Here is a 58,699-nt window from a genome sequence, read left to right as displayed (position 1 = left end):
GATCTTAAACTTTATCTTGACCCGTCCCAAGCCTGGGTAAAGAAGGTGCATTGTATTAGGTAGACAGCCAACATAAAACTTTGCCAAAAAATTTTATGAATAAAAAATCTATAATAATGATAATGATGATCTAGGGAGACATTTCCGATACTTATGATTTACGAGCTAATCCTTGCATATGAACCTGCATATCAGGTTTTCAATAGCATGCTTTTGTTTTTGTTTTTTCTGGTTTTTATTTTTTGTTTTTTTGTTTGTTTGGGTTATTTTTTTGGTGGTGGGGGGTTGCAAATTTTTCATTATATTTTAGAAAGTTAATGTAAATTAGTTGCATCATCATCATTCAAATTATTAGTACTTTTTTTATGTTATTGTTATTACATTATTTAATGTCATATCTAAAATGTAATTATTCGAGGAGGCAGAGGGGATAAAATAAAAATAATTTGTCCTTTTGAGGAGGTATGTTCTGTACTTAATAGACATGGCACTGGAGACAAGTTTACAAACAATTCCAACATTTAAAGAGGCCTTGTTGGTGCATTAGCAGACCATTTATTCTTGATTTCTATATTATTAGTGCTTGAATAATTTCCTTTGAGGCTTCTTGTTGGTCCATCAAAAGAAGAGATTTTTGAGGCACTCATTTTATATTTGCTTCTATAAGGCTACCTCTTCTATGTAGTATGCTGTCCTCGTAGGCTCTCATCCCATGATATCTAATATGCATTTTAGGTTGCCTATTCATGGCTACTAATTTTGTGTTGGACTCTCTCTATTTCATACAATACTACATAGGAAAATGATTTTTCAGTGTATATACTATGCTCTCTATGGAGCCAAAAAAAAAAGCATTTGCTCCTATGGGAGAAAACCATTTTTTTTCTTTTTGACAGGAGCACATTTATTTATGAATGGAAAATTACCGCGAATTACAAAAGGTTACAAAGATGTAGCAGAAGACGCAACCAACTGAGCCGAGTGCACCCCTTCTTTTGCGAATATATCTACCAACACATTTGCTTCCTTATTATTAGAATTTCACAATATCGTAGAGAACTCTCTATGTATATTAATTGATGGAAAATATATAAGATCCACATAAGTTCTAGATAGATACCAACAGTTATTGATAATTTCTAATTAATCTTGAGATACCTATTGACACCTAACCTTAGAGATAAATACCCATATAGACACCTATTGACACCTAACCTTAGAGATACATATGGGTATGATGAGTATTAGTAATGATGTATATCAATACTAACAAGATATTGCTATGCTAACACTCTCCCTGGAGTTTGAACAATAAGTTGCATTGATAATTACTAACTAATTTTGAGATACCTATGACAGCTAACCTTATCAAGAGATATATACCCATATAAATACATATAGGTAATGATATATATCAATACTAACAAGATATCGATATGCTAACCCCCCCTTAAACTCAAGATGCTTTGACACAAAGCAGTTGAGTTTGAACAGTAAGCTACATAAACTCACACAAAGCAGTTGGAGTTTGAACAATAAGCATAAACAAACAAGTTTAATCTTTAGGTCTTCAAGTACATGTTGTGACTGATAGAAGCAGTGGTATCTATGCTTAGATTGCTTGAACAACGAGCACGTATTGCTTGAGCAAAGTGGTCTCTATGCTCAGATTGTTTGAACAAGAAGCACAGTAAGCAGTGGTGGAACAACATATGGCCTCAAGTACAAACGGTCTTAGGAACAACAGACATCAGGAAAACTCCAGATCTTCACTGGAGACAAAAAAAAAGTCGAGACAACAGAAAAAGTGACAATTTGTTTGGCATGAATTTGAGCGAACAACAGAGTTTTTCGACCTCAGATCTGAAGTTGACGAGCTCAGCTATGAGGTTGAAGAGCCTATGGCTCTAATACTATGTTGGAATTTCATAATAGTGTGGAGAACTCTCTGTGTATATTAATTGATGAAGAATATACAAGACTATTGATAATTACTAACTAATCTTGAGATACCTAAGATACCTATTGACTTCTAACCTTATCAATAGATATGTAATCTTATCAAGAGATATATATCCATACTGATATGTATTAACAAGATATCCATATGCTAACACTTATAAACATGATTGAATATAATTGTAAGAGATCTACACAGGCATAGCACCTCCATCTATACCTTATTCAAACTCCATAGTGTTCTAACATTTTTATTGCACCAATTAATTACATTTAAAGAGTAACAATTCAACATTATTGGTAGTGACTACACCGCAAGGCCCTCAAACAGGTAACCTGTTAGGAGGATTTGACTGAATTTCATTTTTGTGATCATTTAAGAATCAATAGGAGGATTTGACTAAATTTCATTTTTTTGATCATTTAACAATCAATAACTGAGTACTCCAAACAATATTTTTTTTTTAAAAAAAAAGAACTTTGAAGTACCTAAACACTTAGATCCGACCATCCAAATACTAGAATACCTACGTGCGATCCTAAGCGTGCTTTCTTAAGGCAGATCTAATGAGCATATTTAAGCTTTTTAATGTTGGTTGCTAATTGTTTTTTTGGGGTTTAAGGCACGGAGGGCCGACAAGAGTGAGTAGGGTCATAAGTCATCTTTCTTTCTTTTTTTTCTTTTTTTTCTTTTTTTTCTTTTTTTTTTTTTTCCTTTTTTTCTTTTTTAATAGCTTTCCAAAAAGTTCTAAACTCTCGGCATCATCTATGGGGGGCATGAAACCCCCGATATCCATATTTTGCCCAAAAATCAGAAACTGGAGCTTCCACCAGTATAGCACGTCTGCACCCCAAATGCAGTACTGCTACTGGGAAGCTGAACTTTTGGCTTCTAAAGTCGGAAGTTCCACCAAACAATCACGCCCTTGGGTTTTCCAAATATGCTTAACTTCCTGAGGGATCAAACGTATATTTTGCTTTCATAAGAGCATGAGTTTAGCTTTTATTTTGTGCATGTAAGGTTGGTCTTGAACATTGAATGTTGTGTTAAGATCTTTGGACCCTACCCATCAAGCCAAAAGACCCAAACCTAGATGAGACAAGTCATATTGGAAATATGGCTCACATCTTTTAATATCCAACAACGAAAGAGACAGGGTTAGTGATTTTCGATCCGGATGGGCAACATGAAAGGGAATATGTCGGGACCGAATCGGTTCTCGAATGATATGGGCCTCGGCCTGTTTACCCCCTTATTTTAATTTTTTCTTTTTTTTTAAGCTTACCTAATTTTTTTTTTAAGTCCCCTATAATTCCCCACCCTATAAACTCCTATTTTAATTTTAATTTTAATTTTAATTTATTTATTTCTAATAATTTTTTGGATTACTGATTGGGTGATACGGATCACATCCAACAATGCGGTAGAGATTTATGAGTGAGCGATTCGCCTCATTAATCCAAATTTAAAACACTGGATTAGAATCCAACCACATATGTTACACGCAAAAGATGGAGATTAACCATAGGTCTATTAGCATTCACATGCTTATGGTTTAATCTCTACCATCCATTTTCAGGAACGAATGGTGCATGTGTAGGTACGATATACATAGGGAGTGTGTGCTATGACCCATAATGTCATAGAAATAGTATGGTCACTGGGCCAACACATTCCCATCTGCTCTTGGACGATGATAGTACGAGAGTGAATGAGTTTGAGGGGGTATGTCTCTCGGATGCCCGGCTGCTCGACAATATCAAGCTCTCCTTATGGCAATGGTTATCAGTCACTAAGTGGGGTGGGGCATTTCTCTCCCAGATATTATGCTAAATCTACCTAATCTTTTCATGTTGGGTAAAGTCGAGATGAGACCTTGGGGCTTTTAGCCACTACCGGGGGAGGGGTATCTCAAATTGAACTTTGATGGCAGTTCGCTAGGCAATCTTGATTTAGTTGGTATTAGGGGGATATTGCGCAATGGCTTGGGGGAGATTATCTTCTCCTATGCTGGCCCCCTCGGTACAGCTACAACTAATCATGCAGAGCTTGTTTCGTTATTTCAAGGTTTAAAACTTTTCATCTCTAAAAACCTTGGCTGTAGCTGTATTATTGAAGGTGACTCCTTAAATGGGATTGGTTGGTGCAAGAAGGAACGGCGTATACCCTGAAAGTTTAGGTCTACTTGGATAAAAATCATGGACCAATCGGCCTCCCTTTCGGTTTCTTTTTCTCATGTATACCGCAAGGCTAATTTTTTGGCTGATTCCCTTGCTAAAGACGTGGCGTCTGTGCGTTCTTTGTTGTTCTCTTCCGATGTAATCACTTTTGATTAACTGCTTTAACAAAATTTTGTAACTTCTGTAAAAAAAAAAGTTATGGAGGGCTCGCTTCAGTCATCACTGTTCAAACAAATAATGAGACAAAGGTGGCTGGTGGGGCCATAATTTGGCCGAACCAGCATGGAGGGCCTTAAAGGCCCTATCTAACATGGGCCAAGTTCATGCCCCTTCTTAGATTTGGTTGGCCGGGGTTGGGCCTGGGTTTAAGCTCACTAGGTTAACGGGTTAGCACTCAATATCAAAACCCAATTGACATTTTTTCATGCGAACTTTCAATCAATAAGGTGAAAATGGACTAGGCAGCACAACAGCCCTCAAAGGCCCAACCTAGCATGGGCCAGGTCTAAGCCCGATGGTGACCGCTGGGTTGGGTGGGCCTCGGTTTAAGTCCTGTTGACTTAAGCATGGGGCCTAGGCCTGGTTAGGGGTAGTAATTAGTCGGCTATGTTCCGAGTCAAACCCAACCCGACTAGATTTCATATGGACCTGGATCCGGCCCACACCTGCTTGTACCCACAATAGCTGCTCATGGCCATACTATTCCCTGAGTCATATGGGCCGGTGCAATATTTCCACGGGTTAGTATTGTATCCACATGTGCTTAAAAGGTGCTTGTGCACCTTTTATGCTTCAGATTGAACCAACCTAATTCAAAGGCCAAAAATGCTTCAGATTGAACCAACCTAATTCAAAGGCCAAAAATGAATTTCAGTTTTTACTTTTAAGTTTTTTTTTAAAGATGATATTAATATGAAATTTGTCTTTTAGATTCTTTTTTATAATAGAATTAAATAAAATAAAAAATATATATTGAATAAAAGAATTGGCCAAAATTAATTTAGGAGCTTTTTGATTATCATTATTTCATAATACTCGTTGATCATTTTTGTTTAACTCTCTATATAAAAATAAACCTACACCAAAAAATCCAGATAAAGATTTTATTTAAATAAAAATAAAAAATAAAACACAAAATGATTTTTGACCATTAGATATAGTGTGTGGTTTCCATAGGGTTGTAACCTTAAACAATCCATTTAAGGCGCACCTTCAAATTTTATCATATAATTTTGTTGTAAGATATTCTTAAGATTATCTCAAAATCTATTTCTGATTATAAAATTTTACGCTCTAAAAATGATTAAAATCAAGTAGATCTATAAACATATGAAAAATTTAAATTTTTTGAAAATGGACGAGCTAGATAATATGTTGTAAGATGCACCATTTTTTAGACTTAAAATTCGTTTTTTTTTTCAGTCATACATCTCGATGTCGAGATGATCAGTTAGAGGGTATTTCAACATTAAAACAACCTTTACCAATGGAGTGCATCCGTGGTTCTACATTTTAAGATTGCAACCTCATATAAACTTTTCCCTTAGGTATAGCCTTGTAAAATACACAAGCACCCTTCCGCCCGTCCACATGATGTGAGCCGTATACTTTTCCTTTTTCCATTCACCATTAGGTTATGGTGCTACTGCGAGTTCTGTCATCGGCTCTCTTTCAGTATTTCAGTAGTTGCATTCACACACAAACACTTCAATAATTGCTGCCCATAAATTGATGGTTTGGGAGGTTAATTCAAAATTTTAATCGTTGGGATTTGGTGTGATTTAAGAAATTTAGTAAATCCACTCTTGAAAAAGCCTTTTGAAAAATGCAGTTCTAGCGCCGAAAATCCTTGCTATAACTTGGAAATTCATTTCTGCTCCTCATTATGGAGTTTAAAGTTCTAAAAATAGTGTTGGCCTAAGGGATATGTAGGGAATTGAAACAGATGGTCAGGAAAATGCAATACAAGATGGTTCATTTTTGGGACTTGGAATCCTTTTGTATTGCAATTCCATGAATATCGGGGTAGAGATGTTCAATTTGCATAATTTCGATCTCAAAAACTGCATTTGTCCAATAAGATTGGAATTGCAGACAAGCATTTGTCCAATAAGATTGGAATTGCAGACAAGCTATTGCTTTACCAAATACTTTTGTGTTTAAGCTCCGATCCGTACCGATATCGGGATGAGATCTGCTCAAATTTTAGTAAAAACTTATTTAGTTTTGAAAAATAGAGAGAGAGAGTACAGTTGCTCAAATTTTGGGCCCAAGAATTGTACAGATCTATTTGGATTTGATTCTTTCTTAGGTCTACTGACAGCGCCAGCTTCCAAAACTGTGTATTTGCATTAAAAACTTTATAAACCAAGAAATAACAGAAAATAGAGAAGATAAAACTAAATTAAATGGGAAAATTGACTAAAATTGAAGAAGGGAATGGAACTTACCTCTGGGGACTCGGAACTCAGAGTTTCGGGTGTGGATCAAGCCGCGCTTCTGATTTGTGCCACCATCTCCTTTTAGATGCCTATGTTTGCTAGAATCAATAGATCTAAGGTATTTTTACGTAGATCTAAGGTTCCAGAGTTTGGGGAAAAGCTCAGGAATTTTTGGTAGTGACCTAGGCTTTTCTGATGGTTTATGACGGCTTGCCGCTAGTTTTCTAATGTTGTTAGATACTCCTAAGCTTAAATCCAAAATTTTGGATTGCTCGGATTTTTTGGTATTTTTCCTAATTTTTTGGAATTTTCTAAGGGATTTTCCTATTCTAAGCTATTTTTTCCAATTTCAAGAATTTCTCACAATTTCTTCCTCTCTATTTTCTAGGCTATTTATATGGCTCAATTTTTTATTTTTCCTGATTTTTTTGGATTTTTCATGAATTTTCAAGTTTATCTTGAATTTTTTGGCTTTATCATCAAGAAAACACATTTTTACTGCATCATCGGGCCAAATTGGGCCATCATAGGCTTTGGGGGAATGCCCGACACACCGTGTGTTGGGTGGGCCAGCCCGACAGGCCACGTGTCGGGCTGCCTGTGTCGGATGGGTCACCCTGGGCCCATTAGGCAGCGATCTATTAGTCAGTTTGAGATCTTTTATCCATAGGTCCGATTCATGCGATTATTAGACCGTTAGACAACTCTTGGGGTCTACATCAACTTGGGATAGGTTTTAGGCAGTGTTTTCAAACAATTACATTGAGTCTATGTTGCCTATGGTCTACTAAAGTTTATGTAGTCCTTTGGGCTTTGAATTGAGGTTTTTTGGAGATCCATTGGGCATAATTTTGAGGGGGTGCCTAAATTTCCCCTTAGTCTAACATTGAACAAAGGCTTTGTTTTGCGTAGTGAATTTTAGTGAGCTATCACTGTTACAATGGCCATCAAGTGGCCTCTCTCTCTTCTAACAAAAAAACAATTAAAATTAATCAATATCCATCAAAGTCTAAGAAAAATGAGCCTCCTAATCCCTACTTATAGCCATATCTAGTAAGTTCTAACCCTAGATAAGCTTCCATAAAAGAACCCCAATATTTTTCATACTATTCCTAATTAGGATAGCAACCACTAATCATGCTGAATTTACATAATTGTAAAATCCACTAATTTCAAATAAATCAAAATCAACATAAATATTCATGAAATTACTCCTACAGTACTGAAAGTTTATAGGAATATCATCACTGACATTTGGGTAAATTTTGAAACTGAAAATGTGTAAAATAAAAACAAAAAAATAATTGAAATATAAAATTTAGATAGAGAAATGACTCGGAAACAAGCTTAAAGCGCTTCAGACAGACATTAGAAAAAAAAGTTACGATATCCAAAAGCATAATACTTCGTATTTGGTTGTCCAAAAACTTGACGTAATTCACATGGTAAAAATAGAAAAGTAGGTTTCTTTTTTTGACCTTTAAAAAGCGCTTCCATTTTTTCTCTATAGGTCTATAGAGTTCAAATATTAGATCTCTCTATCCCATGAAGATGAACTATTTTTAAGACTTGAAATCAAAATTCTGTTAGATCCATGATCGTGGATGAAGATATGACGGATCTACAAGTCTTATGGCGTAGTTTTTTGGCAAGGTTTGAAATACTTATCTTAGGAACCCTTAATTTTCTTTTCATTTTCTTTTTTTGTGTTTTGAGATGGAAACAGTGAGACTGTTAGAGCTCGTGATATTCTTTTTTTCCTGGTGTTACTATTGCGTTATCACTGTTAAAATGTCAAACCTTTAAACATCAAAGTTTATTATCACTTAAGTATGCTGCCCTTGGAAACGTAGGATACGTGAACTCTCTGTCTCTCTTGAACGTTTAGATATGAACTTTCTCTGTCTAGCCCTTGGAAACCAAAGAGATATGAGCTACCATTGTGTTAGGTTTATTTTTCGAAACCATTAAACTTTAAAATTTATTGCTATTAATTAAGGATTAGGTTTCTATAAGGCCTAGGCTTTATGAAAACAAAATAAAGCCTCACCTCAAATCTTCGTTCAGAAGTACTTTTGGCAAAGGAAATCTCTATGAGGGCTCTAAAATCAGTTTTCAACACCGACAATAAAGTTTGAAACTAAAAAAAAAGCATAAATTTTGCAGATATGTGATTAGTTATTTTTAAAAGTAAAATGGACGGTCTAGATAATTTGTTACAATATATATTATTCTTAGATATTGAAATCCTAATTTGTTTCACAACCATAATATTCAAATTGAGATGATCAATGCAAAAGTTTTCCAATGCTTGACTTGCAATTTTCGATGAGTTATGAGGTAGAACTTACTTATTTTGATAAGGTTGTAGCTCATTCAAACTATTTTTCATTAAAGTATTCAGAATATGCAGCCCTTAGAAACGTAAGTGATGTGAGCACTCTCTGTATAAGGGCAATTATACAAAATAAATAAATAAAATGTAAAATGGGTCAATTTTGACAAAAAATTACAAGAAAGGTTGGTTGTTGTAGAGGTTTTTTTTTTTTTTTTTTTTTTTTTTTAATTTTTTTTTTCATAATGCTCCTCAGTTTTGGGAAGGTATCCCAAACTGGTTTATTTTATTTATTTTTTAGTTTTTTTTTTATTGTTTGAACCAAGGCCTTTGTTTTAGCACAATTGGTGACCGATTCAAAGTTCCCATCCTCGGACCATCCAGATTGTGGTGTTACAACACATTGCACATTATTCGAGGTCTCCATCCTCGGACTGCCCAGATTGTCATGTTACACCACATTACGGGCGGTTCGAGGTCTCCATCCTCAGACCGCCTATAATATAGTCGAGCACCACAATGTGGACGATTCGAGGATAAAGACCTCGGACCACTAACTTGATTGAAGCAATCCGAGATCTTTATCTTTAGACTGCCTATAATGTAGTGTAACACTACAATCTGGGTAGTCTGAGGATGGGGATCTCGGACTAGTAGTTAATTCTTGTAACACATAGGATACGGCCTAGACAATCCAAAAGAACAAAAAAAATAAAATAACATGGGTCTGGGGATACCATCCCCGCACCGAGGGGCATTGGGGGAAAATTTTAAAAACTCTACAATAAACGACCTTTCTTATAATATTTGGCCAAAAAAATTAACCCATTTTGTATTTTATTTTATTTTGTAAGAGATGTGAGCACTCTTTATATACATGGCCTAAGCCATGTGAGCTATCTATATACATGCGACTTCAGTCTGAGTTTATATAAGGATGCTATCTTATAATGTAGAACTACGGATGTCCATCAAAAATCCATCTGAAAAGGTAGTTTTAATATTGAAAAACCCTTTGATTGATCACCTCGACATCGAGATGTATGGCTATGAAAAATAAAAAGATTTTAAGTCTAAGAAATGATGCATTTTACAACATATTATCTAAACCGTTCATTTTCAAGATTTTCATATGTTTATAGATCTACTTGATTTAACCATTTTTTAAATTTAAAATTTATAATTAAATATAAAAATAGATTTTGAGATAATCCTAAAAACATTTTACATCACAATCATATACTATGATAAAATTTGAAGGTGCACCTTACCTCTACACCTACGAATGCGTCCGTATGCTAACTACACCCTTAATTTAATCTATTTCGTTGTCGAACCAGAACTAGGAATGGCAAAAAAGTCTCTCCATCTCTCTCGCTGGTTCATGACCACAAAGTGATACCACTTGAAGAGAAATTTAGCTTTACGAATATGAAAGCTCAAATGCTAGAAATAGAGTGATTTTCGGAAACAATTTTCTCTCTTAGAATATGGGTTTTTTTTGTTCTTGATATGGAGAGAGAAGAGCGGAAAAAAAAAAAAAAAAAAGTTTTTGATGGCATAAATAAAGCCGACCGAGGGCTAACTTGATAAAAAATAAAAAAAACATCGTGAATCCGTCTTTCCAAATAATAACAAGCTAATTTTCTATCATACCATTATAACAGTTAAAAACAAACCATTCCGTACTTAAATTTCCCTTATTTGAACTTATGAAAATGTTACAAACTAATGAATATATACATGAAAAACAAAAACAAAAAACTCTTGAATTAGACGATCACTTGTAGACTGGCCAGCCCATCCGCTGCACCATTCTTCCCTCTAAAAACATGTTCAAATCTGACCTATGTATGACAACATAAATCTTCAATCTCCCTTACCAGCTTCTATAACTTCCCTGGAATACTCTTAATACCATTGCACCAGCGAATTGCATTCAACAAATCTCCTTCAATAATAATTTTGTTCATAAAATCGACTCAACCAAGGTACTCAGTTTTTGGCCAAATCATGTTACTCGAACGAGTCCGAATAACTCGTCCAAATAAAATTCGAGTTTAAAAATAAAAATAAGAAATCAACACATCAATTAATTATATATAATATATTTATCGCATTTTGTCTACCATATTCTTAACCAATTTGAGATCCTACAACGATGACCTAATCTCCGCCTCATTAGCAGTTACATTACCAATTGGACCAAAATATTTGAACAAGACGTTTGCACCACAATCTCTTACTAGCCCACCAATACCACCAGCTCCAGGATCACCTAATGAACCCAAGTTTAGCTTCAAAACCCCATTATCAGGTGCCATCCAATTTCCTACCCCTTTTTTCCTTTTTTATGTTTTAAATCAAAAGTGAATTACGTACGGACCTTATTATACTTAAAATACGAAATGACCTTATTATAGGCAAAAAATTACGCTACTTAATTTTAACCCACCTCCAAAAAAAAATTTGCACCCTTCCATCCCACCTCCACACTACTTTCCCTTCAAACATTCTCTTTTTTCTTTCTTTTTCGCACCTCCCATGCCACAACACTTGTAATAATTCTTAAAAACGTTCTCTCTCTCTCTCTCTCAATGAATCAATATATTTTGTTGTTTACCAATTAACTTAGAATGGATTTGGTATAATTCAATCTATTTAGTTGTGGAACCAAGAACTTAGATGGTAAAAGGGTACGCTTCTCTCTCTCTCTACTTTTCTAAACCTCTCTCTATCAATCTCTTTCGTTGTCTGCTGAACAACTTACCATGAATTTGGTCTTAATTCAATCTATTTCATTCTCTAACCACGAACTTGGAATGGTAACAGGAAAAGACTTCTCTCTCTACATTTCTAGAATGCCCTTTTGTGCGACGGGCAACAAGCGATTTCTTTTCGTCCCTCATTCGTTTATGGGATGTTATGACTACGTATCTGGGATACAAGGACATTACAATTACTTTTAGCTCTAAGATTTGAAATTAAGTAGTTAACAACATCTCAAAGAAATTTATGGTACTTTCATCTTAATAAATGAAAGAAAGACTAATGTGATATTGTCCGAGGATATATTTTTTTTATTTTTGTTATTTTTTATTTTTTTTACCTTTTTTTTTTTTTTGGGGCAAAAATCACTTACAAGTAATTTTATTATAATAACTCTTGTTTCAAAGAAAATAAAACTAGCAAATCTAATATCTTAACATCTTTGATGTCACTAAACTAATTTTTTTTAAGCAAAAAAAATAACCACAATTCTTGTACTTAGGAATATAAAGACATATAATTAAATATGGCAAGAAACAAAAAGAAAGTACCGGAGATTACCTCAACCGGGCTTATTACACCCTACACCGAGTCACCACCGTCCGATGGCATGGAATCAACAATCAATCTTTAATCTCAACCGGGAAAGTAAGTTTAGACCAAACCCTTTAATGGAACTATAAACTCCTTTATCACAAATCTCAAACTCTTAAATCCCCTTAGCAACCTAGTTTCAGAAAGATACTTATCTTTTCTACTACAACCCTATAGTTTAAAACCCCAAAGAGATATGAAAGATGATGAGAGAGTTGAGAGAACCACCATAAGAGAGATATCAAAGGGCGTGCCCCTTTGGATCTCTTGAGGGAGAGAGAGAAATTTTCTTAACAGAGAGATATTCTAAGTGGGGCATGCCCCCTTTGTAGGATGTGTGAGACAGAGATGGAAATTAGGTGTAAGAGACAAGGTGTAGAGATTTGGATAAGGATCAATCACTTTTTATAAGGCTCGAACAAGATTAGGGTTTTTTAAGGTTTTATTTGGCTTGCACCTTCTTGTAAGATTGAATATGAACTATTGATCTTAAGTGACTTATGGGCTGAGAGATTTGAGCCCTCCATTCCATAGATGTGCCGTCGACATCATATGGAAGGTGTTAGAACCTTTATCCTCAATTTCCTAAACCATTTTCCCATCAATATAAATTAAATAAAATAATTTCATTCATAATATTGTGCTTACCAAAATTATACACAAGTTTTCTTATGCTTTTTAAAAATCCATTCAAAGCTTCCTTAAGGCAAAGGCTTTCCAAAACGTCACAAACCTTTTCCTTCGAGCCAAAGTTTGATCCAACATAATTGGAAAGCTCCTTAGAGTGGGGTGTGCCACCCTAGGTGGCATTCATGGATCACACCCACATTGCAATGGTAGGCCATTTGCTTATTAGGCCTACTATGCAAAAATAAATTAATTTAAAATCATATGCTTTTTAGAAATTCATAAAATCCAATATGAATAATTAAATCAATCTAAAATCAATATCTATGTCTTTTCTAAATCTAAATTTGATAAATAAAATATCCAAAGATGTAGAAAAATTCAAATAATAATTCTAAAAGTCATATATCATTAAAATAAACATAATTAAATTCATTAGATGGGAAAAAGATCCATATGCTATGGGAATTAAATAAATAAACGTTGGGACACGCCACCTTCAACTGTGGACTATCGTCCACACATGCGTTCTCAAAACAACCCAGTGTTGCACATCATCCACAGTCCATGCAGGGGCTCATTAGTGTGTCACCAAAGTCTAGCCCATTGGCAAGGGGTCGTAATATCAGTTTGTAGATTTCAGATGGATGTGTAGGGTTCTCGAGAACCCCTAACTTGTAGAACTGGGAATCCTAAATACCGAGACTCCACCCAAGATCGTATACATGATTGGTTAAATACGAAGTTGATGACTACAACTATAAATCTAGTCCAAGAAATAAAGCAAACATAATAAACAAAACACCACAACATACGATTTACATGGTTCACCCTGTAGGGCTACATCCACAGTCTCAGCAACTAAAAATCCACTATCATAATGAAGATTACAGTTTTGAGTTACAAGAGATATACCTCTATCTAAACATCAGTTTCTAAACCTGCTCTCTTGATCCAGCAATACCATCAATCAATACCTTCTTTCCCACCACAATACTGCTATCGGAAAGATAAGCTCGAGAGCAACATATGGACTTTCTCTCTCTAGTAGTGAAAGTATTACCAACCCAAAACTTATAGAAATACCGCTTCTATTTCGGAGGCCATGTCTCTCTCTTAGAGATCCATTCCTATAACCCCCCAAATGGGTGACCCTCAAAAGGATGCTCTTATATAGATATCACTTTCTTGCTTTCCAAAAAAATCCATTTTTTTTACAATAATGCTTTTAATCTTTTAGATGAAAATATGGGTATGGTGATTGACTATCATCAAACCCAACAAGATGTACCAAGGCCACCTAAACCTGATGCAACCACAGTTCATATGGCTATCTCTTGCACATGCATATGCTTTACCCTGAAAGGTGGTTCGCTTTCTCGAAACGACTATCATATATGCATGTCGTGTTATGTCTCATGGATGAAGATTTGGCCCTCATATTTGAAGGCCACCATCACATACAAGAATCACACAGTCCTTCGGCTCACTCATCCGACATACTCCGACCTCATCCAGAGATGATCCATTATCGGATAATTTTCTACACCCAAGTAATATAGTTTTTTTTCCAACTGACTAGCCTAGTTCGTAAAGCTCAGTTTGGTATCAGCGAATGTTATTTTGCTTAGTATGGTCCATGAGGGATCACATTCCCACTGAGTTCATGTTCCACTATATCAAAATGTTTATTACAAGCACTCATAAGACCTTTAATGGCCACACTCACCTAACAGTAAATAACCTATACCCCCAGCAGCCCGTTTATGCTTCTAACGGTTAAAGATGATTTATTACCTTCTTGTACTAAAGATAAATGTGTCTTACATTTATTACCCCTCTTTCAATCATTTTAATTTCGAGTAATTTTATATCAAAATGGGATTCATTTGATATTATGGTTCTAGTATGAGGAAGTGCTAGCCATAGAAAATTTCTCAACTGTCCACTCCAATTTCTAAGTTTTGATTTTTTTAAAAAAAAAAAATTGATATTCTTTTTTTTTTTTTGGAACTTCGTGACCCATATTCAATTGTGACTGAAGAATAAGATCGTTCAAAAAAAGGAAGAGGGTTTGGTGGGTCAGCACAACTATTCAATTCTGGTTTCCTTCAAACCTCCATCTAACATATGGAGTTTGGACTTTAAATTTTGTAAGTTGATAGTTTAGGCCCTCACAATCATGAATATAAAAAAGTACTATGGAACCTTAAGAATACCTAATTTTAAACTTAGTTTTTGGACCGTTTATCACTGATGATTTTGATTCTTCACAGACCATCAGATCTAACATCGTTTCCCGAGCTATAAAATCATGGATCTAGAGTATAAATGCATCTAAAGTGACTCTATATGCATTTGATATTCTCATATCATCTATAATGTGGATCTTTGGAAGGGACCACATTTAAAGAGGACCCATCTTAACTTTTCCCTCAAAGAAACAGTTAAGTGGTGCAATAAGGGGCAGAGATTATTTTAAGAGTTCGAGATTGTGTTGGCTGAATATTATAGACATTGCGGCTTCCTTTCCAATATCTTTTAGGCATATATACAGAGAAGCCAATGACATAGCGGACGGACATGCTAATAGGGGTGTAATTTTGCAGTCCTAAAGGTTTAAAGATGCAAATAGGTGGTTCATCTAAAATCAATTGAAACTAGCCTTTTTTTTAATAAAATTATTATCTTTAATTTTTAAAATTTATTTATTTGTTTATATTCATGGTGTCCATGTTAGATATTACATGTGTTTAAAAATTAGATCCAAAAATCCATCTCAAAAGCAGATTTTTAGAAGGTGACTCATTTCTACATGGACTCGTAGAAACCATGTCCCTTTTATAATGATGTATTTAATTGATCAATAAATTATTGAACCTTGTCCAAATAAATAAAATAAAAAATAAAAAAAAAATAAAAAAAAATGAAGAATAAGTCAATTAAGTATCATTACATTGTAGAGGGGACAAAATTTAGTAATTAGAAAGTCGTGAAACTACTATTTGAAGTGCAAGTATTGTTACATGACACCTGGGATATCTTTTTGTCAACATTACAGCCTGGCCACTCAGAATTTTCTCATACCATTTTTCCAACATATGCGGTTTCTATACGGCCTAGGCCTTATGAGAAAAAGTAAACCTTCACCCCGAAACCTAGTCTCGAAAATAGTTTATGAAAAATCCGGCTTTAAAATCTATTTTTATCACCAGTTATAAAATTTGTAGCTAAAAAAATAGTACAAATCTTGTAGATCTATAAACACTTTAAAATGGATGTACTAGATAATGTGTTACAATATATAATATTTTTAAGGCTTGGAATTCGATTTTTTTTTACTACCATAATGGTTAAGGTCGAGATTATCGATTTGAAGGTTTTATGATGCCGGAACTCTAATTTTGGGAGAGCTTTAAGGTGAGGTTTTACCTTTTTCCATAAGGCCTAGGCCTTATTTAAATTGTTTCCTTTTCTAAATGGGTGCGGTTTGCATAGAGCCGAGGCTCTAAACAATTGAAGTAGAGCCCACCTTTAAATAGAGTCAATAAATGTGGTTTTAACATTGAAAATCTTTGTGATAACCTTAAAATATATTTTCATCTCTAATTATGAAATTTAAAGTTTCAAAAATAGTGTAAATCAAGCGGATCTATGAAAACTTGAAAATCTTGAAAATTGACTGTCAAAAAATGCGTTATAAGATGGACTATTTCCAAAACTTGAAGTCACTTGAAGTCCATTTTTTTCCCATGTCCATGCATCTTGATGTCGAGATGATCGATTTGAGGATATTTGAGCAACCAAACAACCTCTTCTAGTAAAAAAATTTTTTAGGTAAACTCTAATTTGGTTGTTTAGAGCCTCGGCTCTATATAAACTTTTCCTTTTTTAAATTATCATAGAACTCTTCTCGTATTTAAATCGACAATAAAGTATCCCTTAACACAACTCAAAAGAAAAATAATACATATTAATCTTATCCCTTCATCTTCCTGCTGATCATGCACGCGTGCAATAGAGTGACGGATTATGACGATTGACGAGGGATTAAGTGTGATGCTTAAGTCTTTTTTTTGGAGAAACAACAACAATTTAATTGCTTCATGTATGATCACCTTACATCATTATAATAGCCAGAGCTAAACGAAATCGAAAAAATACAATAAATCCAAGGTCAATTCTCACGGTAGAACTGTCCAATAGAAACTAAAAAAAAAAAAACCTCATATTTAAATAGAGAAGTTAAGCATGATGTAATCAAACCTAGGTTTAGCTAATAGATTTTTATGGTTACACCATTGGGGATGTTACATGAAATCTTGACAGTTAACAAAGCACGTAAGGACTTCTTATTGGAGTACAGGCGGCCACAAAAAGTTATCAAGATGAATAATTGTTTTTTTTAGATCTGTGTGGGAAGGGTCCCCTGAATGGCGAAAAAAATAAAATAAAATTAAAAGAATAATAAAGTGGATGAAATAATAAAATATGTAAATAGTGTGAACCAGGCAATTTGGATCGCCTTGTCGTCGCCTTCCCTGATAGACTAGGCTAATTCTTTTGAGAAAGTGGCCGATTTCTTGAGAAACAATCCAATTCCCTATTGGACCTGGTCGATTCCCAACAATTCTCAATCTGGATTGGTATTTTTACAGCACGGTTAATAATCATGACTCATAGGCATATTAATAATAGTTATAGCACTTACCTTTCATAGGAAGGAAACTTACCTTTCATAGGAAGGAAACGCCTAACGAGAATATTTTTTTGAAATTTATCATATTACACCTGAATATAATTAATTACTAAATATTTTACCCATCGAACAGTTTCTAAAATTTTTTAGCTCATGTTAATATATGTTCTAATGTGATTTTTTTTTCTTTTGCGGTAACTTTCATTACCTTAATGACTTCTCGCACTCGGTTAAAAAAAAAAAAAAAAAATTCTGATGGGATATTTGGAATTTGATCAAAAGAATGGTGGGTATTTGAAATTTGATAAAAAAAATGGTGGGTATTTGAAATTTGATAAAAAGAATAAATTGAAAGGTTCAGTAGTTTGACTAGTTTGACATATTTTTCATAAAATTATCGAAATGGTCAAAACATTTTAAAATATTATAAAGATGATCAAATGAATAAATTTATTAATTAAGTGGTTACTCCACAAAGTTCCATTCAAATATATCTTCAAGTAATTTTTGAAGTTTCAACAAAATGCATCTATTTGGGATTTGAAATCAGGAATAAATAAAGGTATTTTGGTAATTTTATCCCACTTAAGTGGCAATAGACAAATAATGTAAATACCCATGTTTGTTATGGGTTTCGAACCCTAAAGATGCTTTTCCTTCAAGAGATATCCTTATGGGTTTGGAACAAAGGATAAGCTAGGGTATTTACCTTTTTATCTTAACAATAATATTTGAAAATGGAGAGCTTAATGAAGATATTGCACATAGAATTAGAGTAGGGTGGGTGAAGTGGAGATGTGCGACTAGAGTTTTATGTGATCGCCGCTTACTAATAAACTTAAGGGGAAGTTATGTGTGACACTTGCGAGACAATCTTACACTTGCGAGACCATCTTTACTTTACAGGGTGCAATGTTGACTGGTTAAGAAACAACATACCCATAAGATGCGTGTAGCTGAGATGATGATGTTGAGATAGATGAGTGATATAACAAGAAATAATAGAATTCAAAATGAATATATTAGGTAAAAATTTGGTCTCGCTTCAATATGCGATAAAATGAGAGAAAGTAGACTTAGATGGGCTGGTCATGTGCAGCTCAAACCAGTCAACACATTTTACGATGTGTGAGTTAGTACAAGTAAAATGCTAAAAAAAAGCAAAGGACATTGTTGGAAGTAGCGAAAAAAATATATAGAAAATTATGACCTAATTGAGGATATGACCATTGATAGAGCAGATGGTGGGTCAGGATTTATATAGCCAACCCCAAATAGTTAGAAAATGTTTAATGCTGATGATGTGATTTTTTTTCTATCAAGTGGCTAGGGCTATAATGATGAGACCACCCTGCTTGTTATGAGGTTCAAACCCATATATGTAATTTTTCATTAAAATCTAAAAATATCTTATTCCTTGTTTAGAATATATAACAAGCCAGAGCATTATAATTGTGCCCTCATACTATGGGTCAAATTATAAAATTGCTCCTACTTATTTAGGCTTCCAAATTATTTGAGAAGGAATTTTTATGCCATTTAACAAATGAAAAGTATACGAGGTCATTTACTTTTAATACAAGAAGGTCACAAAATGCCTTCAGCCATTAGATGTGAAATTAAGTGGTTGGGATTTGTTATTGACCGCACCTAAACTCGAAATTAAATCTTTATGAACTTTGTGACACATTCCAAATTGCCTTTTAAGTGACTGTGACCTTCTTATACTAAAGATAAACACTTTTGTAGGATACAATCCCTTTAAAAATATGTCAGTCATGGAGGTCCTTAAGTAAAATGATTTATATAAGAGTGTGGTTTGCAAAAGGTTGCAACTTTAAACAATCAAAGTAAGACGCACCTCCAAACTTTATCATAAGATGCAATTTTGTGTTCGATTTTTTCTAAGATGCCAGATAATCTAGTTTTATCTCTAATTACAAAATTTTAAACTCCAAAAAAATTTCAAATCAAGTATATCTATAATCTTGAAAATGGATAGTCTAGCTAACGTATTACAAGATGTATTATTTTTTTACTTAAAAACTTCTTCTTTTTTTCCTACATCCCGATGTTAAGATGATCAATTAGATGGTTTTTCAACATCAAAATTTTCAATGTATTTTTGAAATTCGCCTTAATTCTAAAATCTAAAGCGTCAACCTTGTACAAACTTTTTCCTTTATATAAACTAACCACTTTATTGATCGATTTACTTATTTGACCACTTTAATGATTTGAACTTTTTTAATGATAACTTCCCTTGTTTTTATTTGTTCAAATTGTGGATTTGAGTTTTACAATTATGCCTCAACTCTCAAGTCTCAATTTCAGTGTTTTGAGGTGTTCTTATGGTAATCTGAAGTAGAGGGATTTATGCTTACCAGATGTACCGACTCTTCTCCGGGCATTGGCTAACAATAGACATATCGATTTGGGTGTGGTAGATCAAGTATTTAAACCCCAAAAACTTTGTACCTCAAGATCCAAACTAGTTTATCTCGACATCATCATTATTAAAATTTTTTTAAATTATTTAGAGTAAGCTATATAAATCCTGATCTGTCATTCTGCTCTATCATAAACCAACTAGCTAACCTCGACACTAAATAAAAGGAACTCAAGAAAAACTTCTCACTTTCTCTTTTTTGTAAAAAGATGAAGAGCGATATAAGCCTCGTTAAAGAGAACTTCCAAATGCAAAAAGCTTTTAAGGGCGAGTGTTTTATCCATTTTGATGATAATGGTTAATAATTTGATGCATGATGCATGTGAGGTTAATTCCTTGTCTATGATTGAAACCTTGCTCACATGGCTTACGTTAACTCACATGGTTCAAAACCAGAAAAACGACAATCGTTACGACGTTATTTTCCTTAAAGCAAGAATCTAATTAATGCATAGCCCAATTTGTCTCCGGAAACGCTTCGGGACCCATTTCTGATTTTTAAAGCACGGTCAAATATAATTGCTTCCTCTCCAATAAAACAGAAACAACAGCCGCGAAATTATTAATTATTGTGTTATGGTTTCCGATCCTGCTGATATCACCCAATAAAACGTCAAAAAAAAAGCTGACTCCCTAATCTATCTGAAAAAATGGGTTGGGATCTGTTTTTCCCGCTAAATTACTCAAAAATAATTAAAATAAAAAAATTACTATTAATTAAGAATTGAATATGTGTTGTATAATTGTAGGAAAGTTAAAAAGCTCGAGGAGCTAAGCTACGATTGAGATAAGCAAGTATTTGGTAGAAGAGTTGGGACTGAGCATCAATCCAAAGATGATTATATTTGCCAGTGCGAGTTGTACCGGTGAAGGTATAGTTTCGAGGATTTCTTCCGACATCTCATTGTCTGTTTCTTATTTCTTAGGCTTTTATATTTTAATATTACATCGAAGTGTGGAGAATTGTATCAATGGGGATGAGGAGTGTCGTTTTTGTTCTGGTTTTTTTATTTGTATGGAGGAGAAGGAGGAACAGGAAATGAGGATGGGCTTTTCACTTTTTGCTTCCTTTTTGGTTGGAATATTTGTATAGGGGGCTATGAAGGAAAATAAAATGTGGATGAGGTATGCGTGTTTTCTTTTTCTTCTTTTTTTTTCCATTTTTTTGAATGGTTGTTCTCACTTATATGTATGAAATTTAAGGGATGTTGGTAAAAAAAAAAAAAAAAAATTACTAAGTGTTTTATTTGAGGAGGAGTATGCTACACAATATAAGCTATTAATTTGGTTTTGATGACATAGCAAAGAAAACAGAGCATCAAAGGATAGGTGGGTGAGAAACCCCTATTGAAAAGATTGTCACAAAAAAAAATAAAAAAATAAAAAAAGGAGAAAGGTGAGAAAGTGGGCAAGCTAATATTAACTTCAAAGAAAACCAAAGAATTTGAATTCATAATATTAGTAATCAATATTTTTTGAAATGTCCTTTTAAATATGTTAAAACAAGATAATATTTCATTTTATAAAAAAATAAAATTTCTTGAAACTATTTCAAGAATCTCGTCCATCCAACACTTTTTCCAGAAAAAAGGGAATCTTTTTTAAGTAAGAAGTGTGTTTTAAATGGATTTGCTAATTATGTTGGCCTAGGTTTTCATTATTTAAATTATAAATATAAAAACGAAAAGCCATTACTGGATTATCATTACAAAAAGTGCTTGAGAGGCATCATGCCTTATTTCTAGAGGATACCGTTTATATAAAGCCTAGTCTTTATGAAACCAAAGTAAACCTCACTTAGAATCCTCTTCCCAAAAGTACTTTGGGTATTGAAAATCTTTATGATAGCTTTAAAATCAATTTCCAATATTGATTATGAAATTTAAAGTTCAAAAAATGATACAGATCTTTGGATCCGTGAAAACTTATTTTTAAGGCGAAATAAATGGTTTCAATAATATATTAAAATATACATTATTTTTTGGGTTTGAAATCGTAACTTTTTTCACAATCATAATAGTCAACGCCGAGATGATAACTGCAATTTTCGATGAAAAATGACCTGAGAATGTACTTACTTGATAGGGCTGGCACTAGAAAACCTGTGAATCGATTATCACGATCTCGACAATCAAGGATTTTAGAAAAAGAATAAGATTTTATACTCTAAAACCGCAACGCTAAAATAACCACACCCACTAAATTAAGACCCAAAACAGTTTTCAACCATCAATTAGGATACAACCAGCTATTGAACTAGTAAAGGGTCGGATTCAATCAAAACTGATCAAGACTATTAGTAAAACGAATTACATAATATTTTAAAAAATAAAATAATTATAAAAATAATAATTTAAAAATATGATATATATTAACATTGAATTATCCAACTTTGTTTTATTGATCTAATCAATCTAAATCAACTTCACGTTAGGCTAAAGCTAGTCAAACTTTGACTTTGATTAATTCTTAATGAAACACAAGTTTTACTTCGGACATGATTGACCAAGGTACTAATTGACAATCCGGTTGGTCAGACAGACAATTTGGTTCAGTATCTGTGTTCTTAGCTACTACTCTCTCTCTCCCTCTCTTTCTTTCTCTCTCCCACTGCACCGTCAACCCCATTTCAATTCTTTAATGCAGTCCATCACCATAGGAACAATTCATATGAAATGAAATGGACGGTCAGAGTTATTCGAACCCATATTCACATATATCTTATCCACGTGTCACATGGATTTCTTCCATGAATGAAACCAATGTGGATCCCACCTTAAGTTCGAAAAAAAAATATGTCTATATTTTAAAAAGTGCCACTTTTTCCTCCACCGACATTATCTATATCACGACAATATTTTATTACAAGTATATACAATTAAATGGAAATTATTTAGTATATCCACAAGGCAATAATTCATTTTTGTCCACAGATAACAGCACCCCCTTTAGATTGGACTGCATTATTGAATAATTTAAGTAGTGTAGGTTGTTTAATAATTGAATAAAATAAGTTTAGATTGGACTGCATTATTAAATAATTTAAGTAGTGTAGGTTGTTTAATAATTGATTAAAATAAGTTTGGAGCAAGAAAGGTTAAACAACCGAGAACCGTTACAATTGGATGTGTTTTTTAACTTAATTGAAAGTTCATGAACCCCGTTATACTTCACTTGATAAGCATCTATTGTTCATGTAATTTTTATTTTATTTTTTGGGTAATTCAATGAGAAAAATAAGCTCCTACCCATTTTGTTAAGTAACCCGATAACTAGGATGTGGGGTTGTTACCATCACGACCCCAACTACTCTCCCATTTGTCATGCATTTGGTTACTTCTATTGGTAAGATCTATGGCAAACTGAGACCAACAAAAGTTATATAAAGGGTCAATATTATAATAGTTATTTTATTTGTCAAAAAAAAATTTATAATACTTATAGATAAAATATCAAAAAATGGGTTAAAATTTATGAACTAAACTCGATGGCATGTTTTTAAACTTCTATATCAATCAAGTATGTTTATAATAAAAATGTATTCCGAGACTGCTTCGGTGTTGGGAAACATGAACAATTAGGGGTATTTTGATAATTTCTCCCCTAAAGAGGCCTTCATTGAATGAAAAGTGGAGACAAAATTACCAATACATCAAGGACCCGGTTTCTATGTGGCCAAGCCCGCATATGTAGAAATGCAGGCTTATTAATATCTAACATGCAAATCATGGATATGAAAAATAAATAAATTTTAAAAACTAAAAATAACAATTCTAATAAGAAAATATTTGGACCGTTAGTTTCTATTGTTTTTAGATGGAACACCTATTTGCATCCATAATGGACACTTTAGACTTTTTGGACCGCATATGTAGTCATGCGGTCCAACCCGCATGAAGCAATTTTTCATACGTCAAATTATTATGGCTTCCTAGCATTGAATAGGGGCTATTTGAAAAAAAAAAAAAAAAAATTATATATTTTATAAAGATGTACCTGATTGATATAAAAATGAAAAGTACCCTCTAAAGTGTAATTTGTAACCTTTTAATCCCTTCAGTGAGATTTTAAGAAATTTTAACCTTTTTTTATACTTTTACACATTTATATAATTCACCGATTTTATACTAAAAATAAGACAACTCAAAAACCCAAAGAAAAATACCTTTTTTTATACTTTCACGTATTTATATAATTTACCGACTTTATACTAAAAATAAGGCACCACTCAAAAACCCCAAAAAAAAATGTTGTTTGACGTTGAAAAATACTCCAGTTGATCATCTCGATCATGGGATGTATTGTTACGAAAAGTATAGATTTTTTAGCCTTAAAACTAGGGCGTGATGTTTCTGATAATACATTATTTGTAATATCCATTTTCAAATTTTTAAGTATTATCCAATTGATCATCTTGACTGTGATTTTATGGTTAGCATTGAAAAGTTTATTTGGGGAATCACCTAATAATTCACAATCCACACTAAGTGATAGTCGTGATTCCTCTATATTATAATGTAAATAATGAAAAACTAGGCCAAGCATAATTAGCCAAATCCATTTAAAACATACGTCTTCCTTAAAAAACAGTACCTTTTTTTGAAAAAAGTGTTGGGCGAGATTCTTGAAACATCTTCAAGCAAATTTTATCTTTTTAGAAAATGAAACATTATTTTGTTTTAACATATTTAAAAGGACATTTCGAAAAATATTGATTACTAACATTATCAATTCAAAATCTTTGTTTTTCTTCCAAGTTAAGAATAATATTAGCTTCTTCTCCATTCTCATTCACTCTGATTTCTTTGGTCGACCTTTTGACTATGTCATCAAAACCAAATTAATAGCTTACATTGTGTAGCATACTGCTCCTCAACTAAAACAATCATGACTTTCTTACCATCAACGTTTAGAACTACTAGTAATTTCGTAGTGGTTCTCCAATTTATTGGAGAGGTAGCTATTATATTTCAGTAGTGCTTTAAAAATCAGAAATGGATCTTAAAGCGGTGGGGTCCGATTCTGAATCTAAGGCGGAATCAAGGCAATTTCGTGATTCCCATGTTAAAACGGCCTACCTACTGATCATGATCCGTAGCAAGTAGTTTTGATTCATATCGGCGATTAATCTTGATCCGAACCTCGCAGTTATGATTCAAAGCTGCATTTAATCCTACTCTGAACCAACATTCTCAATCTCAAATGTTTATAGAAAAAAAAAAAAAAACAAAAGAATCAATGCAATTTCGGGATTCCTCGTATTAAAATGGCCCACCAAGTAATCAGGATCCGAATCAGGTAATTCTGATTCGTATCAACGATTAATCCTAATCCGAACCACACAATTATGAATCAGATCCCTGATTAATCCTGATCCGAACCAGGCAATCCTGATTCATATGGACGATTTTTCAAAGAGTTTCCCACCATTATCTTGCTGATAATGAGAGTACTTTGGGAATTAATTTTTTTATTTTCTAATAATTCGAAAATAAATTTCTCTCAAATTTCTAAACCATAGTAAATTACAGGGTCAAGCTTATCGCTTTGCGGACTTGCGACGAAACTTCGCCGAAATTTCAACGGAATCATCGAGACTTTCGCGTGCCGCCAAATGCTGAGGTGGTAAAATATAAAATAAACGAAGAAACAACCGTTGACTCATGGCTGTTAAAAATCGACGGCCAGATTTGGCCACCCAGTTATTCAATAATTCACCCAGCTACTTTGATTATTCCACCCAAAGGATGGGTGCTTTACCAATTACTGGTCGGTTTAGACATTGTGACTGAGTAATATTAGGGGTGGCAATTGGGCTGGTTCGGCGCACTTGACATGAGTTTGGGTCTGTAGGCCAGGTCTAGGTCCAAGTGATATGCATTCGATCTAGCTTAAGTACGCGTCTGAGTCTAATAATCTACACCTAATACAAGTTCAGGTCGGGCTTAGGCCCACTCTACCCGACTTGTTAACATATCTGCCAAATATTGTTATGGGTTTTCTTGGTGACAAAATTTTTCATTAAAAAAAATTACTCAAACTCTATATCAAAAATATAAATTATTGAATATTTTACTGGTTAATTTAAAAAATATATACAAAAAGAGATTTTTTACTTTTGTACAAAGAAGTCTTAATCACTATTGTCCTTTGGATTTCATATAATCTAGACCTAGCGCAAGTCCAAGTTGAGTTTAGGCCCACTCTACCCAACTTGTTAATGTGCCTGCCAAATATTGTTATCAGCTTTTTTGGTGACAAAATTTTTCATTAAGGAAAAATTGTCAAACACTATATCAAAAGAGAAATGATCCTATAGGACTTTATTTTAATCATGTATGTAGGACTCCAAAGAATCACTATTAAATTTGGCACAGATCTCTAAAAAAGTCAAGTCCCACGTTCATATTTTTTTAGGGATCTATGTCAAATTTAATAGTGATCCTTTTGAGTCCTACACATATGGGTGAGAGAAAGTCCTATAGGATCATTACTCATATCAAAAATACAAATTATTGAATATTTTACTTGTTAATTTAAAAAATATATATATAAATAGATTTTTTATTTTCATAAAAAGAAATCACAATCATTATTGTCCTTTGGATTTCATATTGAATAGTTGTAAGAGTGTCACTGAAAAAACTCAAAGTTAAAAAAATAAAAAATAGTGGCCAGTCTACACCATTCAATTGGACATCTAATGAGTAGTAGTGAATGTGACTTCCTTATAATAAAAAAAAATGGGTCTCATTGTATATAATCCCTAATTTTTAAAAGTTGGTTAAAATGCACATGGAGTTGGGATAGTTGAAAATGAGCAAAATATTAAATAGTGGATGAGTTAAGTGTTAGTTATTTGATAATTCAAATAAATTTGACAAAGTCAGATATTGGTATTTGGAAATTTTGGGATCATAATTATAGTCAAGTGAAATATTGATGTTTGAAAATATTTGTTACATAATATTAAAGTGAAATATTGGTGTTAAAAAAAATTAGACATCTAGTAGTTTTCTTCTAAAAACAATTGTTTCATGTAGGCTGGACCACATTTTTACCACGTTTGTACAATATGTGGTCCAGAGGTACAAAGCATCCAACTTAACTAAGGATGGATGCAAATAGGTGGTTCATCAAAAAATAATTGTAACTAAGTGACCAAATGTTTTTTTATTGTTTTAATTTTTTTTTTTTTTTTTATATTCATGATCTCTATGTTAAAAGACTATATATTATATAAAAATTAGGATCAAATTATAGTTAAAAATATATTTATTGCCAAACCTATATTCCTACAATATGAACGCCATCGGCATGCTAACCACGTCCTTCTTCCAAAGTATAAAAAATGTTTAAAATATTCCCTTTTAAGAGATTTTAACTATCGACTCATGCTTGTGTTCCCCTAGATGTTTTTTTCTAAAATTAGGACAAAAAATGACTAACAAAAAATATCATGGTCAAATAATGCAAATGTGTGTTGTTCTTTAAAAGGACAAAAAGTAACCAATAAAGATGGTATAAAAAATGGGTGCTATAGAGGTCAGGTAAGGTGCACTTTCAAAGTTTATCTTGGTATATAATTTTCATGTAAAAGGTTTTTAGGATTCTCGTAAAATTTATTTTTAAATTGAATTATAAAATTGTAATTTAAAAAATAGTTGAAATCAAATAGATCTATAAATATATGAAAATCTTGAAAATAAACGGTATAGATAATTTGTTGTAAAATGCACTACTTTTGATATTTAAAAAAAAAAAAAAAATATTTTTCATTGTCATAAATCTCGATCTCGAGATGATCAATCAAAGGGTTTTTCAACATTAAAACTACCTTTTCGGATGGATTTTTTAGGTACATATGTAATTTTCCATTATAGTTGTATCTTTATATAAACTTTTTTTATGAAAAATTGTCCCTTTGGGTAGGTTACTAAGAAAATGGGTGGCCATATAAATCTCATTATTTTTGTTGAATTTTTTTATTTTTTGGACTTTCCGAGATTTCCTATAAAATGGTCTTCAGACTCTTCACCGATTCAAAAGAATCGTTTAAGCCATTAAAACTCTCCCCTTTCTTACTCAGACAAATAACCCTAAAATTGGGCCTACTTTGAAGGCTCTGTAACGCAAAAACGAGAAAAACTCTGCGATATTATTGAATATTTTCCCATTTATTTGCGTATTTTTCGAGATAATGATGGCATTATCTCCGTCTGTCATCAGCAAATTCAAGCTTAAAGTCTCTGGCTCTTCACAGTTTGCAGTTTCTTTTCTGAGTTATCTGGTGATTTTTAGGGAATTTTTTTGGGGTTTTAGGGCTTGTGCTCCGTGTTTTTTTGGGTATTAGGTTTCGATCTGGTGCAGGATGAACGTGGTGAAGTCTCAGGTGTGGCAACCTTGTAAACGCAAGCGTTTACGCTCAGTTTGAGAAGGGATTTAGGGATTTGGAGTCGTGAATTTCTAGGGTTTTGAGGGTTGATTTTGAATCGTTTTAAATCAGGGCGTGAAATTGTTTGGACGGTTCATTTGGGGATGAGCTTGCAAGCGAGCAAGGCTTTCATAGATTTTGAGCTCAAAATTTCTAGGCTTGCGGTAATGAATTGTTAACTAATTATTTTGAAGGAGCCAAGAAAGTTTTCAGGGAAGTTTGAAGCTGTGGATCACGAGTTACTAATCAGTCTATTGCAAAAGAAGTTGCAGAGGAAGGATTTCTTTTTTTGTGGAATTAAGCGGATTGGATCATTGAGGTATCAATTTCTAGGGAATTGGTTTTTACGCCAATTGTTTCCAAGATGAGTATGCAGGTGACGAGAACAAGGGTGGGGAAATATGAGCTTGGAAGGACTCTTGGTGAGGGAACTTTTGCTAAGGTGAAATTTGCTCGTAACGTCGAGACTGGCAATAATGTTGCCATTAAGATACTTGACAAAGAAAAAGTTCTGAGACACAAAATGATCGGCCAGGTAGCCTTCGTTTCTGATATCTTGTTCTTTTTTTCTTTTCTGTAACTGTCTGTACTTCATTTTCTTCCTCCAAAAGAATCAATCTCTCTTTTTTTTAAAAAAAATGTTTCATGGTTCAATTGACCTATTGTTTGGTCTGAAACTATTCGTTGCACTGTAATTTGACAGGAGCGGGGAATAATTAAGAAGTGGAAGTGATTAGGATTTAGAGACTACATCTTCGTGATGTGGAATGATGGTTTTGAAGCAATATTTGATTGGTCTCCGATAAATTACTGGTTTAATAATTTATTTTCTCACTGTTAAAAAGGAAAAAAAGAAAAAAATGATTGATTACTCTCTAAATTATGTGGTTACAATTTTGTGGATAATATATATATATATATATATATATATATATATAGATTTGCCATTTTCTTTTATCAAACTCCTCATAACTCTGTATTGGTTGTAAGAATTATGGGCTTATACTGTACTTTTACTAGAGAAAAAGGCAGCATATACTTTTTCTTGTCATGTACTGTCACTACTCAATCAGCACGCCATTTGTCTAGCTTCTCAATGTCATAGGTGATACATGTACTGTGTGTTTCTTTATCTTTGCGCAATATTGTTAATGGGCTATGAAAACCTTGATCCCTTTCATGGCTACTTTGGTATTGCGGCAGTTGTTGATCTTTTGTCACCTTGGGATCCTGCATAATATGCAAGCCGATCCATCAGAATATTTGAAAATAGCTATAGCAGGTTCAAGATTACCTTTACAATTCGATAAAAATGAGGCTTGATGTGACCCATTTGATGATGCCACCAAACCTTAATTTTGAATATTTAATGGGTACTTTATATTTCTGTTTCTGAGCAATGGTTCGCCTCTTTTGTTTGTAAATTTTTTTTTGATAAATATAGAAGAGTAGTACAAAGAAAGTGTCAAGAAGAACAATAAACATAGGGGATTAAGCATTTCTTTCTTGGATATGTCTTGATTTAGTGGTGTTGCCAATGTTGCAGGTTAGGTTGTTTGCTTAAAAAAAGTTCATTTTCATTTTTGTCTGTTTAAATGACTTATGTTACTTGCCCCTATATATTTCTGAATTCTGATTGTAAGTTTAGAAGCTGGTGGATATACTTTTTTGAGTTTCCTGGCTTGTGTCAACAGATAAAGCGCGAAATATCTACCATGAAACTGATCAAACACCCAAATGTTATACAGATGCATGAGGTATGATAGCAGTTTCTTTGTCCGTTTTTGCTTTACCTGGATATTATATGTTAGGTTATATTCTTTTTGGTTTTTCCTATAAGCGGCTGTAATGTCTTTAGAGTAATCTCCAACTAAGATATTCTGTTTATATAACATAAAGCATTGATTTCTTACCTTTCATGCTAGATTTCACTATGAAGTCTCAGTAACCTCTTGGAGTGCTGTTGTTTGTGCAGGTTATGGCTAGCAAGACAAAGATATATATTGTTATGGAATTTGTGACTGGGGGTGAACTATTTGATAAAATTGTATGTGGTTGAGCTGCTGGAACCATTTTTGTATTTTTTGGATGGTTTAATGCTAGGGATTGATCTTGGCCCATAATGTTGCAATTGTCAACGACCAAGCAATCAAGACCAAGCCCGATTCCTAAGCTAGTAAAATTTTACTGGTAGATTTTTTGAAAAATAATCTGAACCACGTATTTACGCGTAATGAAGTTCTCTCTGATCAGGTTAATCATGGAAGGTTGAAAGAAGATGAAGCACGGAAGTATTTTCAGCAGCTAATTAATGCTGTGGATTACTGCCATAGCAGAGGCGTTTATCATAGGGACCTGAAGGTAATGAGAAAAAACCCTGTTTATCCTTTGAAGCTATTGCCTTGCATTGAAAATTTAAGACTGTACAGAAAATAAAATAAGGAATCCAATTAATCTTAGAAGTTAAGTTGTTCTTATGCAGCCAGAGAATCTGCTCTTGGATTCTAGTGGTGTTCTTAAAGTCTCGGATTTTGGATTGAGTGCATTAGCTCAGCAAGTTCGAGTAAGTAAAGTTATCTCGATTTGCTTTTATTAAAACTTATATCCCAATTTTTAACTAGGTATGAGATGAGAGATATGTCTTCTATTTTTTCTTTATGGATCTTCGCACCATTGGAAATTGCATTTCCCAACCAGTAGAATGATTATTTCAGGGAGATGGGTTACTTCACACAACCTGTGGAACGCCAAACTATGTTGCCCCTGAGGTATGGAGAATCAATTAATCTTTACTATTTTTGCCTTTTGAAAATCATCCCTTCTGCTATTTATTTGTGCTGTGCTCTTTGCAGGTTATAAATGATAAAGGTTATGATGGGGCAAAGGCCGACTTATGGTCTTGCGGAGTGATCCTTTTTGTCCTTATGGCAGGCTACTTGCCCTTTGAGGAATCTAATCTCATGTCATTGTACAAAAGGGTAAGAGTTAAGTTGTGCATATGTTGCTTTGCATCTTTCAAGTTATGAGCTGAATTTGATTCACTTTTGGGGGTGATTTGGATATAAAAGCTGAGAATTTTGGCTTTTCTATGGATTATTTGTAGATCTTTAAGGCGGATTTTACTTGCCCTTCCTGGTTCTCTTCAAGTGCAAAGAAGTTAATAAAAAGAATCCTGGACCCAAATCCTAAAACTGTACGTAGCTGTTCTATCATTTTATCTTGTAATGCATTTAAGACAGCAATTTTTTTATGTTGATAATGGAAAGCTGCACGGATGAAATTTCAGGGGGAAATTATCTATCCCTAAGATTGATTACTTGGAATATGGAGCCTATGATTATGTATGCTTTCCTGTGCTTGCAGCGTGTCACAATTGCTGAAGTTATAGAGAATGAATGGTTCAAGAAGGGTTATAAGCCACCTGTTTTTGAAACAGCGGATGTTTCTCTCGATGATGTTGATGATGTTTTCAATGAATCTGGGGTACTAATATTTTGTGTTATTTTTCTCTTTTATATTTATATATTTTACTTACATTAAATGTTCTGTTACCTTGGTTGAGAAAGGTTGGATCAAAAGAAAATGTTTTTTGATGGGGTTTTGGTCCTACTTAGGAACCTGGAAATCTGGTGGTTGAGAGGAGAGAAGAAAGACCTGTCATGATGAATGCATTTGAACTTATTTCAACATCTCAAGGTCTCAATCTTGGCAGTCTATTCGAAAAGCAAATGGTATGCATCTTGACAAGCTTTACCAAGTTAATGGCTTCATTTGCTGTACACGTGTTGCACTAAATTGATATTGCTATCAACTTGGCTATGTATGTGTAGCTAATCATAATTAAAAAAAGAAAAGAAAGAAGAACAATACATTTATTTTGTGTAGGCATGCTTAATGTCATACTTGCTTGCCATTTAGGGTGTTGTTAAAAGAGAGACGCGATTCGCATCAAAGAAGCCTGCAAAGGAGATACTTTCGAAAATTGAGGAAGCTGCTGGACCTTTAGGGTTTGATGTGCAGAAACGAAATTATAAGGTGTTCCTTACCATTCATCTTATACTTATCTAGTAGATGCTTCTTTTGAGGGTACATTATTCTAAATCACATGTTCACATAATGATGCTTTGCTTTCTTAAATACTTCCCTTTTTGGCTTTTTTTTTTTTTGGATTAAATTGGGTATTTTGAGTGTTTCTTTTTTGCTTTTTTTTCGGATTAAATACTTCACAATTCTTTTTTTCTTTTTTTTATTTTTTTTTAGGATTAAATTTTTAAATTTTATATTTTTTTTCCTAATTTCTTGGCAAGGTAAGGACGGATATCCCTATTTTGGTGTTTCTTGAAAAAGTCTTGTAGCCGTTCTCAAAGGAATAATTAAGGGCAAAAGAAATATTTAAAATTGAGTAACCATACAAAAAATAAAATTTCATTTTTCATTGATTGTTTTCTCTTTGAAATCAGTTTAGCATGCCTTCACAAAAAATTATGCGAAAACTAAGATAAGGGGGGATATCCTAATAATTTCAATATTATGTATCACTATGTCTAGAATGCATTTCTAAGGAAAATATTTTTGGGTTCTCATTTCAGATGAAACTGCTGGCTGCAAAAGCTGGGAGGAAGGGTCAACTTTCTGTGGCGACCGAGGTACTCTCTCTCTATTTTATTGTGTTATTAATCAAATCGTCCCACCCCCCACTCCCCAAAAAAAAACAAAAAAAGCCCCCTCTCTCTCTCTCTCTCTCTCTCTCTCTCTCTCTCTACATACACAGATATATAATTGAAAATGTATGTGCTTTGGTTGAGATTGACAATGGTTTTCCCTGAGCTGAGCAGATGGTTGTCACAACAACCTAATGCATTATACGATGGCGTTATTTATCTAATCGATGACTTATTTCATCTCATATTTATGTTTCGTTTTTCCCCCCTTCGTTATATGTTTTACAGGTTTTTGAAGTTGCACCTTCACTGTTCATGGTAGAGCTTCGCAAGGCGGGTGGTGATACCTTGGAATTTCACAAGGTATTAACCTCATTGACAAGTTCTATTATCAGTCTGAAGTCTTTCATATCTATCTCTCTTGTGCGCTTGCATCCAGTATTTGTAGAGATGGAAGTAGGTTCATGCTCATTCATACATGTGGGGAGAGAGAGAGAGAGAGAGCATTTCATATTTCTCATGAAAAAACCCAAATTTTCAAATTTTTGCAGTTCTACAAGAGCCTCTCAACTGGTTTGAAGGACATAGTGTGGAAATCAGAGGTGAACATGAATGAACCATCATCAGAGAGCAACAAGCAAGAAACTGGCTAGAGAGAGAGAGATGTTAAGCATGGTGAAAAATCCCCTGCAACTTGCCTTTTCCTATTATGAACTCCTTGTTTGTTCTTAGCACACTGAGACTTCGGCCTAAGCCTTTCTTACAATTTTTTCTTATATGTTTCCTTTTCTAGTTGGTTTGATATATCTGTAAAGGCATTATTAAGATTGATAGGAATGGCTTTGCTGTATTGAAGAAGGTTATTGTTCATAGACAAATGGTTATTTATGTGCAAAAAGAATGTTCATAGACAAATGGTTATTTATGCGCAAAAAGATTGATAAATGAAGGATCATGCTTAGACTGAGTTCATGAAAGCCCTTTTGAGATTATTGTTTTTTTCGTTAAATTTATTATTTTTCATCAAATTTAGGGAAATTTATGGATGTATGTCCGAATATATCAACTACTTACCATTTTACCATTTCCAAATATTTCAATTCATGATAATGTGTAGTGAAAATTAAATAAAAAGATATCCATAAAATGTTAAATAGTTTATGAGAACTATATTGTAGTTTTCCTCTCCCACTTGACTCTCTCTCTCTCCCCACCTCTTTCTCTCTCTCTCTCTTAAATTCGAGGAGCATATTGAAGCGTCTTTTTCTCTCTTTGAATATTCTCTCTTTTAACTCTCTCTCTCTAAAATGTGATGACCATTTGTAAGTATCTGCTCTCTCTTTATATTTTTATGTTTTTTTGTTTGTATATGCGGTTGGGGTGAACCGGTGAAGTTTTGAGTGTTATGTCGGATAGCGGATGGATGAGTATCAAATGTTACTTTTTTACGTTTCTCTTTTGGACAGATGGTATCTGTCAATTTTGGAGGGCACTCCCTCGCTCTCTCTGTCTCTCTCAAATGGTCACATCCCATCTTTTCTAGTTTGATTCCATAAAGTTACTTATCCAACTTGCTTTGCATGACTCTCTCTCTCTCTCACTCAGTTTGTCTATCAAGTTCAATAATCTTTCTCTGTCTTAGCTTGTCTATCAAGTTCAATAATCTTTCTCTCTCTTAGCTTGTCTATCAAGTTCTCTCCCTCTTCCCATCAGCTCTTCCCATCAGTTTCATTCCAACAGGGTACTTGTCAAACTTGCTTTACATGACACCCTCTCTCTCTCTCTCTATCAGTTGCCTATCAAGTTCTCTGTGAACATAATTCACTCTAAGGTGTGGTTACCGATCAAACCAAGTCACCAACTGCGACGTTCTAGTCACCACGTGGTGGTTTCCATTCCTATCACTTTTTAAAACTTACTCTTAATCTACTTGAAAGAATTAGTAAAGCTGTCTTCTTCATTGAATTATCCAAAAAAAAAAGTCGCCAACCGTCCACATTAGGAAAACTCTCTTATCTTCACATGTGAGTCTTCAATCTGGAGTTGCCCTCTCTGCTCTCACATTCTCATGCCCTCAAGCTAGGGTCTCTTCAGGGGTGGCTTTGGCCAGCCTAGAACCTGCCAACATGGGCCTTGACTAGGCCGAATTTTTATAGCTTGATGCGGGTCCATTTTTTGAAGGAAATATATACAAGAAGATTGTTTTCCTCTTGTACGAGGAGGTTATAATTTTTTTTGTTTTTTTAGAGATGTTTCATTTATAAGTTCAAAGTTCAAGAAACAATTTTTGAACTATGTAATGTATTGTGAATCGATTTGACATTTGATGACTAGAAATAATTGTGACTTTTTTGTTCTAAATGTAAAAGTTTATTATAAGATACAATCCCTTTTAAAATCATTCACGGTCCAAGCTAGGCATGTTCGAGGCCGACTTGAGTCCTTATGCCCAAAGCTTGTGGGCCAGCCCTGCCTTATTTGGCAGGCTTGTACATTAGGGTTGCCGATAGGTTGGACTCGGCCGTTCCAAGCTAGGTACAAGTCCAGGCCCAATTTATAAAGCCAAATCGAGGCCACTGGCCTAAGAAGGCAATCCAAGCTCAGCCCTACATTGTGAGCAGCCTGCTTGGCTGCCCTACTTGTCCCTCCCTTACAGACACTTCCTCTCTGTCGTCTATTGGTCGCCAAACTAGGTTGCCCTCCCTCGAATGTTGGTACTCAGGATATAGAAAAAAGCCATTTGGATTGGGATCACTCGATTTGGATTGGAAATTGTAGGCTCCACGCCATCTTTACTTAAATCAGATGCTTCAATAAGTATATATTATGGGAAAACTTTTTATACTTCTCCTATAGTATAAAACTTATATATTTCTCCCTATCCAACTGTCCATTTTGAATGGACGGCTCATATGGCCCTAATCACAATGTCACATCTCTACGCTATTTTATTTTTAATTTTTTTTATAAAACATTTTCATACCAAAATTTGGGCGTCCACTCTTATTTTAAACTCGTAACTAATAAAAAAATATCAAAAACATATTCCCAATAAAATAAAATAACCAAAATTCCCCTGAAAGTTTCAAAGGTATTTTGGTTATTATATTTTATGAAAAATATTTTTTTAATATTTTTTTTAGGTGCGCCCCAATGAGATGATGACACATACTAAATCTTATATTCATATAAATTTTCATTTAAAAAACTTAAAAATAAAATACTTTGAAGCTTTAGATCACTTGATCTAAAATTGCAGGGTTGGATGGGGAAGACGGCATAGCCAATTCCACCATACTATTGGGTTTGTATCAAATGGTCAGGGATTTGAGCCCTATGGTTTCCATCCTCCAACATCTGAAACACAACCAAGCACTTTTAATTCTCCGGATTAGGATCCGTGGACAGGATGATCGGTATTTTAAGTTTTTCGAAAAAAGAAAAAGTTTATGTAAACTTGCAACTATACACCAAGGAAGTAAGGCACATCTCAAAAATCCTTTAGAAGGGAGTGTTATGAAATTGGAGAATCTTCAAATTGATCATCATGACATGGAGATGTGTGGATTTAAAGGAAAAAAATATAATTTCAAGTCCTAAAAAAATAGTACATCATGTAGTAAATTCTCTGAATGGTCTATTTTCAAGATTATTATGTGTTTATAAAATTGTTCAATCTGTACTATTTTTTAAAAATTAAATTTTATAACTAAAGATAAAAATAGATTTCCAAGCTAATACAAAGTATATGACACTGAAACTACATTTTCAAGTAAATTTTAGAGGTGCATCTTGCTTCTACAAGAGTGCGCCTTATACAAACGGGAAAGCTTATAAATCAGCCACTGCCTTTTTCATAGCCAGTGGCTGATTTGTGCGCCTTACACAAATCAGCCACTAGCTGTTTCATCTAGATCTGTTGTCTTGGCATATTTTATTTTTAATATTTTTCTACAAATCATATGAATATGAAATTTGGTATGTGTCATCATCTCAATGGGAGGCATCTAAAAACATATTGGAAAATATTTTCAAAAATAAAATAACCAAAATGCCCTTGAAAGTTTTAGAGGTATTTTGGTATGTTATTTTATCAGGACAATTTTTTTATATATTTTGCAACTACGAGTTCAAGAGAGGCATGGATGCCCAAAATTTGGCATCAAAATATTATGTAAATAAAACATAAAGAATAAAGCAGTGTACAATCGTGACATTATGATTGGGGCTACCTCAGTTGTCCATCCAGATCAGACGGCTAGATAGGGAGAATTATATAACACTATATTACTTACTTAAAAGAGTATTATTACTAAATGGACATAGTTTTTACAAGTCCATGTAGAAATGAATCACCTCTTAAAAATCAATTTTTGAGATCGATTTTTGCACCTAATTTTTAAGGACATGTGTCTCTAACATGGAGATCATAAATATGAAAAGATAAATAAAATTTAAAAATTAAAATTAATAATTCTATTAAGAAAAGGAAATTGTTTCATGAGGGCTAGACAACATATGCGGTTCAAAAAGTGTAAAGCATCCATCTTAAAGATAGATGCAAATAGGTATTTTATCTAAAAACAATCGAAACTAACAGTCCAAATGTTCTTTTACGAGAATTATTATTTTTAGGTCTTAAAATCTATTTATTTTTTCATATTCATGATCTCCATGTTAGAGATTACTTGTCCTAAAAAATTAAGTCAGTAAAATCTATGTCAAAACTAGGTTTATTAAGAGACCCGCATTTCTACATACACGGGCTTGGCTGCCACGGGCTTGGCTGCATAGAAACCAGGTCCTTAAGAAAATATTTGGACAGTTAATTTCAATCGTTTTAGATGGACCACCTATTTTAAGATGGATGGTTTATATCTTGGGGACCACAAATGTAGAAATTCGGTCCCCGTCGCATGATACAATTGTCCAGTAATACTAACCAGGCTAGGTTCAATGTCTTTTGCTCCATGGCCAGAGTCGCGCGTAAACGAATTTGAAAGTTTGAAAGTTGAAACCATGGCTCCCCACTTATCAAAATCAAAATCCGCTTTCTCGCAAGTCACGGTTATCTCTCATCTCTGCTCGCCTCGCCCTTCCTTTAATGGCCAGACGCCTCACCTCCTCCAAACTCTCTCTCTCTCTCCAAATCCGCACCCCTCTCTCTCTCTAAACCCACATTGCTCTACCCAGACTGGGCTCAAAAGTTCCTACTCCCTACCAGAGAGTTGGACCTCAGGAAGCTCTCTTTCACTCTACCACCCCTTCATCTCTCTCCTCAACACTCCTCTATCTGCCCACCAATTCAAATCCATCCATGCCCACTTCATCCGAACCCACCTCTTCTTCGACACCTTCGCCTCGAGCCGTCTCCTCAAAGCCTCTTTCTATCACTACCCATCTCTCGTTTACGCTCTCCGCATTCTCTCTCTTACCCCATCTCCTGATACTTTCACCTGCAACACCCTCATGAAGGCCTTCTCTCTGTCTCCAACTCCTCAAAAAGCCATTCAATTCTATTTCAGGGCTCTTGGTTCTGGCATCACTCCTAATGCCTACACTTTTCCTCTCCTGGCCAAAGCCTGTGCACATTCTCGCTCTACAACAGACGCCCAAAAAAGCCATGGCCAAATTCTTAAACATGGTTTCAATTCAAACCTATATGTGAACAATTCTGTTATATATATGTATGCTTGTTGCCATGAAATTGAAGTTGCTCGCGGATTGTTCGATGAGAGTTCTAAACCGGAATTTTGCAGAGATTCAGTCACTTGGGGTGTTATGATAACTGGGTATGTTCAAAATAGCCATTTTTCAGAGGGTTTAAACTTGTTTAGAGAGATGATGGGTGCTAAAATGGAACCCAATGATGCTACATTGGTTAGTGCTCTCTCTGCATGTGCTTACCTTTGTGCATTGGACCATGGGCAATGGATTCATGCTTTTTTAGAGAGAGAAAGAAGAGAAAGAGAGGGAATAGATGTAATCTTAGGCACAGCTTTGGTTGATATGTATGCTAAGTGCGGATGCATAGATGCAGCTAGAAAGGTTTTTGATAAAATGCCTGATAGAAACTTGGTTTCTTGGACTGCTATGATCAATGGGTTATCGAACAATGGGCGTTCTCATGAAGCCATAGACGCGTTTCTAGAGATGGAAAGAGAAAGCATTGAGCCAAACGACATTACGTTTGTCGGGGTCCTCTCCGCTTGTGCAAACGCAGGTTTGAAGGAGGCCGGATTTGAATATTTTGAGAAAATGTACAGGGTTTATGGGATCAAGCCAAAGAACGAGCACTACAGCTGCATGGTAGGGCTGTTAGGGAGGTTGGGCCTACTGAGAGAAGCAGAGGAGTTCATCAAAACCATGCCTTTTGATCCTGAGGCTTCGACTTGGGGTGCCCTGCTTGGTGCTTGTAGGCTCGCTAACGATGTAGAGCGAGCCAAATTTGTGGGTTCAAAGCTTTTAGAGCTTGACCCCAGAGATGGGAGCCGATATGTCATGTTGTCGAACATTTATGCAGCTTCCGGGCAATGGGAAGACATGGCCGAATTACGAAAGACAATGAGAGAGAAGCAAGTGAAAAAGGTGGCTGGCTGTGCTTCCCTCTCCATCAATGGCATAATTCATGAGTTTGTGGCCGGTGATCGGTCGCACCCGAAAACTGATGAGATTTACTCGATGTTAGGAGAGTTAGAGGAGAGATTGAAAAGAGAGGGCTATGTTCCTGATACTAAAAATGTTTTGCATTACATGGGAGAAGAGGAGAGAGAAGGGGAACTGGGACTTCACTGTGAGAGGCTAGCAATTGCTTATGGTTTCATAAGCACTGAGAATGGGGTGCCTCTTAGGATTGTAAAGAATTTGAGAGTTTGTGGGGACTGCCATTTAGTAACAAAAATGATATCAAAAATCTATGACAGGGAAATTGTTGTTAGGGATAAGAATCGTTTTCACCATTTCAGGGATGGATCTTGTTCTTGTTCAGATTACTGGTGAAATTAGGTTTAAGGGTTTAAGTGTCACAAAAATTAGAACAAAATAGACGTAACCAAAAATTGAGATAGAAAACAAATTGGTTGAATGTTTGGAAGTTCTATATGGACACACTAAGGATTGTATATTAGGAGACCATTCACTTTTGATACAAGTAGGTTACAATCACTTTTAGCTATTAGATGTAAAATCCGACCGATTGATGTGTGTTACGATGTTTAAAAAATTTTATTTTGAACTTTGTGTCCAGTCAAGTCAATGGTGCAACCCCTACTACCCGATTTCACATCTGACAGTCAATAATAATGGTAACCTCCTTATACCAAAAATATATGGTCTTATTGTATACATTTCCTAACAATAGAACTATTTATGTTTAGTACAAAATCATCACCATTACTTCGGCTTTTGGATGTGAAATCGAGATAGCTTGTCATGTCACCAAGTGCACTCAAAGTAAGAGAAACTTATTTCGAACTCAGGAAAAAATGAGAGCCATCCAATTTCTCATTTGAGTGCTAATGGTGACCCTGCGACTTTTTCGTATCAAAGATAAATAGTCTTATATTCTAGAATCCCTAATGTGAATGGGTGGAGTCCTGAAGTGATGAAAATAGCTAATGAGGGCTCTTCTTTGGATGAGTCATCCCCGAAGTCTCATAGTTGGAAGACTGATAAAGGGAGCATCTGACTGAGAGTGGGCTGAAGATCCAACCTGTGAATGTCAGTTTCGATGGCTCGTTTGAACTGATTGTAAAGGCCTTGACTGATGATGGTGACCAAAATGACTATCAGAAGAAAGGGCAAGAAGAAATTGTCCCATGGAATGGAAAATCTAGTGAACTGGGCTGATTTTGACCCCTTATTGCTGACCCATTATGTGTCTTGGAGGGGGGAAGGGTTCAAGTCTGAATGAAGATATTTTGTTGGAACAACAGAATGCCGAGGAACATAAAAAGGAGGAGAGTTTTGAGGTTACTAATTATAAAATACAAAAAAAGAAGAAGAAAAAGAAAAAATACCATGAATTGTTATCCTCCGATAACCCAATATCCAAGTCCCTGGTGTTAGTTTTATAACATCCTTTTGGGGTTCATGCCCATTGTCATTCTTTGCAGTTGGTTGTTCAATTTCGAAATCATGGAAAGAATGGTCTTGGCAGTTTTTGATGGCCCTGTGCCAAGCTTTAGATGGCGTTTATTGTGTGCAGCGCAAAGCCAAGATACTCGGGCCCTAGCCAAGCCCGAGTTGTCCTGAGTTGGGTGTCCAACTCGGGGATATTAAATTCAAAAAAAATTATAAAAGTTTTTAAAACTAAGGAATTTTTTTGGGAATTGTTTCTTTATGATTCCTATCATTTTGGTAAATATTAGAGTTTTTTTTGGTCCATAAATACTTATTTTACTTTTTGTCATCTTTTTTAGATTGTTTCAAAAATATCCCTACCTACAAGTTGATTTTTTTAAATCCTTTTTTGTACTACTTTTGTTAATCTCATTTTGATGTGTTTTGCTTAATCTTACTTTAAACATATATTTCTTGTTTTTTTAGATTTTTTGTATTTATTATACTTTTTTTTAATCATTTTTTTGTTGCTACAATACTCATCACTACTCAAGCCAAGTTACTTGGAGTCAGTCCAAGTACTCGAATCAGGCATGAGCCAAGTACTCAAATCGAGCATAGACTGAGTACTCGGCCCGAGTAGCGATTTCCAACACTGATTGTGTGTATGGTCCAAATTCTGGTTGTTTCTTTTTCTGCCGAATCGTTGCGACACAAGGCTAAAATTTATCGTAGTTTCTTGGAGATCCAACTGCCTTTGTGTGGGCCTGTGATTTTAATAGAATAAGATGGCTCAGTGAATCAAATTCCCAATCTAGACTAAACCCTTACCAAGGAAATTGATCTACTTCATTCAGAAGCATGATTTTACCTTTTCATTGTTGGCACTACATATAGGTTGAACAATTCTGCTCAAACCTTGAACATGTCAAAATTTGATCGATTTCTTGTTTCACTAGTTTAAGAAGCTGCTTTTCCAAAAGCAGTGGTGAAAGCCTTACCGTACTTAGCCGCTAACAATGTGCTTCTTTTACTACCATCCGCTTTTCGCTGAATGGAGTGGGAATAATTTCGGAAATCTCTCACAGCAAATCAACTTCAATCACAAATAAAATATAGGAGATTAATCATAAATAGCAATTACAAATGAATCTTTCTGTCGAGGATGGGCTATTGTGAAGAAAATACAAATTTTAGAAGATATACTGAGAATATATGATAAATGAATCTTTCTATGGAGGAGGGGCTATTGCGAAGAAAATACAAATCTCATAGATATACTGAGAATGCATGATATATTTTGTTTTCAAAGATCTAGATCAAATGGTGTTGAAGAGGGATATAAATGACACCAAATATTTTATGCCATTGTTTAGTGTTTTTAAAATTGACTCAGCCAAAGTACTCCGTCCTTGGCCGAGGCGACTCTCAGCTCACTTTTTCTTTTTTTTTAAAGAAAATAAACATAAAGGTTACATTATATATATATATATATATGTATATGTATATATATATATATATATATGTATATATATATATATATATGGTCAGCAGCCTCACGTAGATAAGCTAAATGCGCCAACGGTTCAGATTGAATTTGGGCTGATCTGACGATCACGGATGTCCGGTAGTGTTTGAATTTTAATATTTTTTTTACAAATCCAAATCACTTAAAATTTTTAGTGTGTGTTCTTCAAAAATAGGCGAATTTATGAAAAATATTAAAAAATATTTTTAATGAAAAAGATGATCAAAATACCCCTGAAATTTTGTGGGGGTATTTTGATCAAATTTTTTATGTAAAATATTTTTTTTAATATTTTTCGTAGATTCACCTATTTTTTAATAACACGCACCTAAAATTTCAAGTGATTTAGATTTGTAAAAAAAAAATTAAAATACTACTGGACACTACACGACATCTGTGATCGTCAGGTCGGCCCAGATTCAATATGGGTCGTTAGCGTATATATATATATATATATATATATATATATATATATATATAGAGAGAGAGTAATGATCTTATGAGACCCTCCCACACCCATGTGTATAGGACCCCAAAAGATCACCATTAAATTTGACACAGATCTCTAGAAAAATTATCACATGGGTGTAGGACTTAACTTTTCTAGAGATATGTATCAAATTTAATGGTAATCATTTGGAGTCCTACACACATGGGTGTGAAAGGGTCTCATAAGATCATTACTTATATATATATATATATATGGGAAAAGATGAGATTAGCCCACTAGCTCATATGAACATATGAGCCCAACATCCCAGATTGATTTTGGACCGATCTAATGATCATAGATATTCGGTAGTGTTTGAATTTTAGTTTTTTTTTTTACAAATCCAAATCACTTACAATTTTAGGTGTGAGTTCATAAAAAGTAATTGAATCTTTGAATATATATATATATATATATATATATATATATATATATATATATATATATATATATATATATATATATATAGGGTGTATTCTATACTAGCACCAATATTAAGCTGAATGGGCAGTTATTTTATTTTATTAATATCGTTATTTCTTATAATTTACATAGTCCTGATGTGGCCATCATTCTATCTATTACAAGAATGTGCATTTGAAGTAGATAAAGTAGATATTGTGGAGCCCTAATGCCACCATCATTCACTCTATAACAAGAATGTGCAGAATGCAGACTGTAAATTTTATCAGCATTTCAAGTAGATATTGTGTAGAATGACAGTTTTTACATGAAGACCAGAACTTTCATATGCTTATATTTTTCAAAGTGAATGTAGGTTTGGACTGAAGAAAAGAATAGGCTCTTGAGAGATATTTTTAAAGCGGATGTATGATTGGATTGAAGAAACATAAAGAAATAGGATTAAAATGTCAAACACTGAACTCTTAACTCTAAATTATTAGATCCGAAAAAAAAGCTCTTAAAATTATAGATCAAAGAACAAAGAAAAATAAACAAGCACTTACATTATTGGATCCTATGAAAAAAAAAAAAAAAATTTAAGAGGATAGATTAATCCTAAGAACAAAGAGAGATATTGAATGATAAAAACAAACCTGATAAAAAAGATATATAGAGTAGAGACAACATGGGTGATGTTGAAAAGAAAAATCAGGATTTGTGAACAAATCAGACGTTCCACCAAATTCAAATGGGATCTAAAATGTGTTCATAAAATGGAACAAACCATGAGATATAAATAAAGACGCGGTTACTGTATGGTCATGCCCGCATGAGCTATCCCACCGCATGGTGATTGAAGGATAGTCTTTCAATTACCACCATCCAATTAAGTTGGACGGGGGTAACTCAAGTTTATATGTCGGCATTACCCGAACATAAACTATTTTTTATGAAAAAAAAAAAAAAAAAAAAGACTGAACATGATATAAGCCAACCTAGACTGAACTAAAACTAGACTTTGAAATGAACAATGGAATCTAAAACTTAAATTCTCAACCTCAAAAACAACCATTTGTAATTGATCGAGAAACTCAGATGTAACGCATTGAGATAGACTCAAAAGTCAAAACAAAGGAAAATAATGCTAGGAGCAATAAAAACGATGCAATGAAAGGAAAAAATTTCTCTTTCGAAGAATCCGCAGAACCCAAAGCTGGAAAACCTCACTTTCTTTAGAAGAAAATAAGGAATTCATAGAGAAAACAAACCCTGTACGAATTTGGTACACCTTTTTGCGTATCTAGAATTGAGCTTCGGATCACCTGCCTACTGCATGATCCAGGTCGGAGATCTGAATTGACCAAATCCTTATGAAAATAATAAAAGTTTAATCAAACCGCCCATGAAAAATCAGATCCAAATAGAAGCAAAGAACTCACTCTTGATAGGAACTGCGAGATTATACGAAAATTTGAAAGAAATTATTGGATATTAAACAAGTATCATGACATTATTCAAAAAATTGGAATAAACTATTGGATATTTGATAAGAATTGAAAAATTGGAAAAAATTATTGGATCAAGGGAATAAATCCACCTTTGAAGGGCGCCACGGTCTAAATATCCAAATAGAAAATAAAAAAAGAATAAATGCAAGTGAAAACTAAAAGGAAAAAGTTTATAAAAGTATGAGGCTCTAAACAATCTAATTAGGGCGCACCTCAAAAATTTCAATAGAGGTTGTTTTGATGCTCAAAAAACCTCAAATTGATCATCTCGACCTCAAGATGCATGGACATGACAAAAAAATAGATTTCAAGTTTTTGAAATAGTGCATCTTGTAATGCATTTTTAGATCATCAATTTTCAAGATTTTCATAAATATGTTCAATTTTTACTATTTTTTGAAGCTTTAAATTTTACAATTAGATATGAAAATATATTTTAAGGCTATTACAAAGATTTCCAAAATGAAAACCACATTTTTAGGCACTATTTGAAGGTGCGCATTACTTTGATTGCTTAAGGCCTCAGCCTTAAACAAACCGTAACGTTTACAATTTCTTGTAGTTTAGAAGTTTAAATAACATGTCACCTCAATCATCCATCCTTGAAGATTGATTGTCGGTGTCAGTCATTCCTCTGCTTAATGCCTGCTTCGCATCCTCCACTACGAGTATTTCAAAATCCCGCAATCCAAATAAAGAATCACAATTCGGATATTTTATATATATATTATGTGTCCAATAAGAGAAAGATTTTACACATAAATAATGAAAATTTTGTAATTATTATAATTAATATATTAATTAAGACGGTACCAAAATTGAGAAGCCCTAATTTCATAAACCCCGTAAAAAATGAGTTTTATAAATTAAAGACATATGGTAACTTCAAAACACATATAATCTACTTCAAGACACAACCTAAGTCATCACATTGTGGTTTTCATTCACCTAGATATTACCCCACTAACACTTTCAAAAGGCCACCTCGTAAACTTTTTGAAAAAACAGGTAGAAGCATACACAAAAGACACAATCCAAAGTGAACCGGAATCTTCCAAACACCAATTTTATTGATTTTATTTTAGGAAAGAAAAGAAAAAAGACATTAAAATTGATTGAAAGTATTATTGTTTTTAGGTTATTTATGAAATTAGAGCTTCAGAGTTTTAATTGATGATAAATTCAACCAAATTGTTCCTGAGCTCATTTTTGCGCGTCTATGTTTTTCTAATATCTATAATCTATTCCTAAACCCTAATTTCACCAGTGACTTGAACAAGAGCTGGACCCATCCTTGAAATGGAGGAAAAGATTCCTATCCCCAACAACTACGGTAGACTTTTATATCACCTTTCTTTCTTAACTGAATCAATAAATGCAAATGGCAAATAAAAAACAAAGATATTCGCTATATGAATAAACTTGACATCCATGCAGTCCAAAATACTACAATCTTATGAATGATTGATGGCCTGAGTAATTAGGAACTTAGAAACATTGTGAGTTCTGGTGAGAATAGAGAAATCACAGCAAACCGACTGAAGTAAGGACCTTTGAGAAAATTTATTTTATATTTTTCATAAATGCGAGTTTAAGAGATTAGTGGACGGGTGTCAGAATATTTAAAAAAATTTAAAAATAAAATAGTGTAGAGACATGAGATTGTAATTGAAGTCATCTCAACCGACCATTCAGATTGAACGGTTGGATAGAAGAAATATTTAATTTTTATGCAGCAGGGGAAGCACACAAAGAAACTCATTACACAACTCCTCAAAGAAACTCTCCTCCATCTCTTCTTGGGTCATATTTTCATACATTTTAGTATTTTTTCTTTCATGTCTATCTTTTTTTTTTTTTGTTTTTTTGGGTGAATGGGTGGGAAAGGGCCCGTACCCCTAGTAGGAATTGAGCCTTAGACATAGTATTACAAATCTCAAGTGCTGACCAATTAAGCTCAGGTTCCTTTTCAAATTAACAAAATGTAGGACTTCCTGGATGCATAGGAATCCATGTAGACCTCCTTTCCTTCTCTTCTTGAGCCATACATGACTATATTTAAACTATTTTCATCTCCTTTAAGTCTATCTTCCAAATTAGACAATATTGGCCCTAAACTTTGTGCACGCATAGGAATACATGTTGACCTCCTACATTTTGTGTTTTCTCTCTCTCTCCCTCATAGGAGGTGCGTGCTCTCTCTCTCTCCTTGAAATGGAAAAATTGAGAATTTTATTGAGTTTAAGGAAATGCATAGAAATAGATTATTTATTTTTATTACAAGGATGTTGCAATTATTCTCGTCAAATTTTAAATCAGGTGGTAGTGAATGGGTTATTGACTAGAAGATCAAAAATACAAATCTCGAATTTTGCGACACATCCTAAACCATCCAGTTTGATATGCTAGTACAATGCACGTGCTTTTGAACGTGTGCTTTAAGTATCCTTTGAAAAATACAAAGTCTTTATTTAATTCAAAGGGACAAAATTTAAATATGAAATATTTATTCAATTAAATTATTTGCAAAATTATATTTCAAATCAATTACTTCAAAAAAAAATCCTAAAAACAATCATCGACCAAAATTGATATAAAGAGGCGTTTATGACAGTCAAATACAATAACTCGTACCTTATCAAATGCATGCTTACTTGGTCTTTCAAGTTGAAGATTGAAAATCTTTGATTATGCTGCACACATATTGATGTCGAGAAATTTGAGTAAATAGTAAAATAAGCAAGAAACAAGGAATTTAAGGTTTCTTCTCCACACCCAAGCTAGGGTTACAAGCCTTAAACTTTTATTTCTATTTCAATTTTTAAAAAGCACATGGAATGAGCAACCAAAAAACAAAAGCACATTTTATATATGCATGAGAAATAGAGACTTACCAATTTTTAGACGGCCAGATCCAAGTGTTATCTCAAAATATTTTTTACTTTTTTGAAAGATACTTTTATTCTAAAGTGGATTTTAGATCTAAAAGATAATTCTGACTTTTTACCCGAAGGAGCAAATATACAAAGTGCGCTCCTACAAGAACAAGATATATGATCAAGCTATTTTACTACCCCTAGTCTCATTTAGAGGTGGCAACGGGTCGGGTCCAGCGGAACCCAAACCTGAATATTATTAAGGTCCAAAATTTTGACCCATAGCCAGACCCGAATTCAGGTCTACCCATCGTGTCCCAGGCCTGGTCGGGTCTGTTGCCACCCCTACTCTCATCTACATGAGGGTTGTCTAGATAGACAACTTTCTATTTATCTGCTTCTCAGGTTAAATGAAGTTCAACCCCTCTCTCTGTCTCTCTCATGCCAAGAAAATTATGTTACAAATAGTGACAAGTCCTTTAAGATCATTCACATCTTCAACATTTCAAAAAATATGTACATTCCCCAAAAAACTACTCGCTTTGGCTCCCCCAAGTGTCTCAGGTATTCCAATTTTCTGTATCATTGTTTATGACCAGGTGCGCGCACACGCAACAAAAAAAAAAAAAAAAAACAAGCAACAAGAGTATCTTTACCTTGTTGATGGTTGACAATGAAACAAAGGCAAAAAAAAGTAAAAGAAGCTGATTTGAACAAGGAAAATGGAATATATCAGCCACCTCTTGACTCTCACAAGTTACCATGATCTTCTCAAGCCAAGAAAATATTCCTTCTTTACAACAGCTGAACAGCTTCAAATTATATACATTCAGCAAAAATACATTTATAGTTATCAGCAACGCGCAAAATAAGACAGATTCAAGAAGATCACAGAACAAGATGGCGTCGCCTAAATCTCAACAATAATTTCGACAGTTCCCATCCGATGAGGCTTGTATGTGTCGAAGAGGCCATATAAATTTTGGCTGATGAATGAGAAACACTATCACGAAGAGAGAATTGGATACAAATTATAGCCGATGGGTGAGAAAGGCTGACAAGGAAGACAGAAGTTGATGGCCACCATAAAAAGTACACCCAACAATTTGTTTGATGGAGTTTTTGTTGCTTACAGCTCAACACCGGCTCCTGCTAAGGCGGCAGCCACCGAAGCTGATGCTTCTTCAAGAGTCCTTTGTTTCTGCACTGAGTTGAACGCTTCAATGACATCACCAACCTCCCAATTCGTGAAGTCCTCGACTCCAACACCACACTCTAAACCACCACCAACCTACAAATTGGAAGGAAAGTGAGATCGCCCCGAGAGAGAGGGAGAGAGAGAGAGGAACCAGAAATAGAACATACCATAAATTGAGATAGAGAGAGAGAGGAGCCAGAACACAGAACATATAATAAATTATCTTTTCTGCATGAGAGAGAATGGCAGGACAAGAAGTATAAGAAGAAAACAGCTAAAACATGGAACATATGAATATATCATAAATTACCTCTTTCACAACTTCTTTCACTCGCCTGAGAGACTCAAGAGTACCAGTATGAACAGTTTTACCCTTTCGAACTACCCGAACCCCACAGCCACTGACAAGCTTCCCTTCTCTCACCATACAACCCGCAACATGCCCACTGCCACTACTGAAGACTGCCCTCACATCGGCAGCTCCTATTGGTATTTGTTCCTGTGAAAGAGAGGGCCAAATTAGTGGCTAGGCCCAATATATAATATGATCAGATAAGTTAAAGCTAAGGATAATTTACATAGTAATTCGAAACTCAGTCCCTTCTTAATTTTCATCTTCTTCCCGCAAAAGTTTTCAATTCAATTCTAATCCTTTTTTCAATTCAATCCTATTCCTTCGGAAAAGGAAATACCAAGATAAGGCACTGAATGACATTTAAGAAAAATAAAAATTGCAACATGGGTGAAACTTTTACACCACCTTTAGGGGACTCTCTCTCTCTCTCTCTGGGGCATGGGCACACACATAAAGAAGAAGAAAACAAAAAAATCTTCATTAGAGCAAACAAGTAAGAAAGAGAATCATGATTTTGGTTTACCTCGACCAGCTCTAGTAGTCCTTCCATTGCCACTCTCATGTCATCAATAAGCTCATATATGACCTTATATAGCCTGATTTCTATACCCTTGTTTTCAGCTTGGCTCTTAACAGATCCTGCCACCCTAACATTGAAACCCAATATGATAGCTTTACTAGCAACAGCCAGATCAACATCACTCGCGCTCACATCTCCTACAGCTTGCAATAGGAATTTCAGAGTGACATTATCCTGAGGAAGAACTTGAAGAGCTTGCCTGATTGCTTCAATGGATCCCTATTGGTTTCACAATAAATTCCAACAAGAAAATGTCAGAGGACAATATAAGTTCTCATAGTTCCAAGTGAATGGTGAGAGAAGTTACGATAGCAACATAAATTCGAAATAACATACATGTGCGTGGGGGAGAAAAAAAAAGAGGTGGGGAGTTGTGTTAAAACTACTTCTTCCATGATTTGGATATGTGAAGCAATTTTAGCATATACGAATTCTGAAAAAAACTAAATAAATTTAATGACTTCAAAATATGAGTAATAAGAAACTAAAAACGAGAAACAAGTTATTAATGTTAATATGTGCAGATGGAAGTTATTTTGAAAAGATAGGGACCACGTCATGTGAATGTTTTTGGTGGTTGAAGCATTCTACAAACCCATGTAGAGGCAGGAAAATGACCAAAAATAAAATCTCAGTTAAGAGAAAATGCAGCAAAAGCTAAGAATGCGCAAAAAGGCCCCTCTCTCTCTTTCCATACACACACATACTATGAAATTCCCTGATATTTTGAGTCTTTGAATACGGGGAGAACTAAGAAATACAAAGAGCTCCACAGATGGCCTTACTCAAGAAAAATTTGCAAGCCGTTTTAGTCATATTTTAATAGGATGTGGTTTTTCAGGCCAATTGCAAAATTGGAAGGTCAGGGGCTCAAAAGGAATTCAGGTATCCAAGAAACTCTTAGACAGGCAGTCAAAGAAGGCCACAGGTTACATATAAGCATTTAAGAGTGTCGCACTTATCAAAAAAAAGAAAAGAATGGTGGTGCCTTGCTGAAATCTAAAGAAGACTAAATAACTTAAGAAAGTCTTAGACAACTTTGGCAAGTAACATTACCAGATATTCAAGAATAACAACTACAAAAGGATAATAAAAACAACCGGAAATTATACCATGGATTATTACCTGAACATCCACCTTCATAATTATATTTAGCTGGTGCATGTCGATTCCTGCCTGCTTGCCAGCTGAGACCGCAGAAGCAAGGGAAGAAAGTGTAACCCTTTCATCTCCAGCTTTTTCAGATATGCGTGCATTTCGTAATGATTCAGCACATGCCTCAGCCTTTTCACGAGCACTATCGAGGGAGTCTACAACCTCGAATTCATCACCAGCAATAGGAACATTGTTCAAGCCAATAACCTACTCAAAAGATACAGACTTGTCTCAATACTTGAACCCATCAAGCTCAAAATGAGGAGCAAGTGTTCTTTTTTTGTTAAGGTCACATTGAGTAATCTCGGTAATATGTAAAAAACTGTGGATGGCCAGTAGTAGTACTCATCACCATCCTCCTAGTATGCAGCCTAGGTTTAAATTTACGGTTTCTAGGTATGGAACTCTTTGTCTCAACCCAAGTTTCAGGTTCCTCAGATACAGTATGTAACAATATTCAATCTACAAGAGTTGTTGTTGGTGAAATTTTTATTTATTTTTTTTAAAAAAGAAATCAAGAGCCTTACCACATAACTATCGCGAGTTCATCAAATGCTAGCCATTTTCCAGAGTGTGCTACTCCATTAGAATCATGAATATAAGGAATCTGTCATGATTTAGAACATCTCCAGATGGATATTTAGGCAACATGGTTTCTTTGATTAATACACACTGCTTTATTTCCTTTCCGTATATTTTCTTCCGCTGATTGTCAAGCATCCAATTCCAGCAAACAACCTAGGCTGCAACAGTTCAAAGCTCCAAACCACTAGGGTAGAACACCTTCCCATACAACTTTTCATTAGGCAAAAATGCTATACTAGTTCCTTTATCTCCCAAGCTACAAGTACTATAGATTTCTCTTACAAGTTACAACTTAAAAATTTTCCTATAAATGCAAGAATAATCCATTACAGCATTTAAGCATCATTTAAGTGTTTGGTTCTAACCTTGCTAGTCAACTAATTTTAGTGGGCAATCGTAGTTCCCATGTCACTATCTAGGGCCTCCCTGAATTTGAACCTCAGCATGATGGATGGAAATAGGAGCCATACCAGTCAGCTGTAAAGGTGCTACTCAGCCAGCACCATGTTTAGAACTGTCAACCCTTTGACAACTGACATGACCAATATCACCAATAACCCTTACTTTATATATTCATTGTCTTTGGATTATTCTAGCAATTGCTACCCAACACTTATATTGCCCGGTGTGGATGGATAATTATGCTTTTTGGAGCAATTTACATTTTGCATTATTCATTTTAAAGAGAAAAAATCAGTTTGTTTACTACGCTGTACTTTTAATGCAACAGTTAGGCTACCTACCATAAACTGCCCCAGCTTACCAACCCAAGAAAAAGCTACACAACTATATGAACTTACACCCCTTGAGCTATGGCTAGTCCAAGACTTGTAAGAAGATGCTGATAAGACAAGAAAGGAACTTGTCCAAGAAAAAAAAGAGACAGAGGAAAACTTGGACCTGGACGGCCGTTGATGGCCCGGCTTCATCAACACGACCTTCAGTATCATCAAACAAAGCCCGCACCTATTCATCAAAAATGTAATTAAGCAATGTATTCCAGCCTTTGTACACTATCAAACCCTTGAACAAATATGAAATATTTATCCTTTCTTACTCATTTACACATGGAATAACAATTGCAACCAACCTTTCCAAAGGCATCTCCACATACGACTACATCTCCCCTTTTAAGAGTACCATTCTGTATAATAAATGTGGCAACCGGTCCTTTTGACTTATGAAGAGATGATTCAATGACAGTGCCCTTGGCATTTCTATGTGGGTTAGCCTTCAATTCTTGCATCTTCAACGTAGTAGGTAAGGATATCAGAATGAGGGTTAAAATAATAGAGTGAAACAAAAAGAAAAGTGTAATTCTGTTCTCAAAAAATTATTTAGAAAAGAAAGCCTCATACTATGAACTTTTCATGAAAGAGGCAGCCAAATCATCAATCAGTAAATTGCAAAGAACAAAACAACTGATCAGCACTTTGGGATAGAATACCTCAGAAATTAGCACGACGGTTTCCAACAACTCATCCACATTATCACCTTTGAGAGCACTGATCTGATCAGGAGAAACAACATATTTCAGTATTTCGAAAAATGTAAGCCTTACATAAAGGTTTAGTAGTTCATATAGTACCGTTCAGTAAAATTTTACAGATTTAATGTCAAATGAGGTTCATAGATCGGCTAGAAACATCTATTTAATCAGAAGCATTTGAACAGTTGAATGTTCAATTTTCCAAGTCCTTTTACCTACACTTGATCAGTTTCTCATCGGCAATATCGAGAGTCTAGACTAAGGCCTAAGGGAATCTACTTGTAATTATTCAAGTTGTCAAAACCAGGGAATAAAGTTTTGGTAAGTATCAGCCAAGTTTCAATACAATTCACTTAAGGCCTTGGAAAAAACTCAAATGGGTGAAAGGGATAACATATATCGCCTTCAATTATACCCTGAATATTGGCCATCATTGTTTGAGAGAAAGGTTAAACTCCGAATTTGGCCAATACAAAACTTTACATGTTCTACCAAAGAAACCAAAATTAGGATATGTATATTCTCTATCTTTATTATGTTTTCTCTTGTAAAATTTGTACCCACTATCAAATCCAAAATTTTAATTTGGGCCTCGACCCATAACATTTCCAAAAAATATTTAAAACTCAGTCCAGTCTTCTCAAAAAAGAAAAAATGACTCTAAGGCAGGAAAGAGTTATGTAGCAAAAAGAGAGACAATACATTGGCACGTGCCAGAATATAAGAATCAGAAAGGAACAATTTCGCAGAGTTCTAAAATTGGTGAAATATAAACACATGTTATCTTTCTGTATTTTCTCATCAAACATAAGAAACAGCTATTGGGTATTACTTTGCTCATAACATTCATGAAATGCAAGATTGGAAATTTTAAATCATCCTTATGTATTGCAAATATCATTGTAAATTTCTATGCCTAGATAAAGAGCACTTTCAAATAAAATCAGGTGCTGACCGGAAGCATAGGCACATCACCACCCCAGTCTTCAGGCATCAGGCCAATTGATGAAAGTTCTTGCATAACTTTTTCTGGGTTTGCTCCATCTTTGTCAGTCTGAAACAAAGATAAAGGGTGGTATGAGATATGACAAAGCTTTGAATTGCAATATGGAGGCTACTTAGAAGACTAGCATAAAATACATACCTTGTTTATTGCAACAACGATAGGCACCCCAGCTGCTTTGGCATGAGCTATGGCCTCGTTTGTTTGGGGGCGCACCCCATCATCAGCTGCCACAACAATAATAGCAATGTCGGTCACCCTTGCTCCACGTGCTCTCATTGCCCCAAATGCCTACAATATAAACAAAAACTTCAAAGATCACAGAAAGGAAGAAATGAATTATCAAATAAATATAAATATGTAATTCACCCATAAAAACATTCGACAAAAGGGGAAAAACAAAAACTAACTGTTTACTTTTGTAATAGTGTTTGAAACTACTCTTGAGAAGACTACAGAGGTTCAGAAGCCAAACATCAACCAAATTTAACGTCAGCAAGGGGACTAAAAATTGAAACATATATAACGAAAGACTGAATGACCCTCTTGAAGACCAATGGGAGATTAAAAAGCTGAACATTAACTATATATTAAAAGTTGGTAATCGGATTCTTTCCTTTTTTTCTGAAAACCAAAGTTAGCAACTGGATTAAAAAATGAATCGAGTATATGATCAAAGGAAATAGTGACATTGCATAGAAAAGGGAACTTAACAAGCAAAATGGAGGTTACCTCATGTCCAGGTGTATCAAGGAAAACACAAGGCTGAAGCTTTCCATCCATTGGCACAAGCACTTTATACGCTCCAATCCCTTGTGTGATACCACCTGCTTCAGATGCAGCCACCTACCAATTCTAGTAATCAGCCTTCCTCTCATGACATCATCATGGTTAACAAAAATAACATATAATTTAAGGACATCAAACTTATTATTCTTAGCAAAATAAAGAACGAATAGAAATGTCTTTTTCTGGTAAGTAATGAAAAGTAATGTCCATCTTATTGAACATCCAATTGTCATACATTACCTTGCTTTTCCGAATGTAGTCCAAGAGAGTCGTCTGTCAGAACAGAAGAACAATTTCAATTAATAAAACCAATGTAAATAAATACTTTTTTTTATCTAAAAACTAAAAGATCAAACTCTGGGTACCAACCAAAGGATGGCATTCAAAACATCAAGAAATGCATGTCTGTTTACATTTTCCTTTTGCGGCATTTGATAAAGAACATTGGACTGGTTCATCAAGTAGTATAGAAACCAGTTTCTTGTTTGAAACTATGAGCTTCTACCACCATGTCACATCTTAGATTAGTATAAAACAATATTAATACCAGATTTCATGCTCATTTTAGCAGTGCAAAATGTTACCTTTCCATGGTCGACGTGGCCCATTATAGTGATAACAGGAGGTCGAACTTCTAGATTATCCAAATCATCTTCATCAATAACTTCCTTCTTCTTAGCCATTTCTTCCACTTTCACAGGGTCAGCTTCTATCACTTCCACATCATACTCCTTGCATATCATCTTCACCATCTCCTTGTCTAGTTTATGTATTGCAGGGGTCTTAATTCCTTTCGAGAAAAGATATCCAAGAATTTCAGCTTCACTCACTGCTAAATTATAGGCCAAATCCTCAGTAAACATCCCATCTTCACCCACCTCTAGAATTTCCACTTTCACTGGGGCTGCTGCCTTTGCGGCTTCAAGCCTAGCAGCCTTCCGTCTAGCTTTGCTCCACTTCCTTCCCTTCCTTCCTGGTATATTGACATTTAGCTCAGTGTTCTCATCGTCTTGTGTTTCTTCATCATCTCCTTCTAAAGCCATCCGTCTCTTTGGGCCCAAAGAGGGCCCGGCTTTTTTCCGTCGCTCATCTTTGGCTTTTGATAATGCTCCCCCTTTGGCTGGTTTAGGGGGTGCTAAAATTGCTTGGGCTAGAAGTGGGTCAGTCATGGCTTTCTTAGAAGCAAACTTATCTATGAGAATCGGCTTTCTCTCTCTTGATGCATCTTCACTCTCTTCTGAGACAGTGGGTTTAGATGCAGCCCCTACATCCTTCAGAATTACTGGTTTTCTAGGCAGTGGGGCAACTGCTGGTTTCTCTTGTAATCTTGGCTGTGGTTTTGAAGGTGGCTCAGGCCTCAAAGGAGCACGAGGAGGAGATATTGTGCTCCCCAAACTTCCAGCTTGTGAAAAATTCTTTTGCTCGCTTCCCAAACTATCCATTTTTGGAAGAGATTTACCTTCTCTAACTAAAGTACTTTCACCTCTATTCTCAGTCCCTCCCTTCCTAGAAGACACATTTTCTGCCTTCTCCTTTGCCGGGTCGGTCACTAATTTTTGTACACTGGCAACTGGATTCCCTTTTCTCCAAACACTCTTTAGAGTTTTGGACTTTTGGGTTGTCACCGAATTAGCAGGCCGGGATACTTTATTATTGGCATTGTTCTCTGGTGTTGTCACCGAATTAGCAGGCCGGGCTACTTTATTATTAGCATTGTTCTCTGGTTTGTTAGAAGGTTTCCGATCTTTATCAACCAATTCAGGACCAGGCCTGCTCTTAGAATTTACTGAATCTAGCTTCTCTGCTTTCTCTAAAACCTCACCGAGTGATTCTATAACATCATTGGGATCCTCTAAACCATCTTTTCTCCCTCTAGAATTCACAGTTTTGGGATTAGTCCAAGCTACCCCCATTGAGTTTGTGGACTCAGAAATGGCAAGAGGTTCGACCTTTGGCCGAAGTTTCAAAACTGGTTTGGGAGCAGGCTGGAGAACAAGATCGGGATCCTCATCTTTGTTCCCTCTAAAAGTGGACTCAGGCAACGCAGAACTTTTCTGTTCAGTCATCAGATTGGTCATGGCTATGCATCGACAGACTGAGATTTGAGCCCATCTCCTAGAATTTGATAAAGTACAGAAAAATCTTGTTTTTACCAACGAACACCTCCGAACCCCATGTGGTGATTTCTCAAAACAGACGGTGGAATTCACTCTTGAGCTCCCCAAAGTGGTCATGGAACTAAGAGAAGCCATTGTTTCTCTCTGTCCCAAATATCAAATTCTCCCGCAATGACCCATTTCTAGATTCCTAAGCTCCAAACCAACAAAAATCCCCCAAATTGGACTCCACTACTCTCTGCAACTTATGAATAAGAACATTAGTTGTCCTGAGCCTTGTTTTTCTAAAGGAATCAAATCGAAGATGCCTGTATTGTTCTGATGGTTTATCTCACAGAAACTAAGGTTCAAATTAAGAGCTCCAATGGAGCAAAAAACAAAAAGCTTCAGAGTGGGGAATTTATTGGAGAAACCTCAACTTTCTTCCAATTCAAAACAACCCAAATGCCCAGTCAAAAAAAAATCCAATTTCGAAACAAACCCAACAAATTTAACAGCTAATTCTCCAAGTTATTCACATTCAAAAAAAATATCCTGCAAGTTCTTCAGGTAATCAAGCCCAAAATTCTCATAAAATAATGAACTCAAATGAATTACAACATTAAAGCATGTACCTAAAGGCTGGTACCGTTATTCAGCCCTGGTTTCAATACTTCACTCCCTTGAAATGCTATCGATAATGGGGCGCTCTCTCTCTCTCTCTCTCTCTCTCTCTCTCTCTCTCTCTCAAAGGTTTATGTGGGTTCAATCTGTGTACAACGTGGGCACATCTCCTTGCAGTCAGCATGTGTGGCTACTTCTTCTTTGCAAAATATACACGATAAGGTTGAGGCTTGCAATTTTTCTCTCCTCTCACTATAATACACGGAAGAAGCCTTTTCCAAAGAAAAAAAAACAAGAGCCCCAGTTTATTCCTCGGGTTTGTCTGTACATATTATATGGGAGATAACCTAGCTTTTCTTCCTTCTTTTTTTTCTTTTTTTTTCTTTTTTTTTTACAAAAAAAGGGCATTTCTCATGCTTTCTCTTTGAGAGAAAGATGGATGGTGAATTAAAACGGGTGCCACTTGTCTCACTTCTAAATTTTGTCTAAAGATGTAGTTCTTGTACCGAAAATTCTTACAATAACTTTAAAATTATATCATATTGACAGAATTTACTCAATTGTGGTTCTGTGATTTTTATTTTTATTTTTTTAATGTAGAGGCCTCTTTAGTGATTTTTATTCTATCAGACTAGTTTTTTATTTTCTTCTTATTTTTTGTTTTTGGGGCAGCAAGAAGCCCCGAATAGCCAATAAATGAGGTGGTCCCATGTGGTAACCATTAGACCACTTTTGAATTATAAAAAATAAAAGAAAAAATGTTATTAAAGGGCGTGAACCCCTTAAAAATATCATTAAAAGGGTCAAT

The 58,699-nt window shown here is 34.6% G+C and overlaps 2 protein-coding genes and 1 pseudogene across 4 annotated transcripts; 2 read left to right on the top strand and 1 right to left on the bottom strand.

Annotated features, from left to right (window-relative positions):
* Positions 1-28,435: 28,435 nt before the first annotated feature.
* LOC18427227 (CBL-interacting protein kinase 23) lies at positions 28,436-34,064 on the top strand. The gene is made up of 14 exons (XM_006836281.4): positions 28,436-29,023; positions 30,183-30,245; positions 30,464-30,535; positions 30,742-30,849; positions 30,971-31,051; positions 31,203-31,256; positions 31,341-31,466; positions 31,592-31,681; positions 31,852-31,971; positions 32,103-32,219; positions 32,407-32,523; positions 33,078-33,134; positions 33,438-33,512; positions 33,701-34,064. Exons 1-14 carry the CDS (start codon positions 28,853-28,855, stop codon positions 33,800-33,802), a joined length of 1,353 nt encoding a protein of 450 aa, XP_006836344.2. The 5' UTR covers positions 28,436-28,852; the 3' UTR covers positions 33,803-34,064.
* A 3,192-nt stretch (positions 34,065-37,256) lies between these two features.
* LOC105420113 (pentatricopeptide repeat-containing protein At5g66520 pseudogene) lies at positions 37,257-40,383 on the top strand (annotated as a pseudogene). Its single transcript, XR_016048824.1, has one exon. The product of XR_016048824.1 is annotated as a pentatricopeptide repeat-containing protein At5g66520 pseudogene (transcript).
* An 8,342-nt stretch (positions 40,384-48,725) lies between these two features.
* Positions 48,726-58,072, bottom strand: FUG1 (Translation initiation factor 2, small GTP-binding protein). Of its 2 annotated transcripts, none has more exons than XR_016048823.1 (12): positions 55,756-58,072; positions 55,412-55,444; positions 55,115-55,228; positions 54,524-54,673; positions 54,335-54,433; positions 53,338-53,400; positions 52,981-53,136; positions 51,833-52,856; positions 51,276-51,512; positions 50,094-50,369; positions 49,526-49,714; positions 48,726-49,308 (listed from the first exon to the last, which is right to left on the bottom strand). XR_016048823.1 is itself a non-coding variant. In XM_006836282.4 (12 exons), exons 1-12 carry the CDS (start codon positions 57,421-57,423, stop codon positions 49,147-49,149), a joined length of 3,213 nt encoding a protein of 1,070 aa, XP_006836345.1. In that variant the 5' UTR covers positions 57,424-58,072; the 3' UTR covers positions 48,726-49,146. The 2 variants fall into 2 exon arrangements, 1 of the variants encoding a protein (XP_006836345.1); XM_006836282.4 differs by having other exon boundaries at positions 52,791-52,856.
* Between the last annotated feature and the right edge of the window lie 627 nt (positions 58,073-58,699).

Source organism: Amborella trichopoda, chromosome 2 (assembly GCF_054954075.1).
Source record: "Amborella trichopoda isolate Santa Cruz 75 chromosome 2, AtrichopodaSantaCruz75HAP2 v2.0, whole genome shotgun sequence".
Classification (NCBI taxonomy): domain Eukaryota; kingdom Viridiplantae; phylum Streptophyta; class Magnoliopsida; order Amborellales; family Amborellaceae; genus Amborella; species Amborella trichopoda.
Note: the sequence above shows the minus strand (reverse complement) of the source record. Positions and strands in the feature narration are given on the sequence as shown.

Excerpts from the sequence above, each read along its gene's own strand:
- LOC18427227 (XM_006836281.4), top strand. The coding sequence starts at position 28,853 with ATGAGTATGCAGGTGACGAGAACAAGGGTGGGGAAATATGAGCTTGGA. Across the intron at positions 31,052-31,202 it reads CATTAGCTCAGCAAGTTCGA|GGAGATGGGTTACTTCACAC; the intron begins GTAAGTAAAGTT and ends TGATTATTTCAG. Across the intron at positions 31,682-31,851 it reads TGGACCCAAATCCTAAAACT|CGTGTCACAATTGCTGAAGT; the intron begins GTACGTAGCTGT and ends CTGTGCTTGCAG.
- FUG1 (XM_006836282.4), bottom strand. The coding sequence starts at position 57,423 with ATGGCTTCTCTTAGTTCCATGACCACTTTGGGGAGCTCAAGAGTGAAT. Across the intron at positions 54,674-55,114 it reads TTGATACACCTGGACATGAG|GCATTTGGGGCAATGAGAGC; the intron begins GTAACCTCCATT and ends TTTATATTGTAG. Across the intron at positions 54,434-54,523 it reads TCGTTGTTGCAATAAACAAG|ACTGACAAAGATGGAGCAAA; the intron begins GTATGTATTTTA and ends TCTTTGTTTCAG.